Source organism: Macaca nemestrina, chromosome 5 (genome assembly GCF_043159975.1).
Source record: "Macaca nemestrina isolate mMacNem1 chromosome 5, mMacNem.hap1, whole genome shotgun sequence".
Taxonomy (NCBI): Eukaryota; Metazoa; Chordata; class Mammalia; order Primates; family Cercopithecidae; genus Macaca; species Macaca nemestrina.
In genome coordinates this window covers 154861518-154933606 of record NC_092129.1, presented here as the reverse complement: position 1 = coordinate 154933606, position 72089 = coordinate 154861518, and the positions used below count along the sequence as shown (strand labels likewise).

The following is a 72089-nucleotide window of genomic DNA, read 5'->3' as shown; positions in this document are numbered from 1 at the left end:
TGAAAGAGGGGCACTATCTTTGAATGCGAGATTCAGGAATGGAAAAATAAATAAAAAGATAATATTTAAAGAGAGCAACATTGATATCTCTCATAGAACTAAGTAAAGCTCAAGAATAAGTACACTTAGACTGAAGTGTGCCAACTCTTCAATATCTGTCCCAACATTGCAATTATCTTGTAAACTTTCACTAAAAACAGGTGACTGGCGAAAAAGTTAATTTTGTAGTACAAGATTATTGAACCTGTGAGGTTCAATAAGTGAGTTTACTATCCAAAGAGGAAATTGGTGGCTGCCACTTGCTTCCTATGGTTTTGACAGCTTCTTTGATGTCCTTATTCTTCAATGTGTAAATTATAGGGTTTAGCATAGGGGTAACAACACTGTACAAAACTGAAATCAATCTATCTTTCTTTAATGAGTAAGTTGAGATGGGCCGTACATACGTAAAGATGGCACTGCCATAAAAGAGAAAGACAATGGCCAGGTGGGAGGCACACGTAGAAAAGGCTTTTCGTCTTCCCTCTGAGGAGTGGATCCTGAAGATGGTGGAGATTATGCAAATGTAGGAAAGTACGATACAAAGGAAAGGAGTCCAACCAATGAAGACCCCAATGGATAGCAGTGCCAACTCATTGACAGAAGTGTTTCCACAAGACAAGAGCAGCAAAGGTGGGATGTCACAGAAGAAGTAGTTAATCTGATTGTTACCACAGAAGGGCAGGTGAAATGTCAACACTGTATGCACCAATGAGTTAAGAAAACCAGCAGCCCAGCATGAGGCTGCTAATTGATTGTATACAACTTTGTTCATAATAACTGAATACCTTAAAGGATTGCAGATTGCAATGTAACGATCATATGCCATTGCTGCCAGTAGGAGAGACTCTGATCCCACAGAGAAAACAAATGCAAAAAGTTGAACCACACACCCTACGTAAGAAATGCTTTTTTTCTTTGAGAGGAGGTGCACCATCATCTGGGGGACATTGCTGGTGGTGTAGCAGATGTCAATAAAGGCCAAGTTCCCTAGAAAGTAATACATAGGTGTATGCAGGTGCGGATCAGTCACAGTTATCAAGATAATTAATATATTTCCTCCCAAAGTACAGAAATAAGTCAGAAAGAAGACGGTGAATAGTAAAAACTGCAATTCATTTGGGTTGGAGAATCCCAAGATGATGAATTCAGTTAGAGCTGTTTGATTCTTTCTTTCCATGATGTTGCCTGGTTTCCTTTCGGGAATTGGGCGAAGACCAGATTATAAAAATGAATCACATGTTGCAATAGCAGTGACCTGAAAAATAAGGGGAAAAAACTGTTACAAATAAAAGTAATCACCATTTATATCAAACCAGAGAAGCAGCATTCTTTTGCAAACCATAGCTCCTACCTACCATGCAACACAGATATAAATACATCCAATGTTTCACCTGCAGATCAAATCTTTGTAAAATATACAACACTGGAAGTTTTAAATTAGAGTACAAAAGGACACCATTTGTCCTAGAGTTCTGTTAATAATGGCTGGGTCATGCTTACCAGCATTTTCTTGGGGATGTGTGAACTTGTGCTATAGAATGCAGTTTATAGAAGAATCTCTGATATTCATTTGCTTCTTTGAAGCCATCCCTGCTCCCCTTTTTCATACTTCACGTTCATATAAATTTTGTTTTATATTCTTTTCTGATTAAAATTAATATATTTGTTTTAGAATATTTGGGAAAAATATAGAAAAGAAAATTTAAAACATTAAAAATCTTTAGTAGTCACCAGACAAAACCTCTGTTAATGATTTGGTGTATGTTCTTCGGATCCATTTTTCATACAGAAATGTTGAATGGAGGATCAAAAGTACCTATTTTAACCTGATTTTTCCTTCATTTCCCATGGCAACAAGTATTATGCTAAAACGTGATCTTTGAGTTGTATTCAAGTACTTGTGTGAATACAGCAAAGTTTTTCTATATCCCACCCTTATTAATGAATATTTATATTATTTTATTTGTTAATTTTTGATATGATAAATTTCAATAAGAAGCATATTGAATTAGATTCCCTGAATTTGGAGTAAGGTTATCTGTATTTTAATAAAATTTCCAAGAGACTCATCCTAATGAATTAGAAACCTATTGCTATAGATCATCAATCTAGAAAATTCAAGAACTATTTGGCAGGCGCAGGAATTAGTGTCTGTTTCAACAAATCATTGTTACGTGCTTCATATAGAAGGACGCTGATAATCTCTGAGCACTTCCCACACAACATCTCGTTTAGTCTTTACATAAATCCTTTAAGATAAGTAATATTTATCATTCCCATTCTCTGAATGAGAACACCGAGTCTCAGCGAGATAAATGTCTGGCAGATGTTATGAGCTAGCAGGTAAAAAAAGGTAGCTTTATCACTCCCAAAGCTAATATACTTTCAATTGAGTGGCTAAAAATTTAATTTACTTTAACTTATGACAACATAATGCTCTTAAAAAACGCTTCTTTTGTTTTGAATATAACCTAGGTTTATACAACTGAATTATTTTAACCGGTTACAAATTGTTATTACTTTTGTTTCTGACTGTTAATGGCAATGTGCTATGCTTGCAGTGTTTTGATGGTTAAATCCAATTGTTTCTAAATATCTGGTTTTTATTTGAATATGTTTATTTGAACAATCAATTTCTAGTGTAGTTGTTTATTTCCTGGACCAGCTATAGATTAATTTAAATGTTCATGCTTGTGTTATTAAAAGATACTGTTCTAGAGTTGAATTTAAATTGGTTAATAAAAATGTTTAATAAAATTAAAACAGTTGTAGGGAGAATCCCTTAATTTAAAATCCTCAAGGTCTAATTCAAGTGAGAAAAATTAATCTGTAGTTTGATGTTTGAAGCAAATTATAAAAACTTAGATAAATAAAATATAATAAAAATTTTTAAATGAAGATAATTGTTGTATATTCATTCAAACTATATACTTTATTGATTGCCCTCACCTATATACAAATATGCATTTCAATGTCAAGTTTGAAAGATGGCTTAATTGTGCTTTTGTTGTAATTGCTGTCTTCTTTCCTTGTGAACTACTGTGGATGTTTTTAATGAAGGGAGAGGATAAGTTGAAAAAATTCACACAATATAGTATTTCACATTACCACAATCGAATAAATTCACTAGTACAATTTTCATTCCATCTACAGAAGAACTCTCAAATTGTATTCTCAAATCCATCTTTTTCTCTATTCCAAATCTCTATCTTCCCTTTCATCTATTTTAACCTTTCCTTCCACTTCTGAGGAGGAATTAACCCTTCTACTCATTTTATTCACCAAATATATTTTAAGGCAAGACTGTGGAAAAAAGGGAACTGGCACAGTGTTAATGGAAATGTAAATTAATAGAGCCATTTTGGAAAACAGTGCCGCTTCTTCAAAAAACTAAAAATGCAACTACTATGTGATCCAGCAATTCCACTTCTGGATATATATACAAAGGAATTGAAATCAGTATCTTAAAGAGGTATCTGCACTCCCATGGTCTTTGCAGCATTATTCACAGTAGCCATGGAAACAACCTAAATCTTCATCAGTAGATGAATGAATAAAGAAAATATGTTATATATACCTGGTGGAATACTATGCAGCCTTTAAAAAAAGAAAATCCTGTCATTTCTGACATTTATGAACATGGAGGACATTATGCTGAGTGAAATAAGCCAGGCACAGAAAGACAAATACTGCATAATCTCCCTTATATGTGGAATCTAAAAAGGTCAAATCTGTAGAGGTAGAGAGTAGAATGGTGGTTACCAGAGGTTGAGGTAGGGGTGGACAGTGGTGGACTGGTCAAAGGGTACAAAGTTTCAGTTACACAGGAGGAATAAGTTCTAGTGATTTATTGCACAGCATGGTGACTACAGTTAAAATGTATTGTATATTCCAAAATTCTAATGGAGTGGATTTTAAATATTTTCCCCACAAAGTAATAAGTATGTGAGGTGGTGGCAGACATACTATTTAGTCTGCTGTAATCATTCCGCAATATATACATGCATTATAACATCATGTTACGCATATACTGCAGACAAGTGGTGACAATTTGGTTGGATAAAAATGGAGGCATTTGAGAGATGTTAGAATATATAATGTTACAATTTTGGTATAAAGTGACGAAGAAGGATAAATTAGGGATTGTAGTCGTAACCAACATATATTAAATGCTTATTATAAAATAACCATTCAACAATCATTATATCACCCAGTTCACACACCCACACACACCAAATACACACAAACCCACACACAATGAAAGAGACATATTATGTGCATATTACAAGTAAAAAATCTTAAAGTAAGTTTCAGAGAGATTAAATAATTTGTCTAAAGTTACTCAGACTTGCAATGGTAATATTGGGTTTTACATTTCACTTTGTGGCCTAAACGAGTTCACTGTGCTGATCTAGTTCCTGGATTGAACAAGCAGATGGCTGGGGGTGTCATCCTCTGAAATGAAAGCACGAAATTGGCACTTGGTGGCGAATCTGGCAAGATGGCCCAATAGGAAGAATTCTGCTCTGCAGCTCCCAGTGAGACCAATGCAGAAGGCCGGTGATTTCTGTATTTCCAACTGAGGTACCAGTTTGGCACATGGTTAGGAAGCAGGTGCAGCCCATAGAGGGCAGGCAGAAGCATGGTGGGGCATCGCCTCACTCGGGAAGTGCAAGGAGCTTCACCAGCCAAGGGAAGCTGTGAGGGACTGTGCTATTCAGCCTAGATACTACACTTTTCCCACAGTTTTTGCAATCTGCAGACCAGGAGATTCCCCACGTGCCTATACCACCAGGGACCTGGGTTTCAAGCACAAAACTGGGTGGCTGTTTGGGCAGATACTGAGCCAGCTGCAGGAGTTTTTTTTCATACCCCAGTGGCACCTGTAACATCAACAGACAGAACTGTTCACTCCCATGGAAAGGCAGCTGAAGCCAAGTGGTCTCACTCAGCCAGTCCCACTCCCATGGAGCCCAGCAAGCTAAGAATCACTGGCTTAAAAAATTCTCACTGCCAGCACGGCAGTCTGAAGTTGACCTTGGATGATCGAGCTTGTTTGGGCAGGGGCATCCACCATTACTGAGGCTTGAGTAGGCAGTTTTCCCCTGACAGTGCTAAGGAGGCCTGGAAGTTTGGACTGGGTGGAACTCAGCACCGCATGGCAAAGTGGCTGTGGCCAGACTGCTTCTTTAGATTCCTCCTCACTGGGGAGGGCATCTCTGAAAGAAAGGCAGCAGTCCCAGTCAAGGGCTTATAGATAAAACTCCTATCTTCCTGGTACAGAGTACCCGGGGAAAGGGGCGGCTCTGGGCACAGCTTCATTGGACTTAAACATTCCTGCCTGCCGGCTCTGAAGAGAGCAGTGGATCCTGACAAGGAGGTTTCTCCCAGCACAGCACTCAAGCTCTGCTGAGGGACAGACTGCCTCCGCAAGTGAATCCCTGACCCCAGTGCCTACTGACTGAGAGAGACTTCCCAACAGGGGTTGACAGACATCTCATAGAGGAGAGCTCCAGCTGGCACTGGGCTGGTGCCCCTTTGGGATGAAGCTTCCAGAGGAAGAAGCAGGCAGTAATAGTTGCTGTTCTGCAGCCTTCACTGGTGATACTCAGGCAAATAGGGTCTGGAGTGGACCTCCAGCAAACTGCAGCAGACCTGCAGAAGAGGGGCCCGAATGGTAGAAGAAAAACTATTAAATAGAAAGCAATAACATCAACATCAACAAAAAGGACCCCCACACAAAATCCCACCCAAAGGTCATCAACCTCAAAGATCAAAGGTAGATAAATCCATGAAGATGAGGAAAAACCAGCACAAAAATGCTGAAAATTCCAAAAACATCCTTCCGGAGAAGAATGCCTTTTCTCCAAATGATTGCAACTCCTCTCCAGCAAGGGCACAAAACTGGGCAGAGAATGAGTTTGATGAATTAACAGAAGTAGGCTTCCGAAGGTGAGTAACAACAAGCTCCACTGAGGTAAAGGAGCATGTTCTAACCTAATGCAATGAAGCTAAGAACATTGACAAAAGATTACAGGAACTGCTAACTAGAAGTTTAGAGAAAAACATAAGTGACCTGATGGAGCTGAAAAACACAGCATGAGAACTTCATGAAGCATACACAAGTATCAATAGCCAAATTGATCAAGCAGAAGAAAGGATATCAGAGATTGAAGATCAACTTACTAAACTAAGGTGTGAAGACAATATTAGAGAAAAAAGAGGGAAAAGGAAGGAAAAAATCTCCAAGAAATATGGGACTATGTGAAAAGACCAAACCTATGATTGAGTGGTGTACCTGAAAGTAACATGGAGAATGGAACCAAGTTGGAAAACACACTTCAAAATATTATCCAGGAGAATTTCCCCAACCCAGCAAGACAGGTCAACATCCAAATTCATGAAATACAGAGAATACCACTAAGATACTTCTCAAGAAGGGCAACCCCAAGACATATAATCATCAGATTATCCAAGGTTGAAATGAAAGAAAAAATGTTAAGGGGAGCCAGAGAGAAAGGTTGGGTTACCTACAAAGAGAAGCCCATCAGACTAACAGTGGATCTCTCTGCAGAAAACCCACAAGCCAGAAGAGAGTGGGGGCCAATATTCAACCATTTTTTCTCAGGAAGGGGAACATCACACACCAGGGCCTATCATGGGGAGGGGAGAGGGGGAAGGGATTGCATTGGGAGTTATACCTGATGTAAATGACGAGTTGATGGGTGCTGACGAGTTGATGGGTGCAGCACACCAACATGGCACAAGTATACATATGTAACAAACCTGCACATTATGCACATGTACCCTAGAACTTAAAGCATAATAGTAATAATAATAATAAAAAGAAAGAAAAAAAATTTCAACTCAGAATTTCGCATACAGCCAAAGTAAGCTTCATAAGTGAAGGAGAAATAAAATCTTTACAGACAAGCAAATGCTGAGGGATTATGTCACCACCAGGCCTGCCTTACAAGAGTTCCTGAAGGAAGCACTAAACACGGAAAGGAAAAACTAGTACCAGCTACTGCAAAAACACAATATAATATAAAGGCCAAAGACACTATGAAGAAACTGCATCAACTAATGTTCAAAGTAACCAACTAGCATCATGATGAACGGATCAAATTCACACATAAAAAATATTAACCTTAAATGTAAATGGGCTAAATGTCCCAATTAAAAGACAGAGACCGGCAAATTGAATAAAGTGTCGAGACCCATCGGTGTGCTGTATTCAGGAGACCCATCTCATGTGCAAGGACACACATAGGCTCAAAACAAAGGGACAGAGAAATATTTACCAAGCAAATGGAAAAAAAAAGAAGGGGTTGCAATTCTAGTCTCTGATAAAACAGAATTTAAACCAACAGAGATCAAAAAAGACAAAGAAAGGCATTATACACAATGGTAAAGGGATCAATACAACAAGAAGAACTAACTATGCTAAATACACATGCAGCCAATACAGGAGCACCCAGATTCATAAAACAGGTTCTTACAGACCTACAAAGAGACTTAGATTTCACACAATAATAATGGAAGATTTTAATACTTCACTGTCAATATTAGACAGATCAATGAGACAGAAAATTATCAAGGATATTCAGGACTTGAATTCAGCTCTAGACCAAGCAGACCTAACAGACATTTACAGAACTCTCCACCCCAAATCAACAGGATATACATTCTTATTATTCTAAAATCGACCACAAAATTGGAAGTAAAACACTCCTCAGCAAATGCAAAACAATGGAAATCAAAACAGTCTCTCAGACCACAGTGCAATCAAATTAGAACTCAGGATTAAGAAACTCACTCAAAACCTCACAACTACATGAAACCTCACAATTACATGAACAACCTGCTTCTGAATGACTACTGGTTAAATAATAAAATTAAGGGAGGAATAATGAAGTTCTTTGAAACCAATGAGAACAAAGAGACAATGTACCACAATCTCAGGAACACAGCTAAAGCAGTGTTAAGAGAAAAATTTATAGCACTAAATGCCCACGTTGGAAAGCAGGAGAGATCTAAAATCGATCCCCTAACATCACAATTAAAAGAACTAAAGAAGCAAGAGCAAACAAATTCAAAACCTAGCAGAAGACAAGGAATAACTAAGATCAGAGCAGAACTGAAGGAGATAGAGACACGAAAAGCCCTTCAAAACATCAATGAATGCAGGAGCTGGTTATTTGAAAAGATGAACAAAACAGATAGAGTGCTAGCAAGACTAGTAAAGAAGAAAAGAGAAGAATCAAATAGACACAATAAAAAATGATAAAGGAGTTATCACCACTGACCTACAGTAATAGAAACTACCATCAGAGAATACTTTAAACACCTCTATGCACATAAACTAGAAAATCTAGAAGAAATGGATAAATTCCTGGACACATACACCCTTCCAAGGGTAAACCAGGAAGAAGTTGAATCCCTGAATAGACCAATAACAAGTACTGAAATTGAGGCAGTGATTAATATCCTAAAAAACAAAAAATCTCCTGGACCAAATGGGTTCATGGCTGAATTCTACCAGAGGTACAAAGAGGAGCTGGTACCTTTTGAAACTATTCCAAACAATAATAAAGAGGGACTCCTCCCTAGCTCATTTTATGAGGCCAGCATCATCCTGATTCCATAACCTGGCAAAGACACAACAAAAAAAGAAAATTTCAGGCCAATATCCCTAATGAACATCGATGCAAAAATGCTCAATAAACCACTGGCAAACCAAATCCAGCAGCACATCAAAAATCTTATCCACTATAATCAAGTCAGCTTCATCCCTGGGACGAAAGGCTGATTCAACATATGCAAATCAATAAACGTAATCCATCACATAAACAGAACCAATGAGAAAAACCACATGATTATCTCAATAGATGCAGAAAAGGCCTTTGATAAAATTCAATACCCCTTCATGCTAAAAACTCTCAATAAACTAAGTACTGATGGAACACACACATATATATGACCTATTCACAACAAACCCATAGCCAATATCATAGTAAATGGAATTACTTTCTCCCAGGGATCTCCTGATGCTTTTGTTTTGTTACCCAAGTCCTTTATGTTCTATGATCATTGCTCTTTACTTCAAAATATGCCTTTCCCATGTCCCTATTTGTGGGGAAGCTGTTGTGGTAAAAAGACTAAACAAAATAACTTAAACAATAATGTATTACTCCTCTAAGGTTATTTGCCTCGAAATAAGAATTTTCTTTTTCAGAATAGCCTCTTAATTTTAGTCATTTTTATCCACTCAGCCTGTATGTTTTTCTTCCTGCTTTCATTTCTATCTGCTAATCTACATATTTTTAAAGCTCAGCTTAAATGCCTCTTTTCTCTTCAACTGAAATGTTTCTCTCCCTTCCTGGAAAATCTATAGGCCTTTGTTTCAATCTTAACTATGGCACATAACACACAACATACTTGTGTGACTTATATCACCTATTTGTCCATCATCTCTTATGGTGCATATTCTGCCTTACTCATCTATTTCTTAATGAATTAATAAGTAGCTGGGGACACAGTGGTCTAACATTCAGTAATGGATTACTACTGTTGGAATATAAAGCATTATAGCAAAATTTTCCAAGAAAACAATGGTATTTCCTCCTTTTTTTACATACTTATTATGATGTAGGACTTGGGAAAAAATGTTCAGACTTTACATATTATTTTGATTCTTATACCATTCATATTAGATAGAGATGAGGAGTCTGTAATTTATGGAGGATTACTTATAAGATCACATAGTTAACAAGTAGTGAACTAAGAGTAGAAAAAATTTCTTCTATTTCCGAATCTAGAACAACATCCTGCAGCTGGTACTCAAATTGTGCTGCATGGGTCATGGTTGCCTCTCATAGGCATAGATTGGCCCTGGCACAGAATAGAATGTACCACACAAAGCACAAGTATTTCACACAGAGTTATAGGAAAATTACTCCTTTTCCGAGCAGCCATGGTCTTGACTCCTTACGAAAGAACCAAAACTTGATATAATACAAAGACAACTGAGAAAATGTTTTCAGAATTTCACATCATAGTAAAGAGCTTAAGAATGGCCTACAAGAACCCACAAGGAAAGGCCCCCAGAAAATTCACGAGAATGTATGCCCTCCAAGCTCTCAGTCTTGACTTTTTCACTTCCTTCTAGGGAACCCACTAGCTCTTCATTAAAGAGTGTTCTCAAAAAAGAGGCCTTAGAAATTCAGAATCTTAAAATTTCAAATTTCCTCAAAATATACTATCCAATTCCTTATAAAAACTGAAATCACATAGCAAACATGTGAAATCAATGTGGCAAAAGCTCAATCAATAATAGCTAGCATGCTAGGATATTAGATCCACATGAAAGATTGCTTCTTGTGAGAAAGTCACACAAAGTGTGTTCCTGATACTATTCTCTGCAATCCAGTGGCATTTTAGTCTCTTTTTGTAGAATAAATGCACTGTCCTTTATTTAATAAAGAATCAGCAAAACAGCAGAAGGCTATTCTGAATGATATAAAAATTACCCAAAATGAAAGAAGCTTCCTGATTCACATACTCAATAGGTTGAGTGTCACCCAAAGCATGGGACAGACAATTTTATTATTCCCTCCTTTGGAACTCCTCAGGTCATTACACTTCCATCTCCTACACACTTAGTCTCACATCCAAAAAGCAAGACACAGAAAAGTGTATCTCTAAGAGCAATGAGGCTATAGTTAAGCAATTTAAAATACTTACTTACTCACCTGTGATTGGAGATATTGAGCAGAGATTACCATTTAGACTTTAAGAGACTGATATGGGGCTGCTTTTGTGAACACAAAGAAGTAACACAAAATAATGTTCCCTATAGAGTCTGTGCTGGTAAACTTCTGAGCGATGGGCTTTCTAGCTGAGTGCCAAGAGTCTACTCAGTTCCTAAAGGCCAATGCATGGGACTGGAGTGAGTAAGGAAAATGCCCTTTGGATTAAGAAGATCCTCACATCTTATGGGAATATTTCAAGAGCCTCGGAGACACACCTTGGGGATCTTTAAGAACAGGTCCTGAGACTCACTACTTCTGATTCCTGCCTCAACTCCTGAGCATCTAGTTGTGTTCTAGTGGTTCTGTTACCATAATAATTATGGTTCAGGAAGTCTCCTGTGGAATCCAACCTGCTCCAGGTGGACCACTACCTCTTGGCTCACATCTGTCCAGTGAGAAACAACCCACATCCTTTCCCTATTATCAGAGGAAATGCAGTTCTCTAGATTTTGCTTCTTGGCCACATAAGAAATATCAGTCTTTGACTCCAAAATGCTGAAGTCAAACTCTCTAACTGGTTATCTTCTTCTCTCTCAGTTTAAATTAGGGAAAACACCCTGAACAGTATTGCCAGCTACATATGTTGTACCTTGATCATGAGTGATGACATTAGTGCCTGTGATTTATATTATATCACACTAATGTTATTGATACCAGAAAGTGGTCGTGCGTACCCACAACAGATAAGAAGATCTACATTCCACAACCTCAAAAATAATGATTTTTTTGTCTCATTACTTGCCATAATAAAGTAATGAGATTTTCTCTCCTAATTAAACATCTAAAAAATGGAACAAAATATATAAAGCAATGATTTTAAGACACTATACAAGACAGGGTTGGTTATGCCCCATGACCCATCCGCCTGATTGGAACAACTTGTAATAGACAAGGACTTAGGTGGAGTCCTGAGAAGGACATTACCTTAGTAGTGGGGGCTAAATTAACCTCAGAATAAATGATGTTCTGGATCTACATTAACAAATAAAAAATATATGCCTTAAAATAAGCCTAATAGTTTAGGGGAAATACAGACATAGAAAGAGAGAGAAGATTTTTTTAAAGACTCACATAGAACTTGTTTAAATAAAAAATCCAAAATATAAGTGAAAAATAAATTGCATGGAATAAACAGTAGATTAATTACTGCAGAAGAAAAAAAATCAAGGAACTTGGAGACATAGACATAAAAACAATCCAAAATGAAGCATAGATAAATTGTTTTAATAAAATGGACAAAGCATCAATGACCTGTGCCATAATTTCAAGTAGTCTAACATATGTGCAACTGGAGTCCTAAAGAAGTGTATGATTTTAAAAAATTAAAGAAATAATGACTGAATTTTTCCAAATTTGATAAAATATGTAATCTAGATCCAAGAAGCCAATAAAAATTAAGTAGAACAAATATTAGAAAACATTACAATGAACATCATAAACTAATTGCTAAAAAAGTTATAAAGAAAAATCTTAAAATCAGCAAGAGAAAAATCAACACTGTTATTACAGAGGAATAAAGATAAGAATGGTAGCATACATCCCACCAGAAATTGTGTGAGACAGGTAATGGAGCAACAGCTTTAAAGCACATAAACAAAAGTCTGGCAATTTAAAATTTTCTATACAGAGTAAACACCTTTTAAAAATAAGGGCAAAGTACTTTTTCATGCCAACAAAAGCTGAAGCAAATTATTACCAGCAGAACGTTACTACAAGAAATAGTTAAGGAAGGTCTTTTAAAAAAAGAAAAAAAGATACCAGATGAAAATCAGTGTCTCCATGAAGGGACAAAAAGTGCCAGAAATTATAAATACGTGTTTAAGTGTAAAAGACATTGTTATTATTTTTAATTACCTTAAAAATAATAGAATTTTTCAAAAAAAAAACAGAATTGCAGTGTCTTGGATACTAATAACATAAGTAAAAGTAAAATGTGCGACATTAAAATCACAAAGCATGAGCAGGGAGATGGAAGTACCGTATGGCATGGCTATAGCAATATATCTTAAATGGTGTAATATTATGTGAAGAAATATTTTGTGAATTTAAAATGTACATTGCAAACCCTAGAGTAACCACAAAAATATAAAATAAAAAGGAATAAATAAAAGTGCAATAGTGAAAATTTAATGAAAGTAAAATATTCCCATAGAAAACAGTAAATGAAAGAAGAAGCAATAACAGACAAATAGGACAAATGAAAGGCAAACAGTTGGAAGACAAATTTAAATTCAATTCTATAAAAAATGTATCAGATTTAAATTGTGCAAACACTCCAACTAAAACAAGGAGCTTATCACATTGGCTTAATGGGTATGCAAATGCAGTTACATAAAAGGAATAACTTTTAGTATTTGATAGCAAACTAATGCAGGGACAGTAATGTATGTTCAGCTTGATTGTGGTATACACAAAGTATACATATACTAAAACATCATGCTGTGAAGCCTAAATATATCAATTTTAATCTGTTAGTTATATTTCAATAAAGCTGGGGAAAAACAAGGTATTTTCAATGGCTAAAAAAAAACTCTCCCTAAAATTGAATACCCATTAAAAATTATCTTCAAGAATTAAGATTAACAAAAATGATATTCTAGACAAAAACTAATGTAAGAAAAATTATCATCAGTATATTTCTGTTGAAGGAAACACAAAAGGAAAAAAATAGGCAAAAATAAAGATTATCTCTTGCGGAATTTCAGTAAGATAGAATCAAGATCAATGGAACATGAAAGTTATGAAAAAATATTCTATTTCTTTTCAATTGAGCCCAATATTTCTGAAGAAGAAGCAAAAAGTTTTGGAGTTGACTGACCACTTGGAAGAAACCACTTAGGAAGGACTGTTTGAACTTGTTTAGATTGTGCATAATTAGGGCATGAAAAAAGGCAAAATTTGCCTCAAATAGAAATTTTGCAGGCAAAGTCAATGTTTTTGGAGTTATTTAAATTAAGCTAAATTCAGGACAACTGAAGAGATTGCAGGAAAACTGAATGAAGGTTTCAGATAAATGAGAACTAATTGTAGAGGAAATTACTAAATATTAGAGGAGATCCTGAGTAATTAACAAAGGCAAAAGGACGAAAGGTTCCCTGTGAACCAATAACTTAAAAACAGTAATGTTGAATACAAAGTGACAATGCAGAAAAAACACACAAAAGAGAAAATTAGAAAGTTCTAGTGAAGATATAAAATTTAGTGATAAAAATATTTCTAAACTTTGAATTGATAACTTAGGAAATATAGTGTGCAGAGTAATAGAAGAGTCTTTATTTGAATTTTGGAAAATGGATTTTGTTATGTTCAAATGGTTCCATTTATTTAAAAGACCTCCATTTCTTACAATTTACTTACTTGAATTTAATATACTATATATATATCAGAATGTGTGCTGGAATAACAGTTATTTACATCAGCATTTGAAATCCATACAAGACAGGAATTTCCAACTAATCTGTGATTATATTGTGTAAAATGTTAATATAGAATTATAGTACTTAATATATTTTAATACTATATTACCCTCATCATTAGTTTTGTGTGTGTGTCTGGCTAATCTTTCATACAACTTTGGTTTTAACTTTCTGTATTGCGTCAACTGTGTCTTTATACATCAATTAAGTGCTTAGAATGAAATGTTATTTATTTATGATCGAATTAAACTTGTGATGTGAAAAAAAAATTCACTTGAAAGGAGGCATGTAGTAAAGTTGGATTTCTATCAGACATTAAGCATCATGAAGGCAAGATATTTGTTTTGCTCACTATTGTGTTCCTAGTACCTAACACAGTGACAGTGAGATAGTAGGCACTGTGTAAGTATTCTTGGATGAATTATTATGTGGCTGGTCAAGCCTCCACCCTCAATCTATTTGAAATTCACCTTGAGTCATCTCATAAGCATAAATTCATGTGTGATCCAAGTGGCTCATTAGTTACAAAGATATTTCTGTTACTTGGAAAATTCCAAAAGTTTTTGTCCTAGGAGAAATGCCACATTCTTTTTTACACAGCAGATACCTACTCTAATCCCTCCCTATACTTTCTACCTCCTTAATTCTCCTGACCACATAATTATCCTGACATATGTACTTATGCGTTTGGTTATTTTGGGCCTCCATCACATTAAACTTTAAGTTTGATGACATTATGGAATTTGTTTTGCTCGCTCCTCTGTTTCTTGAACCTACTACACTGCCTAATATAATATGTGCTCAAAATTTTTGAAAGAAAAATAAAAACCAAGTAAACTAATCATTTCTTACAGTGAAGTGATGGAAATCACTCAACAGAAATCAGATATCCCTCATTAGTCCTAGTGGTGTTGCTGCCAGTCTTTAAACAACTTCCTCCCAAAGATTTTCTTCAGAGCCATCATCACTTCTTTGTTCCTAAGGGTGTAGATCAATGGGTTCAGGACAGGGGTGATGGTGCTATATATGATGGCCATTATCCGGTCCTGAATCATGAAGGTGGCTGAAGCAGGACGAATATATGTGAGGCCCACAGGTCCATAGAAAAGACATACCACCATAAAATGGGAGGCACAAGTGGACAGAGCCTTATGGAGTATTCTGCAGGACCTGTTCTTAAACAGAAGGAAGCCAATTATATAGAAGTAGGAGAGAAGAGTCAGAAAGAACCCTCCCATGGATATGCTGCCTGTGACAATGGAAAGAAGCCATTGATTGAGTAGTGTGTTACTACAGGCCAGTTCTAAGAGCGGCTTGACATCGCAGAAGAAGTGATTGAGTTTCTGAGAGCCACAAAAACTCAGGTGTGCAGTCATGACAGAATGCATCAGAGCATAAAAGAAGCTGATGAGCCATGCCCCAGATGCCAACAGAATACACACCTGGGGGTTCATGATGACAGTGTAGCGGAGAGGATTGCAGATAGCAACAAAACGGTCACAGGCCATGATAGCCAGTAAAATGGCCTCTGTACTTCCCAGAAAGTGGAAGAAGTGTAGCTGGGTGATACAGCCTAGAAAAGATATAGCCCTGCGAGTGGAGACAAGGTTTACGAGCAGCTTGGGCAGTGTCACTGAAGAATAGCAAATATCCAGACAAGAAAGGTTTCCCAGAAAAAAATACATGGGGGAATGGAGTTGTGGTTCCAAAACAACCATCACCAATATAAATCCATTTCCAATCAAGTTTATCAGGTAAATGATTAAGAAAATCCCAAAGAAGAGAGGCTGCAGCTCCTGAACACCAGTCAGGCCAAGTAGAAGAAACTCATTCATTGTAGTGACATTCTCCATTGCTCTGGGAAGCAAATTTAACAATAACAGAATTAATTTTTCTGAAGTTTTAATTTTATACTGTGAGGATTAAATAAAGCAAGTTTACTATTTGGAGGAACCTAGGGGTGAGCAACAGTGTGAAGAATAGTTAGGAACAGTAAAACAAAATTTATGAACAACAAAATTGAGGAAGACTAATATACCTGATAAATTCTGAGCTGTTGAAATGGCACTAGAGTAATAAGAGCATTATATTATGAACAAATCAGATATAGATAAAGAGCATTTGTTTTCAAAACTAAGAAGTGTAAGATTTGATGGACATAATCATAACCTCATGTGTGGCATTAGAATTATGTACTACTAAATTTTAAACATACAAACGGAATAGTTTTTCAACTTATGATTCCAGGTTCTGGCAAAAACTCAGATGTAGCTTAGTGGGGATTTCATCACTTCTTCTAAGATACATAAAAGCCACAAGAGAGTAACATATCTCTTCTGACAACCCAAACTTTCAGTGAAAGTAAGAGACACAAACACCCACAAACCAAATGTTGTATAAGTAGAGGAGAAAAAAGCAGCATGATTAGTATCATTAGTCATAAGACTGAGGCATAGCAATGAGGTTGTGGATATAGTTGGGAAAAAACTGAAATAGTTAGAGGTCCCATTAGTAGAAGAACTTCAAAAACACCCCCAATTTTTCATATCTGACAGAACTCTCAAAACTTAATAGTATTCTTAAAAGTCCAAGAACATGGGCAAAAACTAGGAACAGACATACAAACATAAACAGAAAATGATATATAAATGACAAATTAACACAGGAAAAGGTGATCAAAATCATTTTCATCAGCACAATGCAAATTAAAACCAGTAAAATGCTACAACACATCTATCAAAATAGGTAAAATAAAAATAGTGACACCACCAAATGCTAGGGAGGATACAGAAAGACTGGATCACAAATATAATACTGGTCAGGATATAAAATGGTACAACTGCCCTGGAGGGAGTATAGCCGCTTCTTACAAAATTAAACATACGCTTACTATATGACTCAACAATTGCACTCTTTGGAATTTATGTCAGTACAATAAAAACATGTTCACACAAAAACTTGTATGTGAATTTTCATAGACTCTTTATTTATAATAGCCAAAAACTGGAAATACCCCAAATGTCCTGCATTGGAGAAATGGTTACACAAACTGTGGTATATCCATACCATGGAATGCTACTTAGCAACAAAAAGAAAACAACAATTTGGTAAACTCTCCAGGAAATTATGCTTAATTTTTTAAAAAGTGAATTCCAAAAAAATTATATACTGTATGATTCCATTTATGTAACATTTTTGAAATAATATTTTAGAAATGGGGAAAAGATTGGTAGTTACAGTTGGAGAATGAAGTTGGCGAAGGAGCAGAGGAGAGGTGAGTGTGGTCACGAAAGGGTACCAAGAAAGATCCTTGTGGTGATGGAACTCTTCTGTATTTTGACTATGATGGCAGATACAGGAACATGAGATAAAACTGTGTAGAATTAAACTCAGATACACAGAACAATTGAATACAAATAAAACTGGGGCTATCATTCAGATTCATGGGTTGTATCAGCATCAATATTCTGATTGTGACACTGTGCTGCAATTTGTTACCTTGGGGAGGAACCACGTAAAAGGAAAACAGCATCTGTGTGTATTCTTTCTTACAACTGCATACGGTAATTATACATAAGATTTTAATTAAAATGGCAAATCATGTCTGTACAAAGATCAAAATGCTTAATAAATTATATATGTTCGAGAATGGCTAAATAGGAATTTCTGATAATGGCAATTTGTACTAGTTATATGCTGGGTAATTTTTTCAATAGCTCTCAAAGTAGAAAATTATGAATCACATACTTTGTATTATAATTTACCTGTAGATATTATTGAATATGTGGAAATCATTATTATATACCATAATATTTATTTGAGTATTTTAAAAGCAAACATTAGACAGAAGCCTAACAGCCAAAATAGGGGACTAGGTAAATTATTACACCTATAAGAGAGAATAATATGCAGCTTTAAAATACATATATGTACATATATATATACACACACACACGAAGAAAATAGCTAGGCAGATAGGTACAGAAAGGTGCACAATTCATATATATGCAGATTTTTACATATGTACATATACACATAGAAATTATATATGTTATTAATGCCAAGGTGACTTGTTAAATGCTATAACCAAGATGCAGTACCATGTGAGTAGTATGCTAAAATATCTGTTTAAAATTTTTTCTATAGGCACATGTACTTCTAAATGGACATAAAAGAAACTGGTAACAGTTGTAGTCTCTAGGAAGAGAAACTGGCTGGCAAGGAGACAAAGGCAGATTTCTTCTTTTTAATATATTTTGAATATATTTTGAATTTTGTACCATATTCATATATTATGTACTCAAAAAACAAAATTATTTTCTCTAAAAATAAGCATGGCAATACTATGCACAAATATATAGTTGTGAAAAAGAGCAGTGAACTGAGCATCTAAAATATTTAGGCCCAGTGATATTATGTATAAATGGTAGTGTGTATGACAAGTACAGTCTGTTTTGTAGATGGCAAAGTGGAGACTGTAACTTACTTTGGACTCGAAAGTCTCTACTTTGGCATCTGTAAAACAGATTATACTTGTCATATGCTTTTCTCTGTTTTATCAAATCTAAGACAATATTCCATTTGTTCTTTTTTTTTTCCAAGACAGTCTTGCTCTGTCACCCAGGCTGGAGCACAGAGGCGCAATTTCGGCTCACTGCAACCTCCACCTCCTGAGTTCAAGCAATTCTCATGCTTCAACCTCCCAGATAGCTGAGATTACAGGCATGCACCACCACACTGTGCTAATTGTTGCATTTTTAGCAGAGACAAGGTTTTACCAGGTTGGCCAGCCTGGTTTCCAGTGCCTGATCTCAAGTGATCTCCCCACCTCGGCCTCCCAAAGTGTTAGGATTACAGGTGTAAGCCACCATGCCTGGCCACCATTTATTCTTAAAGGTAGAATTTTACATGTCTGTCTACTCACTGGAATATCAGATTGTTAGAGGTGAAAAAAAACTAAGAGTATCTTATTCTTCATATTCTTACAGTTCCTATATCATGTAGAAAATCAGAACAATGGTGTGGAAAATGATCTATAGAATAAAATTGGTCACTTATTCTGGCTATCCATGTACTCTTACAAATGACTGTTAAAATAAACAATTATTCTAATATAATAATTGTAAATATAAAATAAATTCCAAGAAAAATAAGCATTAAAAGAAAGACAAATAGTAATATTTTTAAGTAACTTTGAACTAGTGACTTTGATATCATAACTACATCTTCCAAGTATAAAATTAGTTCTGGCTGTATAGCTTCTAAGAGGGAGATTTCTACTCTAACCCCCACTCTGAGTTCTAGACTTATCTAATTTCATATTTGACTCTCCACTTGAATTCACACAAAACAGTGTATGTATATATTCATAGAATCTTTATTCATAACAGCCCAAAACTGGAAATAGCCCAAATGTCCTTCGATGGAGGGATGGTTGAATTCTTCACTGAATTACAAAAATCAACATGTCGGCCGGGCGCGGTGGCTCAAGCCTGTAATCCCAGCACTTTGGGAGGCCGAGACGGGCGGATCACGAGGTCAGGAGATCGAGACCATCCTGGCTAACACAGTGAAACCCCGTCTCTACTAAAAATACAAAAACTTAGCCGGGCGAGGTGGCAGGCGCCTGTAGTCCCAGCTACTCGGGAGGCTGAGGCAGGAGAATGGCGTGAACCCGGGAGGCGGAGCTTGCAGTGAGCTGAGATCCGGCCACTGCACTCCAGCCTGGGTGACAGAGCGAGACTCCGTCTCAAAAAAAAAAAAAAAAAAAAAAAAAAAAAAAAAAAAAAAAAAAATCAACATGTCAAACAGAATGCATCCTCTTTCCAAGCATGCTCCTGTCACAGTGTCTCAACGTAGTGAACAAAATAAGAACCATCTAGTTGTTCAAACCAGAAATGTGAGACCACATTGATTTCTCCTTCACTTCAATCACTCTCTTTAAGTCAGTCATCAAGTCTTTGAAACATCCCTCAAATTCTTGTCTCTTTATCCACACTGCCACAACCCTGGCCCAAGTCATGACTGCCTTTCAACTTAACTATCGCAAAGCAACCTTACAGTTCTTTTCTTCCCCCACTTCAAGCTGTCTTCATAGTGTAACCAGAATGATTGTTTAAAGACCTGTGTTATAGTATAAATTTCTATGTGAAACATTTCAGTACCTTCCAACTGGACAAGCTTACAAACCCTCCATGAATGTCTGTGGCTTATTTCTTCAGTCTCAGCTTTTATATTACTTGGATGTGGTCATACTGGGTATCTTCCAATTCCTCAAATATATCAAGGTGTCCATCGAGGACACGCTTGTCCTCCCTGGATCACTCTTTACTTCCCCTGCCCTTTAATGTAAGAAAATATCTATTTATCCTTTGGGTTTCAGCCTGTCTCAAATTAAGTTAGACCCTATTATGATACCCTTCTATAGGTTTCTGTACTTCCATTTGTCTGATAATCATTATTATCCTTCTTCAGCTACTTTCTTCTATCATTAAACCCTAGATTTATTACTCATTACTCAATAGTCATTAATAACTTCAACTCTTCATAATCTCAGTAATAATCATCCTAGACTCCAACTACCACCAGCTAAATTCATAATTTACTCTCTCCAATACCACAAATCCTATCATCTTCATCCTCTAAATTGCAGTTATTCTATTTCATGTTCTTTAATACTCTCATGTACTCACACTCCTCCTTACCCATCTTAAGTTCCATATGCATATTTACAGTCACTTTATAGTAGCATATATCCTTACATCCCTTGACCAATTTGTGCTTCCTATCTTTACCTGGAAAAAGTCAAACCACTCTCTACTTACTCTGCATCTAAATATTTGCAGCTAACATGATTGGAGGAAAATGCACTGATGCTCACTTGTCTAGATCTAAATTCATTGATACTCAGCTGCATTGAAATGTTGGGAATGCCACTGACTCAGCCACCAGGCCCACCCACCTAATGACCCAAGTACTAAACCATCCTGCCCAGGACTCCGGGAACAAACCTACCTCCAGACCACGCCATATGACCTGCCCAGAATCTCTGGATAGTCTGATTCATGAAGGGTATTCCCTGCCGAAATAGTCTGTAAAGACTAGAATATATGCCTATTTCTTCAAATGCACAGACACCAACACGTGACCACAAGGATCATAAGCAATTAAAAAAAATACCCTGAAATCTTAGAGATACAAATCAATTACATATTTCCCTTTCTCTTTACAGCCCATACCTCTAACTCTTCTCTCTTATCCTCTCTCAGAGAATGACATTGTTCTTTTATTTTGGAATAGTAAAAGCAGTCAGAAGAGAATATCTCCAAGTTTCATCCTAGTATCTACCCACAGTTTTGTAACTATGCTCATATACTGTGCATTCACTGTGTTTCTAATGGTTTCATAATTGAGACTCCTGATGAACACCACCTCTTTCACTTGTGTCCAAGAGTCCATTCTCTCTCATCTTCTAAGAATATTGCTCCAGTTATTTTTTCATCTCTGTCTTAAATCATGAAAATTTTCCTCTCCTCTACTAGCTGTCTATCTCTGTTCCATTTCTGTGCTCCCCTTTACAATTAAATTCTGTAAACATTTGCCTATACATGCTGTTCGCAATTCTCTTTCCATTCTCTCCTACACCTACACCAATTAAAATTTTACCCTCACTATTCTACCAAAATTTATTTTATAAACAACACCAACAACAATTGCATTAACAAATCAAAAAATGAAGTCTCATTTTACTTGATCTTTGAACACTATGTGGCAGGGTTAATTACTCTTTCCACCTTGAAATGGACACCACATGCTTGTGTTTTTCTTCCTGTCTCACTAGCTTCTGTCTTACCTTTCTATATTGTTTTTCTCATTTTCCCTCATCCCCCCACCCCATGTCTTAAAGCTGAAGTACCTAGGACTCAGTCTTACATGTCTTCTCTTTTTTTCCTCTTCTCTAACTGCTTTCTTTGGTAATCTCACCAGGTTAATGGCTTTCTATATAATCTATTCTCTGATGACTCTCAAATTTGTATCAATCGTTAGAACCTCTTCCTTGAATTCATGAATTTCCAACTATCTAATCAATATTTTACTGGGAGGTACACAAAACATACAAAACTTAGTTATGGATGTTTTGCACAAATCTTATGCATTCTTCTTTACCTGGTAAATAATAACTCCATCCTCTCAGGTGTTCAAGCCCAAAACCATGATTCAAGCCTAACTCTACTCATTCTCTCACATTCCATTCCATTGATGAATTCTATTGGCTGTAATTTCAAAATAAATGGAGAATCTAGCCTTTTTTTTTTTTTTTTTTTTTTTTTTTTTTTTGCTATCCCCTATGCTACTCTGTTAGTGTAAACCACGGCAATATTAGTGCATCACCCATTTGGAATATTGGAATGATCTTATTTCTACTCCTGTACAACTAACACCACTCTTAGAACAGCATCCAAGATTATTCTCTTTACTGTAATTCTAATGCTCTAAGCTCCCTAGTGGTTCCCATAGTAATCAGATTAAAATTCAGTCAATATAGTGACCTACAAGATCCTGCATGATCTAACCCCTTTTTATTTTTTGTATTTACTTCTACTCTACCCCTTGATGACTCAGCCCCATTGATCTCTATGCTATTCCTAGCACTCACTAATCATACTCTCATTTCAAGCTTTGTGCAGTAGGTCTCCATTTGATTAAAACACTGTTACATGTGGTAAATGGACATGGTTAATTTCCATATGCCTTTCAGGTATTTCCCTAAAGTGTGGCTTTATCTGATTGCGCTACATTAAATTCCTCCCCCAACACATACATATGTGAGCACACTTCCATCCTTTCCTGCTTTGTTGTTATCAATAGCACCTCTTTTAATCTGGTGGAATAGATCTTATTACACATCTTAAATTTAAACGTAAGCTCTAGAAAGGAACAAATATTATATATTTTATTCAATATTGTACTCTCAGCAACTAAAACAGTACCCAGTACATTTTAGCTATTCTCTTTCTATTTACTGGATTAACTAATGGATTGTTATTAACTGTTCAATGCTTGTCAACTATGAAAGCTATCCTCATGAGGTCAGATTTGTCTTTTTGTAAGCACTCTAATATAGAATCTATCCACAATATTTCCCTGAATGTGATACTAAGCTCAGAACAGATTCCTCCACTTTTGTCAGAGGACATGGCAACACAGAAAGTAAACAATGTATATTTGTAGAAAAAATAATTGTTTTTAGCCAATAGGTACAGGTTTTTCCACAATTCATTTTTGGTATGACCTGCTCTCAATGGCATTAATAATTCTTATTGATTAATTAGCATCAGTATATAGTATTAAAAATTTAATCATAAGGTTGGCGAATTGACACAAAAAGTGAGGCGCTGCATTCCATGGGTATAGATACAGAATAAATGTTCAAAGTGAAATTATTGGTAGTGGAGAGAAGAGGATTAATTTCAGGAATCATAAACATACCTGAAGGACATTGTAACAGATGCATATAATTAAGGGTTTGGGATGTACACTTGTGAAACTACGTAAGTAAATACCTTATACAACAGTTTCGAAATTATTTATTTCCTGAATAATTAACATCATCCCTCTTCTACTAAAAATAATACTGCTGCAAAGTTGTGTAATTATCTAACACTAAATACAATCTCATATATTATCTAACACTGAAATTGGAATCTGCTACTTTTATCAATACTGATTGTGATAGATGCTAAAAGATTATTCACCTATTTTTTTTACTTCTGTCTCACTTCCTTTTCCCTTTATTTCCTTGCTTTGTAACACAAATATAGACACACTACCACTATCTCCATTAAACAGTCATTCACACTCAGACACTTAACTACAACATACACCTATATTTGATCATAGAGTCTGCTGCCCTGAAACCAAAAAAAGTGCAAAAAAGCATAAATAAATAGATCAGGGAATTTGAAGCTTCCCTCGTAAATGTTTTATGTAATGAGCCCACCTGTTGCATCCTGTAATCTTCATAGCCTACATTCAAAGAGTTTCCTCTGTTACTCTAACCCACTCATTCCAGTGATCTCAACCTCTTTTCATCAGAGAATTTTTCTTCACTGTTGTAATTTTTCTATTTGGTCTAAGCCAATTTGCCCTGCACATCCCTTTGCACATACCTTACTATGAATATAATTTTGGCTCAAAAGAGTTATCCAAATAGCGTAGATCAGATGTATTTGTTGTGTCCTTGAATAAAGTTATCAGAGAAAGTTCTGACTGCTCAAAACTTATTATAAACACCTTTATTGAAAACAACTTATATGGAATCTAAGCAAATCTCATCTCTTATTATGGACAGAAAACTAACAGGCTAAATCCTCTCAGTAAACCTTCCCAGTAGCATCTTGAGCATTAACACTTTGGGATTTTCTCTCCAAGGACTTATTCTCTTTATATTTCTCTTCCCCTATGTATTTATTCCTTCTTTGATGTGCTTATGAGATCACTACATTGATTTAAATAATAATAATAAATGTTTGGCAGAGCCCTTCATTGGTCATAAGAAAAAAAGAGTGATGATAATGTAAAAGAAAGAGAAGACACAGCTCCTATCCTTGAGAAATCTAACATCTAATGAATCTGAAAACTAATATCACTTAGAACAATATAATGAAAACGAAAAATGATTAATTATGAACTGAGGTCTACAGATATAGAAATGGAAAGATTTAAGCAAATTCTGATCAAACAGGGAAGACCAAACAGTGGAGATAAATTTGGTTAACATGCTTTTAGGGATTAGTGTTTATATAGATTCTTGGCAGAGACAATTTTATGTATGGAGTCTATTGAAATAATTAAAAACATCTAACTAAAGTAATTATTTGTACTATTATGATCAATGTTCTTTCTTACTATGAATAAAGAAATGATAAATTTCCTGGGCCCTATGTTTATTCATGAACAACCAACAAAATCAGTTTTATGATTTACTAGAAATAACGCCAAAGTTTTAATTTCAACACTATCCTTGTTACTTTAGGGTAAGTGTCAAAGACAAGTCAGATTAACACACAGATTAGTTGTAGGATGAGACTCAGTGAAATAGCTCTTAGGAAACTGGGTCTTAGACAATTTAGTTTTCAACAATTGGCCTATTCCCCTTCAAAGTCCCATACAATGGAGAGTTATGCTGCCAATATGGCCATGAAAGCTCCTGTAGAGGAATAAAATGCAAAATAAATCAAACAAAAACTTAACATCCTAGAGAATGATTAAAGGCAAGTGTATTTGTGAGTGGAATCAAAGGTAGAAAAAAGGGATAGAGAACTAGGTGGGGTTTTTTCCTGATATCTGTATCTTTGGTACAGTTCTCATTCATAACCTGAATTGTTTTCCTGATTTCTTTGTATAATTTTTAAATACTGTCTTGTGTCTCACTGAGCTGTTTTAGTATCAAAATTTTAAATACTTTTTCTCGGATTGTTTACATTTCGTTTTTATTGGGATCTGTTGCTGGAGAATGATTGTGTCCTTAAGTCGATATTTGCATATCTAGTGTAACAGTTACTTCTTTTAATTTTTTGAATTTGCTTTCATGGGGAGGACTTTTTCCAGAAGTATCTAGGTGTAGGTTGGGGTAGGGTTCTCTGATTTTGATTCTGGGCGTGTACAATAGTGCCGTCTCTGTATGATTTCTTCATCTGTAAACAGCGCCAGTGGTGTCTGATTTCTTTGGTGGCTTAGGATATGGTTGTTAGTGGAGACTGTGCTGAAGTCTTGCTAAAAACTGAGATGCCAGGTGGGCCGGTCTTCGATTTCCATTGGTAGAATCAGTGGGATGAGCATGTGTGTCCTTGGGCCCCAGGGCAGCATACGCTGGCACCAATGTTAGTGGGTTTAGGCAAGCCAATTCTTGTGCTTCCAAGTGGCTTGCTTGGGTTCTGGGAATGGCATCAGTGGTTCAGGTATGGAGTTGAATTCTTGAGCCCTTTGGCAGTGGATGTGGTGTGGGTGATGGCAGTAGCAGTGGTGGGACAGCCCTCTGGGACCCATGTTGTCCATGCTGATACTGGCAATGGCTGTGATGGGCTGGGCAGGTCAGTTCCCAGATCCACAGGAAGCACATGAGTGTGGATGTCAGCTGTGGTGCCAGGGGAAGGTTGAGTGGACCTGACCTCAGATCCCAGGAGGGGTGCTGAAGTGCTACCAGTGATGGACTGGGCTAGGTGACCCTCAGGCCCCTGTACATTGTGCTCAGGTTCTGTGGGTGGGCGAAGCCAGGCTGAGCAGACCTTCCCATGGGCTCCTTGGCGGTGTATGAGGCACTGGCTATGTTAGGCAGGGGCAGGGGGATCCCCAGACCACAGATGAAATGCTCAGATAGGAGTGGTAGTGGCTGTTTTGTGGTTCTGGACTGGGGAGTACTGGGTTGCTTTTCCTGGGAGCAACCATAGGCAAGAAACTGGGGAGGCATGGGCTTTGCTCATGCCTCTGCCCCACAGTAGCTCATCATGGCAGCAGTTACAGGCAGTGAAATTTGTCCTCAGGGTGAGTAAAAATGTGTAGCTGTCTCTCTGGTCAGGGTAACAGGAGGTGGGATTACTGCCTAGGGCTCTTGCCTCGGTCCCAGAAGCAGAGTAGGATTCAGTGTGCTGGGATCTGTGCTGTCAAAATGGTGCTATGCTGCAGTTAGATAGGACTTAGGGTTCGTGGGACCCAGTGTGAGGTTCTTTCTAGGGCAACGCCTTCACATGGTCTCCAGGCAGCTCCCTATGTTAGTCTCAGGGGCTACAATGGTTGAGGGGATCTCCTGTGACTAGAATTGTAGGTGTCTGCGGTGAAAATGTGGGCTGGGAATCTCTCCCTTTCCTTTTCCCACATTGGAGAGCCGCTCGAGACTCACATCCGATCTTGGTTGAACAGGCTGTCTTATTTCCTTTTCCTTTGCTTTTGGTGCTTCCTGGTCACTTCTCTGCTGACTTCCAGTGTTCTCTCTTAGATTATCTATTCAAGGTGTGATTATTGACTGGTGATTTTGGATACTTTATGAGAAAGAGTCAAATACCAGATGTATCAAGTCAGCCATGTTGGAGCCTCTCCAGTTCCATTCAAGGGGCCTGTTCTGAGTTGGCCGTAGGCCTTTCCCCATAAGCAAAATTTCTATAACATTGAAATTACTTAGGAAAAGAAGCTGTCAATACACTTTGATGGTTTTTCGTTTTGTTTTGTTTTGTTTTGTTTTATGGCGTCTCACTCCCTCAGCCAGGCTGGAATACAGTGGTGGAATCTCTGCCTCCCAAGTTCAAGCGATTCTCCTGCCTCAGCCTCCTGAGTAACTGGGATTACAGGCGTACATCACCAAGCCCAGCTAATTTATGTATTTTTAATAGAGATGGAGTTTCACCACGTTGGCCAGACTGGTCTGGAACTCATGACCTCAAGTCTGCCTCGGCCTCCCAAAGTGCTGGGATTAGAGGCGTGAGTCACTGCACCCAGCCAACTTGGAGGTATTTTGGGGGAAAAAAAAAGAGTAACGATTTTTCCTAACTTATGAGATATTAGGCCCTACAATAACATCATATTAATTAAAATACCGCTTATTCAATGGAAAAAATAGTTAGTGGAGAAGCAGACCATGTATTGAGGGGGACTTGGAATAGTATAAAGATTGCCTCACAAAACTATGGAGAAGGAAGGATTAGTCTATCTACATAGAGACAAGCAGAACCAAGACTAGTTGATTATCTCATAGGATATGTAAATATAACCTCTAGAAGACTAGAGTCCTAAGTGACAAATATAAAACTCTAAATCTAATTAACAGGACCAGTTACATAACCTTTATGGCTCAATGCAAGATAAAAAATGATAAAATTGAGGTGGGGGACATTTTGAGAAAATGGAAATTACATTGCAGTGATCCCTGAAACTAAAGAGCCTTAATCTGAATCCTAGTTTCACAATCCATTGCAAGGAAAAAGAAAATTTACTTAAATCCTTTGAGCCTCGGTTTTCTTGTCGTAAAGGAATAATTTTAATACTTTTACACTGGATTTTTGTGAGAATTAAATGAACTAATATATGTGAAGAATGCAGAACAATAACTTATACATAATGAGCATGCAATAAATGTTATTTATAATGTATTTACAGTATATAAAATAAGGAATTATTTGTATATGGAATGGCTCATACCTATAATCCCAACATTTAGAGAGGATGATATGGGAGGATTGCTCAAGGCCAGGAATTAGAGGCTGCAGTGAGTTATGATTGCATCACTGCACTCCAGCCTGGATGACAGAGCAAGACTCTGACTCAAAACAAGAAAAAAAATTAAAGATTAAAAAAACAAAATTAAAAAATTAAAATAAGGTATTATTGTGATAAATATATGTAATACATTTTTGCCAAGCAACAAAAAGGGAAACTCAATAGAAAGCTGGAAAAGATACATCACAGTTATAATTATTAGTAGAATCCTTGGATTGATGGAAAGTCACACACAGATACCCTGGTGTAAATCAGATAGCATTTTCTTACCTAAAAGATAGCAAAAGTAAGGCTATACATTGGTAAGACCAAAATCCTTATCCCAGACAGATAGACAGATAAAAATGTGAGCTTTTGGACTCCAAAATTAATTATTTAAAATAATTTAGTGGTATTAGCAACCGTGAAGAGTCAGATGTAGAAGGTTCAAAGGCAATACTATTTCTCTTTATTTCTCTTTCCTTGGTTTTCATAGAATCATAGTAGAATACTAAAGATAATCATCTTTCTGTACTGATCAATGGAATGTGGGTGACCACATTTATTAATTTTTGTTGCCAATTTTCTTTCATTTTATATACCAAAATGTCTTCCAAGGGAGCCCTCAAGAAGAGAAAGTGAATCTGAACCTCTACCTTAGGAAATGAAAGGAAATTTGACTAGGAAAAAATATATTAAATAAACAAATAAATGTTTAAAAAAAAACAGTATTGTGGAAGGTCAAATAAAATATTGGGTTGCTATTTTAAAGAAAAAATCCAGCAAATATATTAAGCTATTGAAAACTGTCTTGTCCATGGTTATGAAACCAAGGAACAAATATATTAAGAAAAAAAGATAAGAAGAACGACAACAGAAAAATGGAATTCCACAGAGAAATTCCATATGGCGATCCCCTCATGCTGCAGGTGCAGAGAGACCTCCTGTTTATTCTCACGACAATCCTTCTCAGCACCCAGGGGACAGTTTCTCTCAGGTTTTTATGTCTAGAGATCTGCAGCTCATTGGAAGGCAGGCAGATTTTCAGAGAGGAAACAATTTTTGAAGATAATTTACGCTGCAATCCCAACATCAACCATCACTTCAAATATTTTTCTATTTATAATTACTGGGAGTGTAAATCTGAAAAGCTCTTTTACCTGTGATTCTGAACACACAATCAGGTGAGAGAATAGAATAGGAGACAGGCTGGGAAGCTGCTCATATTTTTTATCTGTTCATGAGTGACCTGACTGCTTGCGAGTATTAAAGTTAGAGGCCCAGGGCTTCGAGCTGGTTTCCTATTTTTATGATGGAGTCTTCATTGTGGTTGTAGATTATGAAAGCATTTTGTTTTCCGCACTTGTATTGCCATGTCTCCTCCTCCATTCAACGTGCCTGGTTCTCTACATATTCGCTAAAGCAAATCTGAAATGCCTAAATATTGAAATTGCAGTGAAAGAGATATTTTCATACAGAGAAGTTGGCTAAACAACATTCTTTAAACGTTAGGAAAATGTTGTTTTATTATTTATTATTTTTTAAATTTTCTTTTTACCAAATAGATTTTTGATACAATTTTATTTTATGGGTCAGAGAACCAAAAATACTATTTTAGCTATCATTTGTACTTTTAAAAGACATGGTAAAAGTTTTGAAAAATACGCAACATACATGGCTATCAAAGAAAGCTACTTTAAGTTGTTTGAAGGCAGTCCTTCATGGAGGTGTGGTAAAGGTTAGATAATTTCTCAAAATTTCCTCCAGCTGTAAAGCCAAATACCCTATGGGCTCCCTAGAAGTGTTTCCTAGTTCATTATTTTTTTTTAACTTTAGTCACACCAAATCATTTTGTTCTCTCATCAGTAATTTTTCAACCTTGAATTATTCCCCATTTATAGGAAACACTCTAATATCTGCATCTTTCTTCTGACTTCCTAATAGTTCTTATTCTTTTCTAAGTGCCTCCCATTTCTAAGGATTTCCCACACATTCTTGCTTCTTTCCTCCTAATATGCAAAAGTTAATCCACTACGTTTGTACAAGAAAGGAACAAACAGGAAGCTATTTCACAAAATTATGTCTGCTTTAGTCAGTGCACCTATAGAAGATAATCTCAAGTACTTTGCAAATAATGTAAGAAAAAACCTTCAAAAGATATGTCTGCCTTTCAATAAACAGTATAAATTTAGTCAAATATTAAACCTCATTATAATTATCTTACTTTTAATCCCTCATGTGTTTTAACAGTTACTAAAAAAAAAATTCTATTATTACAATTCTGCAAAAGAAAGAAAAATGAATACATTTCGTTCATAGAAAATGGAAATTTTATTAGATGGAAAGAAGGGGCAAATAGAGAAAACACATTTTACAAATGAAAAGGGCTAGAAATGTGTGGTAGCTTTGGAGAGAACTCATAGGAAGCCAACAGACCTCTGGGTTGATCAAGGAGAACCTGACTGTCAGTGCCACATTAATGAAACTAGAAGAAAAGAGAGAAAATTCACTTGGGATACAATGTTTCTTCACATCTAAAAAGTGAGTTATTTCAGGCAAAGTAAAAATAAGCCTTAAGAAAATGCATCACAAGACATGCTTTTCAGTGGTCTAAATTCATAAATACTTTAGAAGAAGACACTATTGGATAAAATGAAGGAAGAATTGTTGAGTCTATTGGAAGAGCTTTTCTTATTCAGAGATTCAGAGGTGTGAAAAAGGAAAATGTCCCAGTGCAACTGGCAACTAGAGGAACAATAATGTTTGTCATGAAGTAAGTAAGTTGGGATTTACTTTGAAAAAAATTAAAGGCTTAGATAAGAAGAAACTAAGCACATTATCTGATATAGCAGTGATAAAACTTCAAATATACCTCAGGTTAATATTTGATTGATGTATTTTTTTTTTCCTATCCCAGTAGAGCTCCATGACATTGCCAGAGATGTGGGTTAGAAAGAGATCAGTAAGAGAACATCTCTAGCCTCATCTACGTTCTAAGATGAGAACAAAACAATTACTGCTATTTTAAAGAGGTTTTTATATCTCTTTAAAGACTTTGTGATTATAATGAGTTCATCTTTATCTTTCTCTCTTAAGTCAAAAAATTTCAGGTGCCATTTCCCTGGGTCAAGAGATATCCAACTGGTGGTGCACTTAAAAATTGCCCCCTATTAACACTGACTTGGGATAGGAAAGGAAAGTTGTGTTGGAATACAGATGTTCACAACCAGAGAAGATTGTAAGTTAGCAACATGTTCTAAATCCCCAGAAGAAAGAAATATGTTAATAAGAAATTTAATTTTAAAAAGTGGTTAAGTCATAGTCCATACTATGCATGAATCCTTAATATTGAAGAGACCAACAGCTAAGCTAAGTTCTGTACAACTTCTGTGGTTTGAAACAAGTACAACAGTACTCTCCTTCCAAGTAGCTTTGGCTTGGTGAGAAAATTCTGAGCTGGAAGGATTCTGGTTGTGATTAGTGTTCCATACATTATTTTGTCTTTTTTTCTGAAGTGATGCTGAATACAACCTCAGTCACCGAATTTCTCCTCTTGGGAGTGACAGACATTCAAGAACTGCAACCTTTTCTCTTCGTGGTTTTCCTCACCATCTACTTCATCAGTGCGGCTGGGAATGGAGTCATTCTGATGATTGTCATCTCTGATCCTAGACTCCATTCCCCTATGTATTTCTTCCTGGGAAACCTGTCCTGCCTGGATATCTGCTACTCTACAGTGACACTGCCAAAGATGCTGCAGAACTTCCTCTCTACACACAAAGCAATTTCTTTCTTGGGATGCATAAGCCAGCTCCATTTCTTCCATTTCCTGGGCAGCACAGAGGCCATGCTGTTGGCCGTGATGGCATTTGACCGCCTTGTGGCTATCTGCAAGCCACTTCACTACACTGTCATCATGAACCCTCAGCTCTGTACCCAGATGGCCATCACAATCTGGACCATTGGTTTCTTCCATGCCCTGCTGCACTCCGTAATGACTTCTCGCTTGAACTTCTGTGGTTCCAACTGTATCCATCACTTCTTCTGTGATGTGAAGCCATTGCTAAAGCTGGCCTGTGGGAACACGGAGCTCAATCAGTGGTTGCTCAGTACTGTCACAGGGACAATTGCCATGGGCCCCTTCTTTCTGACACTTCTCTCCTATTTCTACATTATCACCTATCTCTCCTTCAAGACCCATTCTTGTAGCATGCTCCACAAAGCACTGTCCACGTGTGCCTCCCACTTCATGGTAGTTATTCTTTTGTATGCACCTGTTCTCTTCACCTACATTCATCCTGCCTCAGGGACCTCCATGGACCAGGACCGGATCATTGCCATCATGTACACTGTGGTCACTCCAGTACTAAACCCACTGATCTACACTTTGAGGAACAAGGAAGTGAAGGGGGCCTTGGTTAGAGTGATCAGAAGGCTTTGATTTGAATAAACCAGAGAACTCTTCAGAGGCATAAATAACCAGCAATGAAAACGTAGAGATGTGTAATTTTACTGCTTCTCAGATGATTTCTAAGTGTAAAATAGAGGCAATCGGATAAAAGAAAAAAAAGTCCTATCTAGTTGTAGTAAACAATACATTTCTAAGTAATATGAGGAATACTTGAATATGCAAGACACTAGCCATGGAACCCTAATGCCAAAAATTTTTTGGAATTATCAGTTGATAAAATTGACTTGTTATGTATTCTAACATGTACTTGTATGCAGTTGCATATAGAATTATGCCTGTATTGTCCATGTATTGTATACATAGATCATATTTAGGACTGTTTGTCTGTAAGATCCTTTTAGTTTAACACATTTTAGTCTAATCAATAGAATGGTTATGCTTTTTTATTTTAAAGATTGCCATGTAGGGCTATGTTTATTCAATTGGAAAAATAAATGCTAACTTGCATATTATTTAAATAAATTTTAAAGAGGTATGTCATAATTTCTTTTTAGTTTGGCTGGTTTTTGTTCTTTTAATAGTAATTCAAAATACAAAAGACATAGAAAGGTGTCAAATGTTTCTCTCCCATCTCTGCCCTCCTGCCACTCACTTACTCTTCATATACAATCAATGTAACCAGTTGTTTATCTGTCCTCACAGAGATCCTTTATGCTACAGGGTCAAATACAAATATTTTCTTTAAAAAAGAATGGCAATGAACAATACATGTTATATGAACAAACCAATGTTGAGGACAATGTGTATCTTGGAGACCTTTCCCTATTAGTACATAGAGCTTCTTTATTTTTCTAACGTGCATGGTATATGCCACTTTGTTCATGTATTATTCTTGATAGATCATTCTCTTGTCATTGGACGTCTATGTTATTTCCAATCACATGTTGCAGTGTATAATCTTGTATACACGTCATTCCATATATGTGCAAGTCTATTTGTAGGACAAATTTCCAGACATGGAAATGTTAGGTCAAGGGATATAGTTATTGTAATTCAGATAGATACTGCCAAATACACTGAATATGAACGATGCCAATGACTTATTTTATAGATGCTTCCCTGAAAACATTCTACTTTTACAGCCTGGTTATGTAATAAATGACATCCTAAAGACACCTTCCATAACATGGAAGTCTGTATAATTTTCCCATTGTTATAGAAAGTTTTCAGACTATTTGAAGCCCAAGCAAGACGGCAACCGGGAGAAAGGAAAAACTAAGAATCCAGCAACTCTTGTCATTCTTAGCTGGTACGCATGCAACATGAAGTATTTTCCCTACTTCAGCATAAAATACTTTAAACTTTCCTGTTATTCCACTAACACTTACTCACGGTGAAAAATGAATCAAGTGTGTTGTTTATTATTTTAATCAAAAATAGCTCTACAGGTGTTAGATTTATGAAAGTCCTGCACAAAAGAACTTTACTAAATCAAGGCTGCCTTAAGAGACCCACCCTATAGCTAAAGAAAAAGAATCTCACACAGAGGACATGCTGCAGAGAGAATGAACTACTGAAACACACTGCAATGTTTCATTTCCTTTCTAACACACAAAGAATAGGAAAGAGTGGAAAAAGGGAAGAAACTTTTACTAAAAGTTAACAGTTTTATTTTTACATTTTATAATACAAATGAAAAATGCTTTTTAAGTAATAAAATAAGTAATTAAAATAAGCAAATAAATAATTAAACTGAATGACATTGCAATCACTAATTAAGAGATAAAACAACTGATTATTCAGCTAAGAGTTCTGGTACCCATATCTTCAGAGATATTTCAGAAGTGAACTGGCCAGACTTCAAGGATTACTATGAAATACCATTAAAAGTGGAGCTGGGTTAAAAACAAAACAAAACAAAAAAAACCCTCAACAATCACTTTGTATCTCATTAGAGTGTTATAACCATATCAATCCACCCTTGGTCATGAAAGATGATGACTTTAAACACGCTATTATTTTGGTTTCGTTTTCCTGTATCTGTCCTTACTTTGACAGATTGTAATGCATGTAATATGATGTAATACAGGTGAAATACAAAAAAATTCGTGATATTTTTTTTCTTTTCTTTTGGTACCAAACTCATACTAAGTGAAAACAATGAAATCATAATTGCGGAGGTATTTCTGGAGCTAATAGAAAAGAATAGGTATGATGTTTCTTAGATTCTAAGTACCTAGAAGTGGATTCTGGCCCTGAAAAGATGTGATATGCCAACATTTGTAACTGTTTAGAGATACAAATAGACAACACTATGGAAGCTATGTTGAGCGGGTGGGCTGACTATTCAAAACCCCTGACTTCACTTTCGCAAATGCAAATGATCTGACTTCTTTCTGGTACTTCTTTTTTTTTTTTTTTTTTTATTCTTTAAGTTCTAGGGTACATGTGCACAACGTGTAGGTTTGTTACATATGTATACATGTGCCATGTTGGTGTGCTGTACCCATCAACTAGTAATTTACATTAGGTATATCTCCTAATGCTATCCCTCCCCACAATAGGCCCCGGTGTGTGATGTTCCCCTTCCTGTGTCCCCATGATCTCATTGTTCATTTCCCACCTATGAGTGAGAACATGCGGTGTTTGGTTTTCTGTTCTTATGATAGTTTGCTGAGAATGATGGTTTCCAGCTGCATCCATGTCCCTACAAAGGACACAAACTCATCCTTTTTTATGGCTGCATAGTATTCCATGGAGTATATGTGCCACATTTTCTTAATCCAGTCTGTCACTGATGGACATTTGGGTTGATTCCAAGTCTTTGCTGTTGTGAATAGTGCCGCAGTAAACATACATGTGCATGTGTCTTTATAGCAGCATGACTTATAATCCTTTGCATGTATACCCAGTAATGGGATGGCTGGGTCAAATGGTATTTCTAGTTCTAGATCCTTGAAGAATCGCCACACTGTTTTCCACAATGGTTGAACTAGTTTACAGTCCCACCAACAGTGTAAAAGTGTTCCTATTTCTCCACATCCTCTCTATCACCTGTTGTTTCCTGACTTTTTAATGATTGCCATTCTAACTGGTGTGAGATGGTATCTCATTGTGGATTTGATTTGCATTTCTCTGATGGTGAGTGATGATGAGCATTTTTTCATGTGTCTGTTGGTTGTATGAATGTCTTCTTTTGAGAAGTGTCTGTTCATATCCTTTGCCCACTTTTTGATGGGGTTGTTTGTTTTTTTCTTGTAAATTTGATTGAGTTCTTTGTAGGTTCTGGATATTAGCCATTTGTCAGATGAGTACATTGCTCTTTAGTTTAATTAGATCCCATTTGTCAGTTTTGGCTTTTGTTGCCGTTGCTTTTGGTGTTTTAGACATGAAGTCCTTGCCCATGCCTATGTCCTGAATGGTATTACCTAGGTTTTCTTCTCGGGTTTTTATGGTATTAGGTCTAACATTTAAGTCTCTAATCCATCTTGAATTAATTTTCTTATAAGGAGTAAGGAAAGAATCCAGTTTTAGCTTTCTACTTACGGCTAGCCAATTTTCCCAGCACCATTTATTGAATAGGAGATCCTTTCACCATTTCTTGTTTTTGTCAGGTTTGTCAAAGATCAGATGGCTGTAGATGTGTGGTATTATTTCTGAGGGCTCTGTTCTGTTCCATTGGTATATATCTCTGTTTTGGTACCAGTACTATGCTGCTTTGGTTACTGTAGCCTTGTAGTATGGTTTGAAGTCAGGTAGCATGATGCCTCCAGCTTTGTTCTTTTGGCTTAAGATTGTCTTGGCAATGCGGGCTCTTTTTTGGTTCCATATGAACTTTAAAGCAGTTTTTTCCAATTCTGTGAAGAAACTCATTGGTAGCTTAATGGGGATGACATTGAATCTATAAATTACCTTGGGCAGTATGGCCATTTTCACAATATTGATTCTTCCTATCCATGAGCATGGTATGTTCTTCCATTTGTTTGTGTCCTCTTTGATTTCACTAAGCAGTGGTTTGTAGTTCTCCTTGAAGAGGTCCTTTACATCCCTCGTAAGTTGGATTGCTAGGTATTTTATTCTCTTTGTAGCTATTGTGAATGGGAGTTCATTCATGAGTTGACTCTCTGTTTGTCTGTTACTAGTGTATAAGAATGCTTGTGATTTTTGCACGTTGATTTTGTATACTGAGACTTTGCTGAAGTTGCTTATCAGCTTAAAGAGATTTTGGGCTGAGACAATGGGGTTTTCTAAATATACAATCATGTCATCTGCAAACAGGGACAATTTGACTTCTTCTTTTCCTAAGTGAATACTCTTTATTTCTCTCTCTTGTGTGATTGCCCTAGCCAGAACTTCTAACACTATGTTGAATAGGAGTGGTGAGAGAGGGCATCCCTGTCTTGTGCCAGTTTTCAAAGGGAACACTTCCAGTTTTTGCCCATTCAGTATGATATTGGCTGTGGGTTTGTCATAAATAGCTCTTATTATTTTGAGATACGTTCCATCAATAGTGAATTTATTGAGAGTTTATAGCATGAAGGGCTGTTGAATTTTGTCAAAGGCCTTTTCTTTATCTATTGAGATAATCATGTGGTTTTTGTCTTTGGTTCTGTTTATATGCTGGATTACGTTTATTGATTTGTGTATGTTGAACCAGCCTTGCATCCCATGGATGAAGCCCACTTGATCATGGTGGATAAACTTTCTGATGTGCCACTGAATTCGGTTTGCCAGTATTTTATTGAGGAATTTTGCATCGATGTTCATCAGGGATATTGGTTTAAACTTCTCTTTTTTTGTTGTGTCTCTGCCAGGCTTTGGTATCAGGATGATGTTGGCCTCATAAAATGAGTTAGGGAGGATTTCCTCTTTCTCTATTGATTGGAATAGTTTCAGAAGGAATGGTACCAACTCCTCCTTGTACCTCTGGTAGAAGTCGGCTGTGAATCCATCTGGTCCTGGACTTTTTTTGGTTGGTAGGCTCTTCATTATTGCCTAAATTTCAGAGTCTGTTACTGGTCTATTGAGGGATTCAACTTCTTCCTGGTTTAATCTTGGGAGAGTGTAAGTGTCCAGGAAATTACCCATTTCTTCTAGGTTTTCTAGCTTTTTTGCGTAGAGGTGTTTATAGTACTCTCTGATGGCAGTTTATATTTCTGTGGGGTCGGTGGTGATATCCCCTTTATCATTTTTTATTGCATCTATTTGATTCTTCTCTCTTTTCTTCTTTATTAGTCTTGCTAGTGGTCTATCAATTTTGTTGGTCTTTTCAAAAAACTAGCTCCTGGATTCATTGATTTTTTGGAGGGTTTTTTTATGTCTCTATCTCCTTCAGTTCTGCTCTGATCTTAGTTATTTCTGGCCTTCTCCTAACTTTTGAATGTGTTTGCTCTTGCTTCTCTAGTTCTTTTAATTGTGATGTTAGGATGTCAATTTTAGATCTTTCCTGCTTTCTCTTGAGGGCATTTAGTGCTATAAATTTCCCTCTACACATTGCTTTAAATGTGTACCAGAGATTCTGGTACTTTGTATCTTTGTTCTCATTGGTTTCAAAGAACATCTTTATTTCTGCCTTCATTTCGTTATGTACCCAGTAGTCATTCAGGAGCAGGTTGTTCAGTTTCCATGTAGTTGAGCAGTTTTGATTGAGTTTCTTAGTCCTGAGTTCTAGTTTGATTGCACTGTGGTCTGAAAGACAGTTTGTTATAATTACTGTTCTTTTACATTTGCTGAGGAGTGCTTTACTTCCAATTACGTGGTCAATTTTGGAATAAGTGCGATGTGGTGCTGAGAAGAATGTATATTCTGTTGATTTGGGGTGGAGAGTTCTGTAGATGTCTATTAGGTCCACTTAGTGCAGAGCTGAGTTCAATTCCTGGATATCCTTGTTAACTTTCTGTCTCGTTGATCTGTCTAATGTTGACAGTGGGGTGTTAAAGTCTCCCATTATTATTGTATGGGAGTCTGAGTCTCTTTGTAAGTCTTTAAGGACTTGCTTTATGAATCTGGGTGCTCCGGTATTGGGTGCATATATATTTAGGATAGTTAGCTCTTCCTGATGAATTGATCCCTTTACCATTATGTAATGGCCTTTTTTGTCTCTTTTGATCTGTGATTGTTTAAAGTTTGTTTCATCCGACACTAGGATTGCAACCCCTGTTATTTTTCTTTTCCCTTTGCTTGGTAGATCTTCCTCCATCCCTTTGTTTTGAGCCTATGTGTGTCTCTGACTGTGAGATGGGTCTCCTGAATACAGCAAACTGATGGGTCTTGACTCTTTATCCAGTTTGCTAGTCTGTGTCTTTTGATTGGACCATTTAGCCCATTTACATTTAAGGTTAATATTGTTATGTGTGAACTTGATCCTGTCATTATGATATTAACTGGTTATTTTGCTCCTTAGTTGATGCAGTTTCTTCCTAGCATCGATGGACTTTACATTTTGGCACGTTTTTGCAATGGCTGGTACTGGTTGTTCCTTTCCATGTTTAGTGCTTCCTTCAGGATCTCTTGTAGGGCAGACCTGGTGGTGACAAAGTCTCTAAGCATTTGCTTGTCTGTAAAGGATTTTATTTCTCCTTCACTTATGAAACTTAGTTTGGCTGGATATGAAATTCTGGGTTGAAAATTCTTTTCTTTAAGAATGTTGAATATTGGCCCCCACTCTCTTCTGACTTGTAGAGTTTCTTTTGAGAGATCTGCTATTAATCTGATGAGCCTCCCTTTGTGGTTAACCTGTCCTTTCTCTCTGGCTGCCCTTAACATTTTTTTCTTCATTTCGATTTTGGTGAATCTCACAATTACGTGTCTTGGAGTTGCTCTTCTCAAAGAGTATCTTTGTGGCGTTCTCTGTATTTCCTGAGTTTGAACGCTGGCCTGCCTTACTAGGTTGGGGAATTTCTCCTGGATGATATCCTGCAGAGTGTTTTCTAACTTGGTTCCATTTTCCCCCTCACTTTCAGGCACACCAATCAGACGTAGATTTGGTCTTTTCACATAATCCCATATTTCTTGGAGGCTTTGTTCATTTCTTTTTACTCTTTTTTCTCTACACTTCTCTTCTCATTTCATTTCATTCATTTTATCTTCAATCACTGATAATCTTTCTTCCAGTTGATCGAGTCAGTTACCGAAGCTTGTGCGTTTGTCACATAGTTCTCATGTCATGGTTTTCATCTCTATCAGTTCTTTTAAGGTCTTGTCTGCATTGATTATTCTAGTTATCCATTCATCCATTCTTTTTTCAAGGTTTTTAGTTTCTTTGCACTGGGTATATAGTTCCTCCTTTAGCTCTGAGAAGTTTGATCGAGTGAAGCCTTCTTCTCTCATCTCATCAAAGTCATTCTCCATCCAGCTTTGCTCCGTTGCTGGCGATGAGCTGCGTTCCTTTGGAGGGGGAGATGCACTCAGATTGTTTGAATTTCCAGCTTTTCTGCACTGCTTTTTCCCCATCTTTGTGGTTTTCTCTGCCTTTGGTCTTTGATGATGGTGATGTACTGATGGGGTTTTGGTGTGGGTGTACTTTCTGTTTGTTAGTTTTCCTTCTAACAGCCAGGACCCTCAGCTGCAGCTGTTGGAGTTTACTTGAGGTCCGCTCCAGACCCTGTTTTCCTGGGTGTCAGCAGCGGAGGCTGCAGAAGATAGAATATTGCTGAACAGCGAGTGTTGCTGTCTGATTCTTGTTCTGGAAGCTTTGTCTCAGGGGTGTACTCAGCCTTGTGAAGTGTGATGTGTTGGTCTGCGCCTAGCAGGGGATGTCTCCCAGTTAGGCTACTCAGGGGGTCAGGGACCCACTTGAGCAGGCAGTCTGTCCGTTCTCAGATGTCAACCTCCGTGCTGTGAGATCCACTGCTTTCTTCAAAGCTGTCAGACAGGAACTTTTACATCTGCAGAGGTTTCTGCTGCTTTTTGTTTAGCTATGCCCTTTTCCCAGAGGTGGAGTCTACTGAGGCAGGCAGGCCTCCTTGAGCTGTTGTGGGTTCCACCCAATTCGAGCTTCCTGGCGGCTTTGTTTATCTACATAAGCCTCAGCAATGGTGGGTGCCCCTCCCCCAGCCTTGCTGCCCCCTTGCAGTTAGATCTCCGACTGCTGTGCTAGCAATGAGGGAGGCTCCGTGGGCATGGGACCATCTGGGCCAGGTGTGGGATATAATCTCCTGGTGTGCTGTTTGCTAAGACCCTTGGTAAAGTGCAGTATTAGGGTGGGAGTTACCCAATTTTCCAGGTGTTGTGTGTTTCAATTTCCCTTAGCTAGGAAAAGGAATTCCCTTCCCCCTTGCACCACCCAGGTGAACTCTCGCTGGTTGGGCTGCACCTGCGAACCAGCATCAACTGTCCGACACTCCCCAGTGAGATGAACCCAGTACCTCAGTTGAAAATGCAAAAATCACCTGTCTTCTGTGTCACTCACACTGGGAGCTGGAGGCTGGAGCTGTTCCTATTTGGCCATCTTGGGTGCCACCGGTATTCTTTCCTCTCTGGTACTTCTTTTATCTTCCAACTCAACCTTCTTTGGTCCTTCAGTTCCGGTTTTGTTGGTGAGAGAATGCCTATATGGAGAAGACAGTGTTCACCTGAACTGTCTCAGACAGACTATCACTTCTGATGGTCAGAGTTTACTGCATAATCCCATCTACATGGAGGCTGTGAACTCTAGGAAAACACATGGGTTCGAGTTATCTACTCCTGCAAAACAAATAGTATCCTAAATCTAAATGGCTTAAATTCATTTATTTAACCAAATCCCAGGATTCTGTGGGACAGAAATTGGGAAGGGCATAGCAGGAAGGGGTTGACAATGCTCAATAATATCTGGATCTTCTCTCTCTCTCTCTCTCTCTCTCTCTCTCTCTCTCCAGTTTCTCAATTGACTGTCATGGGCCTCTTTAACAGGGAAGCCTCAGGACAGACTTTTTCATGGGGGCCAGCAAACCAAGGCAAAAACTGTTAGTTGTCTCAAAGACAAAAACCAAGAACCAGCATTAACATAACTTCTATCATACTGTGTTGGTCAAAGAAATCACGTGCCAACTGAGTTTCTCTAACTTTCAGTGGAAAGAGTATCAAAAATTGTGTGGACATCCTTAATCTACCACAGTCCCATGTCTAACCACTAATAATTCATGTTGTTCCCTTCTGCAAAGTACACTTACTCCACCTCTTCTTAATAATCCTAAAATCTCATGCCTTTGTAGCATTGGTTCAAAGTCTAGGTTTTTAAAATCTGAATCAGGACAAAGTGCAAATGGGGCATATTTAGTATGATTCCTCAAGAATGGTTCCTTTTGACCTGAAGACCTTTAAACTTCAAGAAGTCATGTTATCTGCCTGTCACACACTCAACACATAATGATAAGGTAGATATAAGATGACAGTAATAGAAAATCTTATTCCAAAAGAGAAAAAATGGGAGGCACATAGTAGTTACATAGCACTTGGGGACATTTTTTCCACTCCATCCTCTAGAGTCTAAGATGATGCAATTGAAACTGATGATACCAATAAATTTCTCTCTCTCTCTTTTTTTTTTTTTTTTTTTTTGACATAGGTCTCACTCTGTCACCCAGGCTGGAATACAGTGGGACGGTGCGGTCTCAGCTCACTGCAACTTCCACCTTCCAGGTTCAAGTGCTTCTCTCACCTGAGCCTACCAAGTAGTTGGGATTACAGGCATGTGCCACCCTGCCCGACTGGTTTTTGTACTTTTAATAGAGACAGGGTTTCACCATGTTGTGCGGGCTGGTCTCAAACTCCTGATTTCAAGTGATCCACCCGCATCAGCCTCCCAAAGTGCTGGAATTACAGGTGTGAATCACTGCACCTGGCCCACCAATAAAATTCTTTTTTAAATATTTTAGGTTCTTAGGATTCTTACTTGGGTTTAGTCAGTTAGATAAGTACCACACTCATAAATCTCCTTAGGACAGGCCCTTCTCTGACTTGGGCTGACAATTAGTGTACTGTGAGACAACATCCTTGAGATTTCTGTCTGTCTATCTTCATGCCAGTAGCATACTGTTTTATTTACTGTACCTTTGCAACATCTTGGGAAATCAGGAAGAACGATACCATCTTCTTTGCTATTCTTTCTCAAGATCACTTTGGCTATTTGAGGTCTTTCTTGAATAGTTCTTTCAATTTCTGTAAACAATGTCATTGGGATTTTGATAGTGATTACATTGAATTCATAGACAAGTTATGGTAGTGTGGACATTTCAACAATTTTAATTATTCTAAGCCCTGAACATAGGTTATGTTTCTATTTATTTGAGTCTTCAATTCCTTTCATCAATGTTATTATAGTTTCCAGTGTACAAGTCATTCACTTCCTTGGTTAAGTTTATTGCTAAGTATTTTATTCTTTTTTATGCTATTTTAAATGAAATTGTTTTGTTTCTTTCATTTTCTGATAGTTCAGAAAAGCTAGATTGTTAATGTACAGGAATGCAATTGATTTGTGTGTTAATTTTATATTCAATTTGAAAGCCTTCCATTTAATTAAAATAGTACTGACATAAAGACAGACATACAAGCCAATAGAACAGAATGGAGAGTCTAGAAATAAATGCATATATATATATATATATATATATATATAGAGAGAGAGAGAGAGAGAGAGAGAGAGGGAGAGAGTAAACTGATCTTGGACAAGATTGCTGAGAACACGCAATGGAGAAAGAGTAGTCTCCTCAATAGATGGTGTAGAATAGACTACATAGAGAAGGATGAAATTGGACCATATCTCATACTGTATACAAAATCAACTCAAAATGGATTAAAGACTTAAATGCAAAACTGCTAGAAGAAAAAAATAGGGAGATAACTTCTTGATGTTGGTCTTGACAATGATTTTTTAGATTTGACACAGCAAAATAAAAAATAGACAAGCGGGACTATATAAAGCTAAACTTCTTCACAACGAAGGAAATGATCAACAGAGTGAAAAGGCATCCTAGGAAGTGGGAGAAAATACTTCAAACCATCTATCTGCTGGGGGTTAATATCTAAAATACATTATTATCTTCTCAACTCAATAATGCACACATACACAACTTAAAATCGACAAAATAATTGAACAGGTATTTCTTCAAAGAAGACATATAAATGGCCAACAGGTATATAAAAAGGTACTCAATATCACTAACCATCAGAAAAAGGCAACTATAGTCAGATATCACCTAACATATTTTAGGATGGTTATTACAACAAAAATAACAATTGTTGGTGTGAATGTGGAGAAACTGGAACCCTTACCCACTGAATATAGAAATTGCAGCCACTATGCAAAATGGTATTAAGATTCCTTTAAAATTCAAAAATAAATCTACTGTTTGATTCAGCAATTTCTGAGTATATAGCCAAAAGAATTGAAACCAGGGCCTTGAAGAAATATGTGCAACAGTGTGTTTATTTTGAAATTTTTTACAGTAGCCAAAATATGAAAACAACCCAAGTATTCATTGGCAGATGAATGGATAAAGAAAATGTGTATATACATGAATATTATTTAACCTTAAAAAGGAGACTCTGCCATTTATCACAATATGGACTAACCTAGAGGATATCATGATAAGTAAAATAAGACAGTCTCAAAAGGACAAATGTTGCATGGCCACACTTAAACAGTATCTAAAATAGTCAATCTCATAAAAATACAAAATAGAATGGTGATTGTCAGGGAATGTGTAGAGCGGGAGATGGGGAGTTGTTTATCAGTGGGTGTGGTATAAAGTTTCTGTCATACAAGATAAATAAGATCTAGAGATCTGCAGTACAACATATTACCTATAATTAGCAAAATAGTATTTTGCACTTTAAAATATGTTAACAAGACTATAGATCTCACGATAAGTGTTTTTACAAAAAACAAAAACCAAAAACAACACAAAAGAACACAAGGAAATTTTTGGAGGTGATGGATATGCTTACACCTTGATTGTGGTGATGATAGTATGTGTACATACGTCCAAACTCATCAAAGTGTATAAATTAAACACATACAATTTTTGTAAGTCAGTTGTACCTCAATAAAGCTAAAATAAGATTTCTGGAAACATTTTTTGCCTCTAGTTGGAAGTGTTGACAAGGTATGTCCGTAAGACTCATAAGGCCTCTTTGTCTAACATAGAGTGCTTAAGAGGCCTGTCTTAAGATTTTTAGAAACTATTCTAGCCTTCCCCATTGTCTTTCTGAGGTTTCAACAAAGAGTATTATAGTCTCATCCTTGGGATCTTTACCTCAAAACCATACTTTATTGACAGCACCTTAGATTATGATCTTTGCCCTGAAGCCATTTCTTACTTTGAGAAACTTCTGCCATCTAGACTATTTAGCACTAATACACAGTTTAATTTTTTGATCCTGGGCAGCCCTGGAATCTTTAATTTTCCTCTAAATACTGACTGAAAATTGAATGCCTTGTTTCATCTTATTTCTATCCTATTTTGTAATAGTCAGCTAAAACAATCTGTTGAAACTTTCACTATTTTGATGGTTAATTTTATGTCATCTTGACTCAGGATGTCCACACATTATTTAATCAAGCAGTTTTCTGGGTGTGTCTGTGAAGATGTTTTTAGATGAGACTATCATTTGAATTGATAGACTGAGTAAAGCAGATTGTCCTCCCTAATGTAGGTGACTGTCATCCAATCAATATTCTGTTGACTCTGTTTCTCAGAAGAACCCTGACTAATACAATTATTCTTCCTAGTAATCTCCTTAGCAAGATCAATGGGTTCAATAGATATCCTTTCTATCTTCTATGTTACTGTAGATAGTACATATATACTGTACTACATATTACTGTAAACAGTGGATGTCTGTCTTGACTGCCAGGCCAATAATTAGAGTTAAATCATCATAAATGAACTAGGATTGTGCTAGAGATGTTAAAATAGAAAGATTAAACCAAAAGGAGTGGAAATAGGAGTGCAAATGTACCAGCAGGAGTACCATGGGATTGTATTTTGAGTGTGCATGATCAAGGGACTAGAACACTAAACTGGATAAACAAGAATATATTAACCAGGGGACGTTGAATTCTTAGACACAGAATCTGGGGCTTCAGCAAATTTGCTGCTGGTGTGGCTCTAAAAACACAGGGAAGTCATTGACCCATGATGATCAAAATTAAAATGAGTGAGTTGCCCTGACAGATGGTATGGAAAGGAATAGACTCCGGAAAGAGGGGATATTGGATGAATATACTATGTGTAGATCAGAAAAGCCAGAATATTGTGTTCCACAAGAGTATTCAGAGGAGGCACACCATTCACTATTCAGAATGCTCTGGCAAAGGAGTTCTGGAATTACTAAGAAATTCAGTGGTGACTCTTTGTAGACCATGGTTACAGAAGTAATCACAGAGTTTGAATTGTTAATAGTGATGGAGAAAAGGGGCCTACAGCAATAAAAAATATATAGTAACACTGAACCACCGGAAGCTAGTAGTTTGCAATTGCTGTAATCATCAGTGAGTCAAAAAGGCAGTCAAAGCGTCTTGACCTGCAGGAAGCTGTGGTGATGGTTAATGGAACACGTGTCCCTAAAGACAAAATTACAGGACTGTTGATGAGACTGCTGCTTAAAAACTACAATCAAAAGAAGGCAAGAGCAGAGAAACAGGACACTGAGGGTGGTCACTCTAATAAAATGGCCTAATTTCCTGCTCAGTTCACTGATGCAAGCTAATATTTAGGTGCATAACTTATTACCTGGACATTTAGTCATGTCCTCCAGAAAGAAGTGAACTTCAACATCGTGGCAAGTATTTACTGGAAAGACCCCTATAGTTTTTTCCCAGAGGGAACTAACATCATTTATGCAAATTACTGCACACTGGGAAAGGGGGAGTACCCAAATATTTCAAGTACAGTTGTCTGAGTTGACACTGATACTCCAAGAGCCAAAGCATCACCATGGCCCAACTGTTAAAATGAGCATACAGAAGCCAGATTATAAATGGAGTCATGTTAAAGTCTAGCTTACAGTAGGTCACCCAGTACTGTAGGCACATCCAATAGTCATTCCCACAGTCACTGGCTATACAATTAGGACTGATATACTTGGCAGTAAGAGAAGACCCTGTGCCACTCCTTGGCCTGTGGGAAATGGGCTATTGTACTGGAGAAGGCCAACTGGAAGCTTTGAAACTGCCCCATCTAGCAAGGATATTAAACTAAAAACAATATCATATCCTAGGAAGGATGGCCAAGATTAGTGCCCCCTTAAATATCTAAAGACTGAAAGGCCACTTACAAAAATCAGATAAATCTTGAGTAATAGCTGCAGACTATCCCAAGCTCAACCAACTAGTAGTCTTGGTCACAGCTGTCATGTCAGACATGGTATCATTGTTAGAACAAGTTAACAGGGCTCCAGGTAAGTGGTTTTTGTCCATTGACATGGCAAATGCATTCTTGTTTCTTGGGAGCATCCCAAGAGTGACTGTTTCAGGAGATCTATTAAGAAGTTGTAAGGTTTCTTTTTTTTTTTTTTTTTTGAGACGGAGTCTCGCTTTGTCGCCCAGGCTGGAGTGCAGTGGCCGGATCTCAGCTCACTGCAAGCTCCGCCTCCCGGGTTTACGCCATTCTCCTGCCTCAGCCTCCCGAGTAGCTGGGACTACAGGCGCCCACCACCTCGCCCGGCTAGTTTTTTGTATTTTTTAGTAGAGATGGGGTTTCACCATATTAGCCAGGATGGTCTCGATCTCCTGACCTCGTGATCCGCCCGTCTCGGCCTCCCAAAGTGCTGGGATTACAGGCTTGAGCCACCGCGCCCGGCCTGTAAGGTTTCTTTTAACCAACTTTGAAGTTCCAGAATATCACTTTTGTTGCATTCTATTGGTGAAGTCACTGTGCCAGCCCAGGTTCAAGGAAAACGAACCACACAAGGCATCAATGCTGAGAGGCATGGCTCACTGGGCATCCATGTGTCTAGACTAGCTACCACATTGACTTGAGACTCATTTTGATAGTCCTGTCTGAAGATTTATGTGTTTGTTTTTACCTAGCAAAAACGTATATAGTGCATTGTATGTGTCAGACACTATTGTAAGTACTTTATACATATTAGTTCATTTAATTGTCGTAACAACATTTATTCTTATTTTACAGATGAAGAAATAGAGGAACAGAAATGTTAAGTCATTTGCCCAAAGTGTTTCGGAGAGTGACTAGCAATGATGGATGTAAGCCCAGGCAGAATGGCTACAGTCTTTTTCTTGAAAATTACACTATGCTTTCTCAGCTGTTGTATATTTGAATCCAGACCATTCTCCTTGTGCTCTTTTTCTGGACCTCCTTTCTAACAGATGTGCTGGGAAGTTCACAATGTATTTCCTGCAATCAGGCAAGAGAAAGAAATAAAGAGTATTCAATTAGGAAAAGAGGAAGTCAAATTGTCTCTGTTTGCAGATGACATGAAAGTATATTTAGAAAACCCCGTCATCTCAGCCCAAAATCTCCTTAAGCTGATAAGCAACTTCAGCAAAGTCTCAGGATACAAAATCAATTTGCAAAAATCGCAAGCATTCCTATACACCAACAACAGACAGACAGAGAGCCAAATCAGGAGTGGACGCCCATTCACAATTGCTACAAAGAGAATAAAATACCTAGGAATACAACTTACAGGAGATGTGAAGGACTTCTTCAAGGAGAACTGCAAACCAATGCTCAAGGAAATAAGAAAGGAAAAACATTCCATGCTCATGCATAGGAATAATCAATATTGTGAAAATGGCCATACTGTCCAAAGTAATTTATAGATTCAATGCTATCCTCATCAAGCTACCATTGACTTTCTTCACAGAATCAGAAAAACTACTTTAAATTTCAAATGGAACCAAAAAAGAGCCCGCATAACCAAGACAATCCTAAGCAAAAATAACAAAGCTGAATGCATCATGCTACCTGACTTCAAACTATACTACAAGGCTACAGTAACCAAAATAACATGGTACTGGTACCAAAACAGATATATAGACCAATGGAACAGAACAGAGGCTTCAGAAATAACACCACACATCTACAACCGTCTGATCTTTGACAAATCTGACAAAAACAAGCAACAGGGAAAGGATTCCCTATTTAATAAATGGTGTTGGGAAAACTGGCTAGCCATATGTAGAAAGCTGAAACATGATCCCTTCCTTATACCTTATACAAAAATTAATTCAAGATGGATTAAAGACTTAAACATAAGACCTAAAACATAAGACCTAAAACCATAAAAACCCTAGAAGAAAACCTATGCAATACCATTCAGGTCATAGGTATGGGCAAAGACTTCATGACTAAAACACCAAAAGCAATTGCCACAAAAGCCAAAATAGACAAATGGGATCTAATTAAACTAAAGAACTTCTGCACAACAAAATAAACTGTCAGCAGAGTGAACAGGCAACCTATAGAATGGGAGAAATTTTTTGCAATCTACCCATCTGACAAAGGGCTAATATCCAGAATCCACAAAGAATTTAAACAAATTTACAAGAAAAAAACAAACAACACATCAAAAAGTGGGCAAAGGATATGAACAGATACTTCTCAAAAGATATTTATGCAGCCAACAAATATATGAAAAAAAGCTCATCATCACTGGTCTTTAGAGAAATGAAAATCAAAACCACAATGAGATACCATCTCATACCAGTTAGAATGGCAATCATTAAAAAGTCAGGAAACAACAGATGCTGGAGAGGATATAGAGAAATAGGAATGTTTTCACACTATTGGTGGGAGTGTAAATTATTTTAACCATTGTGGAAGACAGTGTGGCGATTCCTCAAAGATCTAGAACTAGAAATACCATTTGACCCAGCAATCCCATTACTGGGTATATACCCAAAGGATTATAAATCATTCTACTATAAAGACACACACACACACATGTCTATTGCAGCACTGTTCACAATAGCATTGACTTGGAACCTACCCAAATGCCCATTAATGATAAACTGGATAAAGAAAATGTGGCACATGTACACCATGGAATACTATGCAGCCATGAAAAGGGATGAGTTCATGTCCTTTGCAGGGATATGGATGATGCTGAAAACCATAATTCTCAGCAAACTATCACAAGAACAGAAAACCAAACACCGCATGTTTTCACTCACAGGTGGGAGTTGAACAATGAGAACACATGGACACAGGGAGGGGAACATCACACCCCGGGGCCTGTCAGGGGATGGGAGGCTAGGGGAGGGGTAGCTTTAGGATAAATACCTAATGTAGATGATGGGTTGATGGGTGCAGCAAACCACCATGGCATGTGTATACCTATGTAAGAAACCTGCACATTCTGCACATGAACTTAAAGTATAATAATAATAAAAAAAGAAGTTAAAAAAAATACTAAGAGTTTCAAGACAGTTACTACAAAGCATTAAATCAAACATAGGGCCTTTCTGAGTGCAGGGTCCTTTGTGACTGCATGGGTCACATGCCCATGAAGCTTCCTTTGTAATAAAAGAAAATTTAAAGTAAATAATACAGACAATCACAAAGAGCAATACATAAAGAAGAAAATTGCTGGTCATGAGTTCATTAAAATAGTGAATTTCTAGTCAACTAAGAAAATTGTAGATAAAATTAAGATGAATAATATTTGAAAGAAAGAGCACAAAACGGTGATCACTAGAACTAAAGAGCCTCGGTTTGAGTCCTGGTTTCACAATACATCACAAGAAGAAAAATTTACATAAATCCTTTGAGCCTGTTTTCTTGTGATATAAGAGAAATGATTGTATTACTTACTTCACTGGGTTTTTGTGAGAATTCAGAGAGCTAATAGATGTAAAGAACTTAGAACAATACCTTATACATAATAAGCATGTAATAAATAGTATTCATTTGTATTATATTCACAGCATATAAAATGACAAGATGGTGAGGGCTGGCCAAGATGGCCAACTAGAGCCACCTATTGTGCACTGCTGTCACAGAGAAAAATAGAAAAGGCAAGTAAATACAGTATCTTCAACTGAATTACCTAGGCACATGCATTGGGATTCATCAGGAGAACAACCTGACCCACAGAGAACAGAGAAAAGCAAGGCAGGACGACCACCCACTTGGGAATGACATGTAGCCAGGGCAGCCTCCCCTGCCCAGAGAAGTTGTGAGTAAGTGAGCAGCCTTGGGAACTCATACTTTCCCCACAGAACTTTAAAACCCTCTGGTCAGGAGATCCCTCATGAACTCACTCCACCAGGGTCTTCAGTCTGACATGCAAAGCTATGTGGAGTCTTGGCAGAGCATCCACTCAGGCACACTGGAAGTCACAGGAGCTTTAGATACCCAGGTTTCCCGGCAAAAGTAACTGCAACTCTGGCAAACCAGGAGGTTAGACCCTCATAGACACCCCTAGAAAAGGATCTAAATCCACGGGGATGGCAGGCCCCATTTCCATGGAACATCATAGGATAAGACCCATTAGCTCAGAACTCTAGACAGCCATGGGTAGCAACATTCTACCTCCCTGAGATGGAGATCTTAGAGGGAGGCTTGGGCTGCCTTCTTTGCTGTTTTGTAGCCTTAGCCATTGGTGCCTTCAGGCTCTGGGGAATCTGAGGTGACTAGGGACTGGAGTGGTACCCCAGCACAGCACAGCAGCTCTACAAAGAGATGGCCAGACCACTTTTTCACATGGGTCTCAGATCCCATTTCTCTTTACTGGGAGAAATCCCCTGACTGAGGTTTACAACCACTTCTGCTGTTGTTTTCCAGCCAGTAGCAATCCCAAATCTCCCTGGTGGAGCTCCCAGGGGAGAGGGAGGCCTCCATCTTTACTGTTCTGCAGACTTAGCCATTGTCACTTTTGGGCTTTGGAGAGTTGGAAATAACTGGAGGCTGGAGTAGACCCCAAAGACAGCATAACTGCTCTATGAAAAAGTGACCAAACTGCTTTTTTACGCACCTCCTGATCCTGTTTTTCCTCACTGAATGGGACTTTCTGGGATCCCCAGATAACCCTGCCAGTGTGATTTCGCTGGTAACAGGTCCATTCCTTCCTGGAGCAGAGCTCCCAGAGGGAGGGGCAGGCCACCATCTTTGCTGTTTGGCAAAATTCACCGTGGATACCATCAGGTACTAGAAAATCTGAAGTGACTAGGGACTGGAGCAGATCCCCAGAATATGGTAGCAGCTCCATGGAGAAGTGGTCAGACTGTAGGGTATGTGGGTCCCCAATCTTGTATCTCCTCCTGGGGCAGATTCTCCCAGCCTGGGTCTCCAGTCACCCCCACACTGAGACTATTGAGCCAGTAGCAGTTCTGCAACGCCCTGGGACAAAGCTGCCAATAGGAGGGGTGGGTTGCCATCTTTGCTTTCTCACAGTCTTCATCCTTGTGTCCCCAGGCCCTGGAGAGTCTGTGGGACCAAGGGCTGGTTGGAACCCGTAGCGCAGAGCATCCACCTCATAGAAAAGTGGCTGAACTGTTCTCCATACAGATCCTGATCCTCACTTCTCCTCACTAGGCAAGGCCACCTGACCTGGGACTCAAGCACACCTGACCACTTCAATCAAAGCACAGCTGCCAGTTGACCACTTCAATCAAAGGCCGTCCTGCAGTTAAAGGAACACTCACACACACAGATGAGAAAAAAAAAAAAACAACGAAAGAACTCTGGAAACTCAAATGGTCATAGTGTCTTATGTCCTCCAAATGATCACTCTAGTTCTTCAACAAGAATTCTTAAGCAGGCTGACATGGCTGAAATAACAAATAGAATTCAGAATACGGATAGCAATGAAGATAATTGAGATTCAAGAGAATGGCAAAACCCAATCCAAGGAAGCTAAGGATCACAATAAAATGATACAGGAGGTGACAGACAAAACAGCCAGCATAAAAACAACCTAATTGACTTGATAGAGCTGGAAAACTCACTAAAAGAATTTTTCAATGCAATCAAAAATATTAATAGCAGAGTAGACAAAGCTGAGGAAAGAGTCTCAGAATCTGAAGACAGGCTCTCTGAAATAAAAGAGTCAGACAAAAACAAAGAATAAAAGGAAAAGGAATGAACAAAACCTCTGTGCAATATGAGATTATATAAAGAGGCCAAATCATTGGTATCCCTGAAAGAGAGGGGGAGAAAGCAAACAACTTGGAAAACATATTTCAGGATATCAACCAAGAAAACTTCCCCAATCTTGCTAAAGAGGCCAATAGTCAAATGCAGGAAATGCAGAAAACCTCTGCAAGACTCTACACAAGAAGATCATCCCCGAGACACAAAATCATCATATTTTCTAAGGACAAAATGAAAGAAAGAATGTTAAAGGCAGCTTGAGAGAAAGGGTAGGTCACCTACAAAGGGAACCATATAAGGCTAACAGTGGACCTCTCAGCAGAAATGTTGTAAGCCAGAAGAGATTGCAGGTCTATATTCAACATTCTTAAAGAAAAATTTCTTTAACCATGAATTTTATATCCAGCCAACTAAGCTTCCTCTGTGAAAGAGAAATAAGATCTTTTCAGGCAAGTAAATATTGAAGGATTGTATTACTAGATGCACCTTACAAGAGATCTTGAAAGGAGAACTAAATGTGGAAAGAAAACACCATTGCCAGCCAATACAAAAACACATTTAAGTACACAGACCAGTGACACTATAAAGCAACCAACCAAACAAGCAGGCATAATAACCAGCTAACAACAAATAGACAAGATTTAAATCTACACATATCAATACTAACATTGAAAGTAAACAGGCTAAATGTCCCAATTAAAAGGCACAGAGTGGCAAGCTGGGTAAAGAAGCAAAATCCAATTGTATGCTGTCTTCAGGAAACCCATCTCAAATGCAATTACACCTATAGGCTCAAAATAAAGGGATGGAAAAAATTTGCCAAGTAAATGAAAATAAGAAAAAAGAAGGGGCTACAATACTAATTTCAGAAAAAAAGCAGACTTTAAACTAACAAAGGTGAAAAAAGACAAGGAAGGGCATTATGTAATGATAAAGGATTCAAACAAGAAGAGCTAAATATCCTAAATATATATGCACCCACAGCAGGAGAATCCAGATTCATAAAGCAAGTTCTTAGAGACCTACAAAGAGATTTACATGCCCACACAATGGGAGTCTCCAGTGGGTGATTTCAACACTCCCCTGACAGTACTAGACAGATCATCAAGGCAGAAAATTAACAAAGATTTAAACAAAGATTGAACTCAACATTGGATCAAATAGATCTGGTAGACCTCAGAACTCTCCACTCCAAAACAACAGAATATACATTCTTCTCATCAACACATGGAACATACTCTAAAATAGACCACACAATTGGACATAAAACAATCCTCGGCAAATGCAAAAGGACTGAAATCATACCAAACACACTCGTGGACAACAGCTCAATAAAAATAGAAATCAAGACTGAAAAAAATCACTCAATTCATGCAATTACATGGAAATTAAACAACTGCTTTTTAATGAATTTGAGGTAAGTACTGAAATTAACACAGAAATCAAAATGTTCTTGGAAACTATTGATAATGAAGATACAACATACCAGAATATCCAGGACACAGCTAAGGCAGTGTTAAGGGGGAAATTTGTAGCACTAACTGCCCACATAAAAAAGATACAAAGATCTCAAATTAACAACCGAACAGCACAAATAAAAGAACTAGAGACAGAAGACAAAACCAACCCCAAAGCTAGCAGAAGATAAGAAATAACCAAAATCAGAGCTGATCTGAAAGAAATTGAGATGAGAAAAACTGCACAAAAGATAAACGAATCCAGGAATTTGTTCTTTGGGAGAATTAATAAGATGAATAGACTCCTAGTTAGATCAATAGAGAAGGAAAGACAGATGATCCAAATAAACATAGTCAGAAATGACAAATGAGATGCTACCATTGACCCCACAACAATACAAATAATCATCAGAGACATGATGAATCATGAAGACATATGCACAAGAACTAGAAAACCTAGACGAGATGGATAAATTTCTGCACACATATATCCTCCCAAGTCTGAACCAAGAAGAAACTGATTATCTGAACAGACCAATAATTGAGCTCTGAAATTGAATCAGTAATAAATAGCCTACCAAACAAAGGAGGAGTGACTCTTCCCCACCTTATTCTATGAGGCCAGCATCATCCTAATAAAAAAACCTGGAAGAAACACATACACAAAAGGAAAACTTCAGGCCAATATTCTTCGTGAACATAGATGCAAAAATTCTCAACAAAATACTAGCAAACTGAATTCAACAGCACATCAAAAAGCTAATACAAAATGATTAAGTAAGCTTTATCCCTGGGATACAAAGTTGGTTCAACACATGCAAATTAATAAAGTGATTCATCACATAAACAGAATGAAAAACAAAACTCACATAATTATCTCAACATATACAGAAAAGGCTTCTGATTAAGTTCAACATTGCTTCATATTAAAAACTCTCAATAAACTAGGTATTAAGGAAAATATCTCAAAATAATAGGCGCCATTTATGACAAATCCACAGCCAACATCATACTGAATGGACAAAAGCTGGAAGCATCCCCTTGAAAACCAGCACAAGACAAGGATATCCTCTCTCAGCACTCCTATTCAGCATAGTATTGGAAGTCCTGGCCAGAGCAATTAGGCAAGAGAAAGAAATAATGGGCATTATAGGAAGAGAGTAAGTAAAATTATTCCTGTTTGCAGATGACATGATTCTATATCTAGAAAACCCCATAGTCTTGGCCAAAAAGCGCCTTCAGCTGATACACTATTTCAGCAAAGTTTCTGGATAAAAAATCAATGTGTGAAAGTCACTAGCATTCCTATACAGCAACAACAGTGAAGCTGAGAGACAAATCAGGAACACAATCCCATTCACAATTGCCAATGAAAGAATATAATATCTAGGAATGCAGCTAACAAGGCAGGTGAAAGGCCTCTACAATAAGAACTACAAAACACTGCTCAGAGAAATCAGAGATAACACAAACAAATGGAAACAAATTTCTTGTTCATGGATAGTAAGAATCAATATTGTTTAAATGGCCATACTGCCCAAAGCAATTTACAGATTCAAGGCTATTTCTATCAAACTACCAACGACATTCTTCACAGAACTAGAAAAAGACTTTAAAATTCATATGAAACCAAAAAAGAATCTGAATAGCCAAGCAATTTTAAACAAAAAGAACAGATTTGGAGGCATCATGTTACCCTACTTCAAACTATACTTCAGGGCAACAGTAACCAAAACAGGTTTCCTGAAAGAAACCAGGGTATTCTTTCAGGAAAGTCCCCAAAATGGGAAAGTAAATCCATACCTCTGTCCTAGGAAATAAAAAGAAATTTGACTAAGAAAACATAGTAAGCCATTGAGATCTGTGTTGGCCATAGTTCTAAAACTAAGGAACAAACATAGTAAGGAAAAAAAGAAATAAAACAAGAATTAAAAAAAAAAAAAGGAACTTCACACAGGAATTCCCCAAGGCTGCTGATTCATATTGTAGGTGTGGAAAGGCATCCTGCTAATTCTTACAATCTTTCTCAACACCAGGGGACACTCTCCCTTTGGATTTCTATGTCTAGAGACCTGTGGCTCATTAAAAGGCAGGTTGATTTTCAGAGAGAAAGAGGTTTTTAAAGATGAGTTTATGCTGCAATCCCAGCATGAACTATTGCTTCAAATACGTTTTAACTTTTATAATCACTGGGAATATAAACAAGAATAGCCTCCTTGACTGTGAATCAGAACAATCAATCAGGTAAGAGAATGAACTGAGACAGGCTGCGAAGTTGCACATAATCTCAATATGTTAATGAATGATCTAGCTACTTGCTAGTATTAAACACCCGGTATCTAGATCTCATTTTCTATTTAATGGTGTACTGCTCATTGTGAGGAGAAATATGAAGGCCCTTGACTTACCACATTTTTACTGCCATATCTTATTCTCAGTTCGACATATCTAGTTCTCTAGACATTATACAAAGCAAACATGTAATTTCTAAATGGTGAAATTTCAGTGAAGCAAACGATTTACTACAAACCACTCTGACTGCTAATTTTCTTAGAAGCTGGGAATATATGTTTTACTATATGGGTTTTTGGGACAATTTTGTTTTCTGGGTCCAAGAACCAAAAATTACATTTGAAATATAATTTGTATTTTAAACAGGAGTGGTAATTTTTTAAATACACAAAATATACCTGGTCATTCAAGAAAGTTACTATAAATTATTTGAAGGCAGTCCTTCATGGAGGTATAGTAAAAGTTAGATGGTTTTTCAAAATTTCTTCCCAGCTATGAAGCCAAAAAACCCATGGCTCTCTAGAAGTGTTCTGTTGTTCATTATTTTTTTTACTGTAGTCACATCAAATTATATTCTTCTCTCCTCAGTGGTTTCTAAAACCTTGAATGATACTCCTTTTATAGGAAGCACTACAATGTCAGCATCTCTTCAATTTCTTTACAGTTCTACTAGCTCTCTCAGTGTCTCTCACTTCTGTAAGTTCCCCACACATCCTACTTCTTCCCTCCCAATATACAAGAGCTAATCCATTACAGCCTAATGAAAAGAACAAAGAAGAAGCTACTTCACAAAATTATGTCTGCTTTTATTAGTAAACTTAGTGAAGATAATGCCAGTACTTTACAAATTATGGAGAAAAAAATTTCTAGAAAATGTAATGGATCTAGAAGAAAAGTGGGTGAATTTCACTTGAGGTAGAATATTCCTTAATATCTGATGAGTGAGTTTATTTCAGGCAAATAAAAACAGAACTTAAGAAAATAGATCACAAGAGAAGACAATTTCAAGAAGGCTGAATATATATTTAGAGGAGAAGTTAGTATTGGTGAAAAAAGAAGAGAAACTACTGAATCTATCAGAGGAAAAACTATTCTTATCCAGGGATTCATAGATTTCCTAGGAAAGGAAGAGTCTAAGATCAACAGGTAAATAAAAGCACAATAACATTGGCAATGAAAAAAGTAATTTGGGATTCTATTTTGAAAAAAATATAAAGGGTCAGATTATAGGAAGAAACTGAGCTCATCACCAGATATAATAGTGATGAAATTTTAAAAATTCAGGCTAATATGTGATTAATGTGGTCATGTTTCTTAACCCAGTAGGTCACTATGACATTTCAGGGATGTGGGTAAGGAAGAGATCAGTAAGAGAATATCTCTAATTCATTTACATTCTAAAAGGAGGAAATGCAATTACTACTACTCTTTCAAGATTAAAAAAAAAATTGTGGTTTTGATGCATTGAAACCTGTCTTTTTATTTAAGTTAACATCCTACTGGTGGTTTCTTACTAGGCCAAGAGATAGCTATGTGGTATGCTTAAAAATTGCCCCCTGTGAGAGTCACTTGGAAAGACGAAAGGAAAGCTGTAACCGAATGAAGATATTCATGGGCCCAGAGAGGTGGCTAATGCCTGTAATCCCAGCGTGTTGGGAGACCGAGGCAGGCAGATAACTTGAGGTCAGGAGTTCAAGACCAGCCTGGTGTACACGGTGAAACCCCATCTCTATTAAAAATACAAAAATTAGCCAGGTGTGGTGGTGGACTCCTGTAATCCCAGTTACTTGGGAGGCTGAGGCGAGAGAATCTCTTGAACCTGGGAGGCGGAGGTTGCAGTGAGCCAAGATCATACCACTGTACTCCAGCCTGGGAGAAACAACAAGACTCCATCTCAAAAAAAAAAGAATGAAAATATTCACAGCCAGAGAAGATTGTAGGCTAGCAGGCTAGCAATGTTTTCTGATACCTGGGAGAAAGAAATATAGTAATGAAAAACATAGTAAAGAAATAGTTGTGTCAGAGATCATAACAGATATATGTATATATTTAATATTTAGCCATCTAAAAACCAAAAATGTAAAACTTGTGAGGTTGAATCATGCAAAACAACAATACTCTTCCTCCAAATATTCTTGGCTTGGTGAGAAAATTCTGAGCTGGAAGGATTCTGATTGTGATTAGTGTTCCATACACTATTTTGTGGTTTTTTTTTTTTTTTTTTTGAAGTAATGCTGAATACAACCTCAGTCACCGAATTTCTCCTCTTGGGAGTGACAGACATTCAAGAACTGCAGCCTTTTCTCTTCGTGGTTTTCCTCACCATCTACTTCATCAGTGTGGCTGGGAATGGAGCCACTCTAATGATTGTCATCTCTGATCCTAGACTCCATTCCCCTATGTATTTCTTCCTGGGAAACCTGTCCTGCCTGGATATCTGCTACTCTACAGTGACACTGCCAAAGATGCTGCAGAACTTCCTCTCTACACACAAAGCAATTTCTTTCTTGGGATGCATAAGCCAGCTCCATTTCTTCCACTTCCTGGGCAGCACAGAGGCCATGCTGTTGGCCGTGATGGCATTTGACCGCTTTGTGGCTATCTGCAAGCCACTTCGCTACACTGTCATCATGAGCCCTCAGCTCTGTACCCAGATGGCCATCACAATCTGGACCATTGGTTTCTTCCACGCCCTGCTGCACTCCGTAATGACTTCTTGCTTGAACTTCTGTGGTTCCAACTGTATCCATCACTTCTTCTGTGATGTGAAGCCATTGCTAAAGCTGGCCTGTGGGAACACGGAGCTCAATCAGTGGCTGCTCAGTACCATCACAGGGACAATCGCAATGGGCTCTTTCTTTCTCACATTTCTCTCTTATTTCTACATTATCACCCATCTCTTCTTCAAGACTCATTCTTTTAGCATGCTCCACAAACCACTGTCCACTTGTGCCTCCCACTTCATAGTAGTTATTCTTTTCTATGCACCTGTTCTCTTCACCTATATTCATCCTGCCTCAGGGACCTCCGTGGACCAGGACCGGATCATTGCCATCATGTACACTGTGGTCACTCCAGTACTAAACCCACTGATCTACACCTTGAGGAACAAGGAAGTGAAGGGGGCCTTTAATAGAGCAATCAAAAGGTAGCTTTGACCTAAAGAAATCTTGAAGAACTCTTCTGAAGCATAAATAAACAATTAAAAAGTTGAGTTTGTAATTATACTCTTTCTTAAATTATTTAGAAATGTACAACAGAGGGAACTGGATAAAACAAAAATATATGGAAAAATATGCTGTAATTGTATTTAACATTGTTTTCCTAGGTTATATAAGGGACATTTGAATGAATGGGATACTAGCCATGGAACTCTACTACTGACTAAGTTTTGAAGATATCAGTTGATAAAATTGATGTTAAGTTTTTAATACGTTCTTATAATGAAATTGGGTATAGAAATATGCCTGTGTTTCCCATGTGTTAAATAGATGGATAACACTTGGGTCTATTTATCTATCTGGTCCCTCTAGGTTAATGCATTATAATATTATAAATAAAATTACTATGCTTTGATATTTTGAGGATTTTATTTTAGGGCCATGGTTACTCAACTGGAAAAGTATATGCTAACTGACATATGAGTTAAGGAGAATTTTTAAGGGGTGTGCCTTGATTTCTTATTCTTTAAACAAGGAGACAAGTAATTAAACAAATGACATTATAACCACTAAATAACAATAACAACAACAACAACAACAAAAACTCTGACAATTCATCTAAATAGTTTTGGCACCTCTGTATCCAGATATCTTTTAGAAGTCAACGGTCCAAACCGTCAATGATTACTTAAAATATTAAAAATCGGAGATAATTTAACAGAGCTCTTAAGACTCTTTCAATCTCATTAGAAAGTTGTTTCCTCTGCCTTTAATTGTGGAAGATAATGACTTTATCAAAATTTTATTTTCTTTTTCTTCCTTGTCACCAAACTCATACTAAGGAAAGGCAGAGAAGTCATAATTATTGAAGAATTTCTAGACATGAACTACTATGTTCCTCACTTTTTAAGTTCCTATAAATGACTTCTGTCCCTGAAGAAATGGTGGATTCTACAATTTATAAATATTTAAAGAACAGACAGAAAATACTATGAAAAGGCATTTTAAGCTGGTGGACTGACCCTTCGAGGTCTCTGCATTCACTTTTGTAAATCTAAACGATTTTATTCTGACTTCTCTCCATGGGTCTTTTGTCTTCTAACTCCACCTTCTTTGGTCCCTCAATTCTAGTTTAGTTTATAACAAAACAAAACAACAATGTGTGTGTGGAGATGCCAACTCCTAATCTCAACTGTCCCACACTATCAGTAATATATTCGATGCATATTTTATACAATATGTTTTTTCTCTCATTTCTGGTGGTGAGAATTTGTCACATAATTCAAACTTCACAGAGTGTGTGAACTATAGAAGAGCACATGGGGTTCTGGTTAACTATTAGTGCATGACACACTAGGACCCCAAAATTCAATCCCTTAAAACGATTAAGTTACATGCTTCATTGGGTAAGAAATTTGGGAAAACACAGCAGAGAATGGTTGACTCTGATCCATAATGTCTCTGACCTTTGCTGGAATGACTTCAATTCTGGTCGTGGAATAGCTGAGAGCTGAGTAAGTCTCTCTCTCTTTATTTCTTTTTCTCCTTCCTTAATTGCTCATTGTGACTGTCATATGCTTCTTCAACAGGGAAGCCTCAGACAGACTTTTTCATATTCCAGTAGACCGTGGCAAAAGCTGCCAGCCTGGGGCTGAGATTGACCAGTAATAAAATGTCTCCTATTCAAAAAAACCCAGGATCTGATGGCTTTATTGATGTATACTACCAAACATTTAAAGGATAATTAATGCCAATCTTCTCAAACTTGCTCAAAAATATGAAAAGGAAGAAATACTTTCAAATTTGCTTTATGAGGTCAGCATTACCCTGATACCAAAGCCAGACAAGGCAACTATAAGGAAATAAAGTTACAGGGCAATATCCCTGATGAATATAGATGTAAAAATCCTCAATAAAAACTAGCAAAATGAATTCAACAGCACATTAAAATGATCATGCACCATGACTAAGTGGGATTCATCCTTAGGATGCAAGAATGGGTTAACATACACAAATTAATAAATATGATATGCCACATTAACATACTGAGGGATAAAAACCATATGATAATAGGTGCAGAAAAAGCATTTGATAAAATTCAATATTGTTTCATAACTAAAAGAAACTTCCAACAAATTAGGTATAGAAGAAACGTAGCTTAATATAATAAAGGTAATGCATATCAAGTCCACTGCTATTCTCATTATCAATGTTGGAAAGCTAAAAGCTTTTCTTCCAAGACCAGGAACAAGTCAAGGAGGCTCACTTTTACAATTTCTCTTCAATATAATTCTGACATTCCTAGATATAGCAATTACACAAGAGAAAGAAATAAAAGGCTTCCCAATTAAAAAGGAAGAAGTAAATTGTCTGTTTGCAGATGAGGTGATCTTACATCTAGAAAACCCAAAAGACTACACCAGAAACTGTGAGAACTAATAAATTTAGTTAAGTTCACAGGATACAAAATTAACATACAAAAGCCAGTTGCATTTTTACAACAATGATCTATCTGAATAGGAAATCAAGAAAACAAGTATATTTACAATAATGTCAAAGGTAAACAAAATACTTAGGAATAAATCTAACCAAGAAAGTGAAAGATCTGTACCTGGAAAACTATAAGGCATGGATGACAGAAATTGAAGAAGATACAAATAAATGAAAAGATATTCCTTATTCATGAATTGGAAGAATTCATATTGTCAAAATGCTCATACTTCTCTCAGCAAACTACAGATTCTTTGCAATCCCTATTAATATTCTAACGGAATTTTTTACAGAAATAGCAAAAGTACTGAAATTCATATGGAACCACAAAAGACTCCAAATAGCCAAGGCTATTTTGAACACAAAGAACAAAGCTAGAGGCTATCTTGAGCAAAAAGAACAAAGCTAGAGGCATGACTACCTGAAATCAAAATATACTACAAATCTATAGTAATCAAAACAGTATGATACTGGCATAAAAACAGATACGTAGAACAATGGAACAGAATAGAGAGCCCAGAAATAAACCTATGTATTTATGGTCAGTTGGTCCTTGGCAAAGGTTCCAAGAACATACAATGGGAAAAGAATAGTCTCTCCAATAAATTGTGTTGGGAAAATTTAATATCCACCTAAAGAAGAATGAAATTAAACCATTGTCTCAAACGATATACAAAAATCAATTGTAAAATTTGAAATTGAAAGGTAAGACCTGAAACTGTAAAACTACTAGAAGAAAACAGGGAAAAACTGCTTAATGGTGGTCTGGGCGATGATATTTTTAAAATATCATACCTAAAGCACAGGTAACAAAATAAAAAATAAATAGGATTGTACCAAACTAAATAGTTCCTGTTTAACAAAAGAAAACATCAACAGAATGAGGAGACAACCTATAAAATGGGAAAATAATATTTCATAAAGAGTTAATATCCAAAATATACATTTTTAAAAAACTCAATAGCAAGAAAACAATAGCCTAGTTTAAAAATGAGGAAAGAATCTAAATAGACATTTTTTCAGTGAAATAGATATTTCCACACAAATGGCCAACAAGTGTATTTATTAATGTTCAACATCATTAAATCAAAGGAAATACAAACTACGACCACGAAATAATCACTTCACATCTGTTAGAAAGGTTTTTATCAAAAAGACAAAAGATAACAAGTATTAATGAGGATATAAAAAGAGAACCTTTGTACATTGTTTTTGGGAATTTACATTTGTACAACCATTGTTGGGGACATATGGAGGTTCCTCAAAAAACATAAAGGTAGAAATACCATCTGATTCAGTAATCCCACTTCTGGGTATACATCTAAAGGAAATAAAATCAGTATTTCAAAACCAAACATTGTATGTTCTCACTAATATGTGGGAGCTAACCTATAAGGATGCAAAGACGTAAGAATGATACAGTGGACTTAGGGGACTTGGGGTGTAGAGTGGGAAGGGGGTGAAGGATAAAAGACTACAAGTACGGTACAGTGTATACTGCTTGGGTGATGAGTGTACCAAAATCTCACAAATCACCACTAAAGAACTTACTCATGTAACCAAATACTACCTGTACCCCAATAACCTATGGAAAAATTTAAAAAATTAGTATATCAAAGACATATCTGCACTCTTGTGTTCATTGCAGCATGATTCTCAATAGCCAAGATATGGAATTAGCTTAAAGGTCCATCAAAACAGAGAAGTGGATTAAAAAATGTGACCTATATAATGTGCATATAACATGGTGATTATATTAATAGTACTGTATTATATGCTTGAAATTTTCTAAACTAGAAGATCATAAATGTTCTCACCACACACATACAAAAAGTTGTAACTATGTGAGGTGATGGATGTGTTAATTGACTTAATTGTGGTAATCGTTTCACAATGTATACGTATCTCAAAACATCACAGTAAACATCATAAATATACACAATTTTATGTGTCAGTCATACCTTAATAAAACTAAGGGGAAGAAAACTACCACCAAACCCTCTAAGCATGGGAATATATCAATAGGAACTTTAAAAACTGAAAAGCGAAGAAAACAAAGACTTATTAAAGCAGAGAAGAATATTCAAGGATTCTGAGAAAACTCCAAAATATGTAATACATACAATGGGACTATCAGGAGTAGAAAAGTAGATAGAAACCAAAGAAATATTTGAAACAATAACTGAAAATTTCCCCAAATTAATATGAGACACCAAACTTCAAATCTAGGAGGCTCAAAGAATACCAAGCAGCACAAATGCAAAAAAAAACTATGTCTAGAAATACCATTTTTAAACTATGGAAAATTAAACAAAAATCAGAAAGTCAATAATTTTTTTGAAATCATGAAAGAATCCAGAGGATAAAAAATACCTTACCTTTAGGGAAGAAAAGATGACATCTGAGTTCTCAGAAGCCATGAAAGTTAGAAGAAAATAGAGTGAAATATTTAAAAATTTTTGATAGAAGAAAAACCAATCTAGAATTCTGTATTACATGAAATTATCTTTCAAAGGTGAATGAGAAATAGACCGTCTCAGAGGAACAAAAATTGAGGGAATTTATTGCCAATAAACTTGCCTGGTAAAAAGTGATAAAATAAATTTTTTAGAGAGTAATAAAATTATACAAGTGAGAAATTTGGATCTACCTTTAAGAACAGAAGAGGCTTGAGGAAGAAATAAGTTAAAGTAAAATGAAAGAAAAAATGTCTTAATTATGTATGCATATGTACATATTGTGTGTGTGTGTGTGTGTGTGTGTGCTTTCATATGTTTAAGATGGTTTCATAACTTTGCTCTTGTGAAAAGTGCTGCAATTAACATACACATGCAGGTGTCTTTTTTATACCATGATTTGTTTTCCTTTGGGTAGGTATACAGTATTGGGATTGCTGAATCAAAGGGTAGTTCTATTTTAGCTCTTTGAGAAATCTTCATACTGTTTTCCATAAAGGTTGTACTAATTTGCATTCTCATCAACAGTATATAAGCATTCCCTTTTCTCTGCATTCTCATCAACATCTCTTATTTCTGACTGTTTAATAATAGTTATTATTACTGGTATGAGATGATATCTCACTGTGGTTTTAATTTGCACTTCTCTGATGACTAGCAATGTTGAGCTTTTTAAAATATGTTTTTAGGCTTTGTAGGCTGATTGTTTGTCTTCTTTTAAATGTAAGATCCGAAACTATAAAACTTTTAGAAGAACACCTAGGAAAAATTCTTCTGGACCTTGGCCTAGGCAAAGAATTTGTGACTAAGACCTCAAAAGCAAATGCAACAAAAATAAAAATAGACAAACAGAGCTTAATCAAACTAAAAGGCTTCTGCACAGTGAAGGGAATAATCAACAGAGTAAACAAACAACCTACAGAATGCGAGAACATATTTGCAAACTATGCACCTACTAGGGGACTGGTATCCAGAACTTACAAGGAACTCAAACAACTCAACAAGAAAAATAAATAATTAACCCCATTAAAAAGTGGACAAAGGTAATTTTTGTATTTTGTATATGCTTGAAATGTTTGTATTTTAAAACGTCAAAAGAAATAAAAAATTAGTACCTAACATTATCCTTTCATATTCTGCCAAGAGTAGACATTCATTATAGTGCTTTTACATCTGTGAACACCCCCACTACATTGTGATCGTTTCCTAGATTCCTTAACAGCTGGTAGCAACCATGGAAATTAGGTCCTACCTATCAGCAAGACCATGCATATGAAACTCAGTCTTCTCTGCATGGAACAAAGGAATCTGGTCCTTCCGGAGCATCAATGATGGAGCTAGAAGTACCCTAGGGTTGAGTAACGATGGCAGTGATATTTACTCCAACAAGAGGCCCTCTGTGTTTCTGCATCTCATTCCTGGCAGAATAATTCAGTCTGCCTCTCTTTACCTACAGGATATTGTGTGAGCTACCAAATATTATATAAGAAAAAACAGCAGCTTAAATTAGCCAAGGTGGATTATGTTGCTTGCAACTAAAACCACACCAAGAAAATTCACTTCTCTCAATTACTCACTCCTAATTTTAGTTACATATGCACACAGACACGTAGAATAGAGCCTGATATGGTTTGGTTTTGTGTCCCCACCCAAATCTCATCTCAATTGTAATCTCTCATGTCCAGGGAGGGACCTGGAGGGAAGTGATTGGATCATGGGGAAAGTTTCCCCCATGCTGTTCTCATGACAGTGAGTGAGTTCTCACAATATCTGATCGTTTCAAAGAGTGGCATCATTTTCCCATTCTCTCTCTCTCTCTCCCCTATTGCCATGTAAGACATGCCTTGCTTCCCCTTTGCCTTCTGCCATGATTGTAAGTTTCAAGAGGCCTCCCAGTCATGCAGAACTGTGAGTCAAACCTCTTTTGTTTATAAACCTATTTTTGTTTATAAATCTCTTTTGTTTATAAATTACCTAGTCTCAGGTAGTTCTTTTTTTATATATATACTTTAAGTGCTAGGGTACATGTGCACAGTGTGCAGGTTTGTTACATATGTATACATGTGCCATGTTGGTGTGCTGCACCCATTAACTCATCATTTACATTAGGTATATCTCCTAATGCTATCCCTCCCCCCTCCCCCTTCCCCACAATAGGACCTGGTGTGTGATGTTCCCCTTTCTGTGTCCCAGTGATCTCATTGTTCATTTCCCACCTATAAGTGAGAACACGCAGTATTTGGTTTTCTGTTCTTGCAATAGTTTGCTGAGAATGATGGCTTCCAGCTGCATCCAAGTCCCCACAAAGGACACGAACTCATCTTTCTTTATGGCTGCATAGTATTCCATGGTGTATATGTGCCACATTTTCTTAATCCACTCTGTCACTGATGGACATTTGGGTTGATTCCAAGTCTTCGCTATTGTGAATAGTGCCATGATAAACATACATGTGCATGTGACTTTATAGTATCATGACTTATAATCCTTTAGGTATATCCCCAGTAATCGGATGACTGGGTCAAATGGTATTTCTAGTTCTAGATCCTTGAGGAATCACCACATTGTTTTCCACAATGGTTGAACTAGTTTACAGTCCCACCAACAGTGTAAAAGTGTTCCTATTTCTCCACATCCTTTCCAGCACCTGTTGTTTCCTGATTTTTTAATGATTGCCATTCTAACTGATGTGAGATAGTATCTCATTGTGGTTTTGATTTGCATTTATCTGATGGTGAGTGATGATGAGCATTTTTTCATGTGTCTGTTGTCTGTATGAATGTCTTCTTTTGAGAAGTGTCTGTTCATATCCTTTGCCCACTTTTTGATGGGGTCTTTTTTTTTTTTTTTTCTTGTAAATTTGATTGAGTTCTTTGTAGGTTCTGGATATCAGCCCTTTGTCAGACGAGTAGATTTCAAAACTTTTCTCCCATTCTGTAGGTTGCCTGTTCACTCTGATGGTAGTTTCTTTTGTTGTACAGAAACTCTTTAGTTTAATTAGATCCCATTTGTCAATTTTGGCTTTTGTTGCCATTGCTTTTGGTGTTTTAGACATGAAATCCTTGCCCATGCTTATGTCCTGAATGATATTACCTAGGTTTTCTTCTAAGGATTTTATGGTTTTAGGTCTAACATTTAAGTCTCTAATCCATCCTGAATTAATTTTCATATAAGGAGTAAGGAAAGGATCCAGTTTCAGCTTTCTACTTATGGCTAGCCAATTTTCCCAGCGCCATTTATTAAATAGGGAATCTTTTCCCCATTTCTTGTTTTTGTCAGGTTTATCAAAGATCAGATGGCTGTAGATGTGTGGTATTATTTCTGAGGAATCTGTTCTGTTCCATTGGTCTATATCTCTGTTTTGGTACCAGTACCATGCTGTTTTGGTTACTGTAGCCTTGTAGTATGGTTTGAAGTCAGGTAGCGTGATGCCTCCAGCTTTGTTCTTTTGGCTTAGGATTGTCTTGGCAATGCGGGCTCTTTTTTGGTTCCATATGAACTGTAAAGCAGTTTTTTCTCATTCTGTGAAGAAAGTCATTGGTAGCTTAATGGGGATGACATTGAATCTATAAATTACCTTGGGCAGTATGGCCATTTTCACAATATTGATTCTTCCTATCCATGAGCATGGTATGTTCTTCCATTTGTTTGTGTCCTCTTTTATTTCACTGAGCAGTGGTTTGTAGTTCTCCTTGAAGAGGTCCTTTACATCCCTCGTAAGTTGGATTCCTAGGTATTTTATTCTCTTTGTAGCTATTGTGAATGGGAGTTCATTCATGATTTGGCTTTCTGTCTGTTACTGGTGTATAAGAATGCTTGTGATTTTTGCACATTGATTTTTGTATCCTGAGACTTTGCTGAAGTTGCTTATCAGCTTAAGGAGATTTGGGGCTGAGACGATGGGGTTTTCTAAATATACAATCATGTCATCTGCAAACAGGGACAATTTGACTTCTTCTTTTCCTAACTGAATACCCTTGATTTCTTTCTCTTGTCTGATTCCCATAGCCAGAACTTCCAACATTATGTTGAATAAGAGTGGTGAGAGAGGGCATCCCTGTCTTGTGCCAGTTTTCAAAAGGAATGCTTCGAGTTTTTGCCCATTCAGTATGATATTGGCTGTGGGTTTGTCATAAATAGCTCTTATGATTTTGAGATACGTTCCATCAATAGCGAATTTATTGAGAGTTTTTAGCATGAAGGGCTGTTGAATTTTGTCAAAGGCCTTTTCTGCATCTATTGAGATAATTATGTGGTTTTTGTCTTTGGTTCTGTTTATATGCTGGATTACATTTATTGATTTGCGTATGTTGAACCAGCCTTGCATCCCAGGGATGAAGCCCACTTGATCATGGTGGATAAGCTTTTTGATGTGCTGCTGGATCCAGTTTGCTAGTATTTTATTGAGGATTTTTGCATCGATGTTTATCAGGGATATTGGTCTAAAATTCTCTTTTTTTGTTGTGTCTCTGCCAGGCTTTGGTATCAGGATGATGTTGGCCTCATAAAATTAGTTAGGGAGGATTCCCTCTTTCTCTGTTGATTGGAATAGTTTCAGAAGGAATGCTATCAGCTCCTCCTTGTACTGCTGGTAGAATTCGGCTGTGAATCTGTCTGGTCCTGGACTTTTTTGGTTGGTAGGCTATTAATTATTGCCTCAATTTCAGAGCCTGCTATTGGTCTATTCAGGCATTCAACTTCGTCCTGGTTTAGTCTTGGGAGCGTGTAAGTGTCCAGGAAATTATCCATTTCTTCTAGGTTTTCTAGTTTATTTGCGTAGAGGTGTTTATAGTATTCTCTGATGGTAGTTTCTATTTCTGTGGGATTGGTGGTGGTATCGCCTTTATCATTTTTTATTTTCTGTATTTGATTCTTCTCTCTTTTCTTCTTTATTAGTCTTGCTGGCGGTCTATCAATTTTGTTGATCTTTTCAAAAAACTAGCTCCTGGATTCATTGATTTTTTGAAGGTTTTTTGTGTCTCTATCTCCTTCAGTTCTGCTCTGATCTTAGTTATTTCTTGCCTTCTGCTAGCTTTTGAATGTGTTTGCTTTTGCTTCTCTAGTTCTTTTAACTGTGATGTTAGGGTGTCAATTTTAGATCTTTCCTGCTTTCTCTTGTGGGCATTTAATACTATGAATTTCCCTCTACACACTGCTTTAAATGTGTCCCAGAGACTCTGGTATGATGTATCTTTGTTCTCATTGGTGTCAAAGAACGTCTTTATTTCTGCCTTCATTTCGTTATGTACCCAGTAGTCATTCAGGAGCAGGTTGTTTAGTTTCCATGTCATTGAGTGGTTTTGATTGAGTTTCTTAGTCCTGAGTTCTAGTTTGATTGCACTGTGGTCTGAGAGACAGTTTGTTATAATATCTGTTCTTTTGCCATTGCTGAGGAGTGCTTTACTTCCAACTATGTAGTCAATTTTTGAATAAGTGTGATGTGGTGCTGAGAAGAATGTATATTCTGTTGATTTGGGGTGGAGAGTTCTGTAGATGTCTATTAGGTCCACTTGGTGCAGAGTTGAGTTCAATTCCTGGATATCCTTGTTAACTTTCTGTCTCATTGATTTGTCTAATGTTGACAGTGGGGTGTTAAAGTCTCCCGTTATTATTGTATGGGAGTCTAAGTCTCTTTGTAAGTCTTTAAGTACTTGCTTTATGAATCTGTGTGCTCCTGTATTGGGTGCATATATATTTAGGATAGTTAGCCCTTCCTGATGAATTGATCCCTTTACCATTATGTAATGGCCTTCTTTGTCTCTTTTGATCTTTGACGGTTTAAAGTCTGTTTTATCAGAGACTAGGATTGCAACCCCTGCTTTTTTTTGTTTGCCATTTGCTTGGTAGATCTTCCTTCATTCCTTTATTTTGAGCCTATGTGTGTCTCTGCAGGTGAGATGGGTCTCCTGAATACAGCAAACCGATGGGTCTTGCCTCTTTATCCAATTTGCCAGTCTGTGTCTTTTAATTGGACCATTTAGTCCATTGACATTTAAGATTAATATTGTTATGTGTGAACTTGATCCTGTCATTATGATATTAGCTGGTTATTTTGCTCATTAGTTGATGCAGTTTCTTCCTAGCATCGATGACTTTACATTTTGACAGGTTTTTGCAATGGCTGGTACCTGTTTTCCTTTCCATGTTTAGTGCTTCCTTCAGGATCTCTTGTAGGGCAGGCCTGGTGGTGACACAATCTCTAAGCATTTGCTTATCTGTAAAGGATTTTATTTCTCCTTCACTTATGAAACTTAGTTTGGCTGGATATGAACATCTGGGTTGAAAATTCTTTTCTTTAAGAATGTTGAATATTGGCCCCCACTCTCTTCAGGCTTGTAGAGTTTCTGCCGAGAGATCTGCTGTTAGTCTGATGGGCTTCCCCTTGTAGGTAACCCCACCTTTCTATCTGGTTGCCCTTAACATTTTTTCCTTCATTTCAACTTTGGTGAATCTGACAATTATGTGTCTTGGAGTTGCTCTTCCTGAGGAGTATCTTTGTGACGTTCTCTGTATTTCCTGAATTTGAATGTTGGCCTGCCTTACTAGGTTGGGGAAGTTCTCCTGGATGATATCCTGCAGAGTGTTTTCCAACTTGGCTCCATTTTCCCCATCACTTTCAGGCGTACCAATCAGACATAGATTTGGTCTTTTCACATAATCCCATATTTCTTGGAGGCTTTGTTCATTTCTTTTTACTCTTTTTTCTCTACAATTCTCTTCTCATTTCATTTCATTCATTTGATCTTCAATCGCTGATACTCTTTCTTACAGTTGATCGAGTCGGTTGCTGAAGCTTGTGCATTTGTCACATAGTTCTCTTGTTATGGTTTTCATCTCTATCAGTTCTTTTAAGGACTTCTCTACATTGGTTCTCCTAGTTAGCCATTCGTCAAGTCTTTTTTCAAGGTTTTTAGTTTCTTTGTGCTGATTATGTAGTTCCTCCTTTAGCTCTGAGAAGTTTGATCGACTGAAGTCTTTTTCTCTCGACTCGTCAAAGGTAATCTCCGTCCAGCTTTGTTCCATTGCTGGTGATGAGCTGCGTTCCCTTGGAGGTGGAGATGCACTCGGATTGTTTGAATTTCCAGCTTTTCTGCACTGCTTTTCCCCCAAAAAAACCACAAAGATAAAACCTTTGTGGTTTTATCTGCCTTTGGTCTTTGATGATGGTGACATAGTGATGGGGTTTTGGTGTAGCTGTCCTTTCTGTTTGTTAGTTTTCCTTCTAACAGTCAGGACCCTCAGCTGCAGGTCTGTTGGAGTT

The 72089-nt window shown here is 37.1% G+C and overlaps 4 protein-coding genes across 4 annotated transcripts; 2 read left to right on the top strand and 2 right to left on the bottom strand.

Moving 5' to 3' along the window:
* Positions 1-253: 253 nt before the first annotated feature.
* Positions 254-1294, bottom strand: LOC105491587 (olfactory receptor family 5 subfamily V member 1). The gene has a single exon (XM_011758105.2). It carries the CDS (start codon positions 1217-1219, stop codon positions 254-256), a length of 966 nt encoding a protein of 321 aa, XP_011756407.2. The 5' UTR covers positions 1220-1294.
* Positions 1295-15174: 13880 nt separating this feature from the next.
* Positions 15175-16125, bottom strand: LOC105491586 (olfactory receptor family 12 subfamily D member 3). The gene has a single exon (XM_011758104.2). It carries the CDS (start codon positions 16123-16125, stop codon positions 15175-15177), a length of 951 nt encoding a protein of 316 aa, XP_011756406.2.
* A 14984-nt stretch (positions 16126-31109) lies between these two features.
* LOC105491585 (olfactory receptor 12D1) lies at positions 31110-33346 on the top strand. The gene is made up of 2 exons (XM_011758103.2): positions 31110-31292; positions 32035-33346. Coding segments are annotated over exons 1-2 (927 nt in total). The 5' UTR covers positions 31110-31291; the 3' UTR covers positions 32961-33346.
* A 25383-nt stretch (positions 33347-58729) lies between these two features.
* On the top strand, positions 58730-60085 carry LOC105491584 (olfactory receptor 12D1). The gene has a single exon (XM_011758102.3). It carries the CDS (start codon positions 58953-58955, stop codon positions 59871-59873), a length of 921 nt encoding a protein of 306 aa, XP_011756404.2. The 5' UTR covers positions 58730-58952; the 3' UTR covers positions 59874-60085.
* The last annotated feature ends 12004 nt before the right edge of the window (positions 60086-72089 follow it).

Excerpts from the sequence above, each read along its gene's own strand:
- LOC105491587 (XM_011758105.2), bottom strand. The coding sequence starts at position 1,219 with ATGGAAAGAAAGAATCAAACAGCTCTAACTGAATTCATCATCTTGGGA.
- LOC105491584 (XM_011758102.3), top strand. The coding sequence starts at position 58,953 with ATGCTGAATACAACCTCAGTCACCGAATTTCTCCTCTTGGGAGTGACA.
- LOC105491586 (XM_011758104.2), bottom strand. The coding sequence starts at position 16,125 with ATGGAGAATGTCACTACAATGAATGAGTTTCTTCTACTTGGCCTGACT.